The following is a 59,821-nucleotide window of genomic DNA, read 5'->3' as shown; positions in this document are numbered from 1 at the left end:
GGACGTAGTATATTGTATAGTCTTTATAATTGAGAATGAGTTGCACTATTTGCAATTCTCATATGATTTTTTTGGTTAAATAACTTACATACAACATGATTTATTATAAATTTTACAATTATATTATGTTGTTAATATGTTTTTGTTTCATCAAAATAATCAATAAAAATAAACTATAAAACACATAAAAAATAGTGCTCTTTATCTTAAATTTTGCAAAGTTTCTCCATGTGTGTTCACTACTTAGTAGCCAATAAAGGTAGTTAATATTTCAAAAAAAGTGATTTTTTTAGAATAAAAATTAAATATATTACTCAATTATTTAATTTTATTGATAGAAAATAAAACATTATAATGAAAGGACACGTCTCAATACACACATATCTGGGGCATATAAATATCCCTGGGAAGCATGGATGAGGTACAAACTTTTTCACCCAAGTTTCCGAAGAAAAAGAAAAAAAAGGTGATGAAAGAATTGTTGATGTAAAATTAAAGCACAACAATTTTAGCAAGGCCATGGGTGGAAGGACATTTCCTAAATTAAGCAAGGTCCCATTTAGTAATGATGAGGGAATGAGAATTATTCTGATAAAACATATTCTTTTACATATTATTATTAAATTATATGAAATGTAAAAATTATAACAATCACATGTAATTGTTTTAGTACGTACAAGCTAGCTAGGGGGCAGAATCTATAGACAACAAATAATTATCTCCCTCGGGGCAATGTTGAGAACATATTAATGATAGATCTGTTTCAATTAAGTTGCTACAATGGCAAAACTTGAGATTTAAATTTCCAGTCATCTATTTAAGTGACGAAAATATCTATTACTCAATGTCAAAACAACTTGAGTTGATAAAATTGCTTTCATAACTTGTGCCTTTAAACATTAATTCAGAACATGTTTGGTTAAGTGATAGGATCTTAAATAAGCCCGTTTAAATCCAAATAAGTGATTATGAAATATATTTGTTTTGTTTTGATAATTTTTTATAAAATCCTGATCAATCATGATTTCACTTTTCTACTGTACTTTTAGGATAAACAATAAGGAGTAGTTTATGCATTTGAAAAATCCCAATCAATCTTTAGCAATTAAATTTTCTCCAATCTACCTTCCTACATTCTTCCAAAAATCTCTCCTCAAATATTCACGTTATGCCCTTTTTAGTAATTATACATTTATAAATGATTTTAATAAATAAAAACCAAATATAATCACAATTCTTAAAATCACTTATAAAAAAATCTAAACAGAAATTATAATTAACCAGTGTCACTTATAGTTAGTGTCACTTATAAAATTCACGATTATCTAAAATCATAGCTATTCACTGCTAATTCAAACGAGCACTCAATATATTTTACAATTCATAATTTATTTATAACCTATGGAAAGTAATTATAAGGGAAAATTGCAAATAAAGACCCCTGAATATATAAAATAGCAATCAGGGACCCTGAATTTGAAAAATTGCTCACAAGGACCCGATCCCAATTTGTAATTATGAAATCATGGCCAAATTACCAAAATACCCCTCTTTCATTTTTTTTTTAAAAAAGAAACTACTACTGCCTCGCCGGAATCCGGCCGCCGGAGCTCCGCCACCTCAGCCGCCGGCTGCCGGAGCTCCGCCACCTCGGCCGCCGGAGCTCCGATGCATGCGGCCGGATTCCGGTGGCATTCCTTTATTTTTTTTTTTGAAACTGTTTTTTTTTTTTAAATTGGGGGGAAGTGAGGTTGGGGGGATTTGATCCCCCAACCTCATGCTTCCCAAAATTAGGAATGACCATTGAGCCAACAAATTTTTGCTAACATTATAATACAAAAAAAAATATAAGTTAACTCATTTACTCTTGTTCCAGGTGATAACAAGAATACATTTGAAAATAACAAGTTCTGATTATAAAATAACAAGTCTGGGATTAAAATTTAACAACACGTTTTTTTTTTATAACAACACATTCTGTTGCAGGTGATAACAACAATACATTTGAAAATAACAAGTTCTGATTATAAAATAACAAGTCTGGGATTAAAATTTAACAACACGTTTTTTTTTATAACAACACACTCTGTTGCAGGTGATAACAACAATACATTTGAAAATAACAAGTTCTGATTATAAAATAACAAGTCTGGGATTAAAATTTAACAACACGTTTTTTTTTATAACAACACACTCTGTTGCAGGTGATAACAACAATACATTTGAAAATAACAAGTTCTGATTATAAAATAACAAGTCTGGGATTAAAATTTAACAACACGTTTTTTTTATAACAATACACTCTTTTTCAGGTGATAACAACAATACATTTGAAAATAACAAGTTCTGATTATAAAATAACAAGTCTGGGATTAAAATTTAACAACACATTTTTTATAACAATTAATTATTTTATACTTTTGAAAAATAAATTATTTATAACTTATAAAAAGTATTTTAAATCTATTTAATTTGCTAAAAAAATAATTTTTATCTCCAATTTATAATCAAAACTTGAAGTGTAATTTATTATAGATTAAAAATACTTTTTTATTGTTCAAATTTATAAATAAAATTTAGGGAAAATGACAACACACTTTTTTAATTTTTTTAAAAAATTTTTTAATCTATATATCTATACAACTCATTATAAATCAAACTACTTCTTATAAATTATAAATAGTATAATTTATTGTAGATTAAAAATACTTTTTGATTGCTTAAATTTATAAATAAAATGTATCTCTAATTTATAATTAAAAACTATTTTTTTTTCTTTAAATATAAAAACTATTTTTAATATTTAAAGAATGAAATAATAAATTATACTATAATATTTAAATACTTAATAATAAATTTTAATATTTAAAGAATGAAATAATATAAAATATTATAATGAGTTGTTAAAAATATTATAAAAAAATGTGTTGTTAAATTTTAATCCCAGACTTGTTATTTTATAATCAGAACTTGTTATTTTCAAATGTATTGTTGTTATCACCTGAAAAAGAGTGTATTGTTATAAAAAAAATGTGTTGTTAAATTTTAATCCCAGACTTGTTATTTTATAATCAGAACTTGTTATTTTCAAATGTATTGTTGTTATCACCTGCAACAGAGTGTGTTGTTATAAAAAAAACGTGTTGTTAAATTTTAATCCCAGACTTGTTATTTTATAATCAGAACTTGTTATTTTCAAATGTATTCTTGTTATCACCTGGAATAAGAGTAAATGAGTTAACTTATATTTTTTTTTGTATTATAATGTTAGCAAAAATTTGTTGGCTCAATGGTCATTCCTAATTTTGGGAAGCATGAGGTTGGGGGATCAAATCCCCCCAACCTCACTTCCCCCAATTTAAAAAAAAAAAAACAGTTTAAAAAAAATAATAAAGGAAGGCCACCGGAATCCGGCCGCCGGCATCGGAGCTCCGGCGGCCGAGGTGGCGGAGCTCCGGCAGCCGGCAGCTGAGGTGGCGGAGCTCCGGCGGCCGGATTCCGGTGAGGCAGTGGTGTTCTTTTTTGAAAAAAAAAATTAAAGAGGGGTATTTTGGTAATTTGGCCATGATTTCATAATTGCAAATTGGGACCGGGTCCTTGTGAGCAATTTCTCAAATTCAGGGTCCCTGATTGCTATTTTATATATTCAGGGGTCTTTATTTGCAATTTTCCCTAATTATAATTTATAAACTCAATATATTCCCATTTACCTCTTTGAGACTAAAACCCGATGATTATTTCAATTTTTATTATTTTATTTCGTTTTATTATATATAATATTCAGTTTTCTTTTGGTCCTTGAGAATTTTTGCTTCCAGCTTCCTTAATCCCATGAGATCAGATCAAATACTATAGGCCTCATGAAAATATCGAGGTTACAAAAGTAATCATACATATATGTATATATGTATGTGAACGAAACTTCAAGAGAAATTAAACCGGACTCTAGACCATTGGCGCAGCAGTATATGTATCTGCTGGCCGGGGTGGGAGAAGAAGCAGGGCAAGTGAGAGCAGCAATCTATAATCTTGAACCGGCGGAGAAGGCGGTGGATGTGTGCGTGAGGTTGCTTTTGTGGACCGGACAAGACGGGGGTTCCGGTGTGGCAGCTGGGGTTGGGCGGCGAACGGCTATGGGCCGACATGAACCGCCTGCTCTCCTTCCTCTTCCATCAACAAGTCCTCGACGAGCAGTTCCTGCAACTTCACCGACTCCAAGACCACTCCTCTCCCTACTTCGTCTCCGAAGTTTTCTCCATCTATTTCCGCGAGTCCGAGAGACTCCTCTCCTCTCTTCGATCTCTCCTGTATATCTCTCTCTATTCATTCTCTTCATTCATATCCACATATATATTCTGATCGTTTCCATTAATTCTGCAGAATGGATAAGGAGTCATCAGACTTGAAGAAAATGGGAATCCATTTGAATCAGTTGATGGGTAGCAGTTCCAGCATCGGTGCCAAGAGAATCAGAAACGTCTGTGTTGCATTCCGCGCTTCTATTCGCCTCAACAATCGCCCTGGGTCTCTTACATGTTCCTTCTCCAATTCTACAATATATCCACTTCACATCATCAGTTCTTCTTCAAGCTTATAGGCTTATTTTTTGGGATTGGGTTATTATTTTATACTTATATCCATATCAACATGCACCATGCATATTCAGTAAACACAAAGCAGATAACGGAGTGTTTCTTGCTGCTTCACACGATGGGTTTGATAATTTCAGATGCTTGAGAGCTTTGGAGATGCTGGAGCAGGAGTATTGCTATCTCAAGAACAAGCTACACGAGTTATTCCGAGTACGTACTATCTCATTAATGGAGCTATCAGTTTACTTGATGAAGATCATAAATTCCCATTATTTCTATAATTAATAACAGATACTGATCACAAGTTATGACCTATGCTGCATTATTATTGTGATTATTAATGCAGATGGAGCAGCAACGCGTTTTGGCAGCAGGAGTGAGATACCCAGCAGCAGGTGAAGACTAATTACATTACAGGATTAAGTTAATTAAAGCGATACGTAGTGAATGATCAGTGAAGAGATCGATCGCAGTAATTACGCCTGTGAGACGGGTGCTTTTAATGAGGAGCCTTAGGTTTTAGGATTTAGTGGCTTTCTCTTTGGGAGGAAGCAGAGCGGTGACCAACTTTTGTACTTGGTGATAGTGGGAATAGGAAAAAGAAGAGGGGTCGAGTATCTGGCATTTGGATTCTGATGTACGAATGCGTGGTGGCGTCGTCTTCTTCTTCATCGCTGGCTCACTTTTTGAATGAAACAGAATCAAATCTTGTCGAAGTTGTAGTTCGTACCTGCCAGTGCCTTTGATTTCATAGTTTTACTCTCCCAAAAGTGGCTCGTAAGTAAACTTACCACGCTCTCTTGGTGAATTTAACAGTGCTTGGGAGTGTTTACGTAAAGTCACGATTTCAAAAATGTTTTTATAATTTACAAAATAAACAAATGAAAAAATTTGTCTCATTTTTTTTAAAAATATTTTTGAGAGTTGTCAAACATTTTTTTTGTTAATGTCATTTTTAGTTAAATAAATTTAACTTGGTCATAGAAATTTGAAACTCAATTTACTTTGGGTCCATTAAATTTGGAACCAAAGATTTAGTTTTTGGAATAATTTTTTTAAAGATCAAAAATAAAATGAGAAAAAATTTTAAAAACCAAAACTAAAATAAAATAGAATTCTAAAGACTAAAATTACGTGTTTCAAATTTTAGAGTCCAACACTAAAATTAGGTTAATTTCGTGAACTAAAAGTGATATTAACTTTTTTTTTTTGGGGTTTGATGATACATGTGCTCCATTTTTTTCGAGTTAAAAGTATACATTTGAATATTTGATTACTTATATATTTTAATTTAATCTTTTAATTTAAGAAAGTACGTTTTTAGTTATTTAATTTTAAAATTAATAATGATATTTTCGTAACTAATTTTTTCTTCATCTTTCAACATTGAAAATCTTTTAAAAAATTCAGATTTGTAGTATTAATCTTCTTATAAAATGCTTAGTTGTCATCATTCTAGACAATAATTTGATTTCATGACTCTCTCAAAACCGGCGTGGTTTAAAGAAGAGTTGGATCATTTTCATACGCACACATATAGATCATTATATTAACTACGAAAAGCATTAAAAAATTCACATATTCCGCGACTAGGAAAAGTTAAATTGAGACCCAAACATTTTTTTATTGGACGTAATTAACTAATTAATACTATCTCTAATTTAAATTATAAGAGCTCCTCATCTAAAACCACCAGTTTGGCATACATCTAATGTGGCATACATATTTTAAAGGCACACAAGTCCCTAATTATTGTAGAATAGATCCATCTTGTCAACAAGTTTAATAGGGGAACAATAATAAAGACAAGATACTCTTCACAAAATTCAAATGGAATAGCTAAGTTTGAAAGAAAAATACGTGCCATTGAAGCAAGCTAATAGTTTGTTTGAAGCAGCTATATATTAAGTGTTTATAAATACATTTATTATAGGTCACTATAAAATTCTTCTTGTATATTTATTTTTTATTCATAAATTATAATTAAAAAAATTATTTTTAAAGAGTTTTATGAATGTAGTATTTCATTGAGATCTCAGTCAAGAGAAGGGTCCAAAACAATGAAAAGATCTAACATTTACAGAAAGAGGGAGCATCTGTGGCAGAGGAATCTCGAGTGTTTGATGGTCAAATCTTTGAGGAAAACGGAGCAAGTGAATATATGAATATATAAGCATATAATATGTGATCAGTGAGATTGCAAGTGTTCGTAAATGATGCCACTTAGATACTGCCACATTTACTGGATCCTGCCAAGTCTAGTCTAATCCATCTACAGTACCATTTTCTCTCTGGACAGGAAACAAAATTAGCCTCCATTTTATTGTTGGCTTTTTCATTTCCCATTTATTATTTTATTAAAAAAAATCAAACTTGAGATTTCAGATGTGATTGGTGTTGGGGTAATTTTATAAAATTGTTAATATATGAATTAATTCAACTAATTATTCAGTAAGTTATGTAATTAAGCATGGAGAAAATTGGTCAATAATCCCTATTTAAAAAATTAATTATGAAAGGATATTTGAAATTTATTTTAAAACTCACGTGCGGTTTATTTTTAATAAGCGCATCTTTAATTGTGTATAACACATTTTTAATCACATATAAAACATAAAACATTTTCAGGATGTGCCTGTCTCAAAAGACCTCAGATCTTAGACATCTTTATATAATTAATCTTCTAATAAGACCAATTTTTCTTAAGCATATTAGTTTAATTTAATCAATTAGAAACTTCAAAACATATTAGCTCTTTTCGGCTTTTGTATGGAGTGTGATAGGTTATCACACAAGTGAATTAGTCTTGGGTAGAGGTCCATCCTACAACCCTTATATGAGAGAAATAATCTACTTATTTCTCTCAGGGTGCGGCCATTATGAGGATTTTATATTTTAGGTTCGTGTCTCTCTTATATTAGATGTTTTCAGGCATTTTGTTGGCTTTTGTTGTTTTTTTTTATTGTTTGAATCCTTTTTCTTTGTAATGAATATTTTCCCTATTGGTGAAACTGGAAAATGATTATAAAACAAAATGATAGTGAAAAACTTGAGAACAGAGGTATTTTGAAATGCCTCATTTTAGTTCAGAATTTCCTTTCTCCCTCTCTATTCTTCCTCTTTGCCAGCTTCGAACGTGGCACCTCAAGTCACCAACAACCTGTGACTCACCATGAGGACCGATGCGCCAGCGATGTTTAAGTGTCCACATTATCTAGGATCCATTTAAAATAACTTATAAGTAATTTTTTAATCGCAATTTAGTAAAATATGAAATAAATATGTGATAATACTTTTATCGTTACTTATATAAAATTGTTATAAATAAAGAAGAAATAGAGAGAAGAATCATAGAAAGAGATGATCAACAAGAGAGAGTATTTCTCATTCCATTCAAATGTGTTATGTACATTATACATGGTCTCTATTTATAGGCACAGCTTTACACCTTTGGTAGAATCTACAGATTACATAATAATATGAGATAATTGTGGGATACAGAGATAATAGGAGATATTAGAGATTATAGGAGATAATAGGAGATATATGGACATCCACAAAGATATTATTACATTCATAACACTCCCTCTTGGATGTCCAATATATATGAATGTGTCTCGTTAAAAAACTTAAACTAAGAAAAACCCTGTGGGACAAAAACCTTGCGAAAGAAAAAGAGTACATCATTCATTGACACACTATGTAATGCCGCCTCATTAAAAACCTTGCTAGGAAAACCTAGTGGGACAAAACCATAGATAAGGAAAAAAGAGTACAGCATGTATCAACTCCCCCTTTTGGCAACATCAGTTGACATCTTTGAGCCTGCAAAGTCTAATAGAACGAACAACCTTTCCAAATATCGTAATGAGATAAAAACGTCAAATATGAATTTCATGATCTTTTGAAAATCATGAGATGAATAGTCCTTTTATGGTTTATCTACACATGGATCATACTATGATCTCTTGACATAAGGATCAAACAAGAATACTATATTTATATAGCCATTAAGATTAGTCTTGGGTACTTTCAGATAAAATAATATTACCTCCATGGTATTTTTAAAGTAATGAAGAATATTTTTAACTTCATTCCAACATCTTCATGTTGATAAAGAACTATATCATACTAATCAGCAAATAATAGCTCAAATTCTGTATAGCTAGATAGATATATAAATGCTTCAGTGACACTAAGATATGGTACTTCTGGACCAAGTGTTTATTAATTACCTTCTGGAGGTCTAAATCGATCTTTAGTCCATATCTAAAGATTTTGCAACTACTAAAACATATACTGGATGTTGCTTATCCACATAATGAATGTGACTTATCCATATTTATTCTTTCGAAAGCTTTCATTTCAAACTTTTTCTTTAAGTAATTCGCAACTTTTGAAAACTCATCAGGAGTTTTGATACTATCATCATAAATAATACTGATAACAAATTCATTTTGAATCTTTTCACAAAAAGACAAGTTGGAATATGTTTATATCATTCCTTCAATCGATATTAACCACATATGTCTCATATAGAGACTTACTTGAATAGTATCCTTGAGAACATAATTGTATGCTTCTAGAAACTTAAATCCTTCAAGGATCTGAATCCTTCAGGGATTCATATAAAATTTCACTATAAAGTGAGTTATACGTTATAGTTATATATTTCTAAGACGCACATGAAAAAAATTTCATTTATTACCAAACTACCAGATTGATAAGACATGTAATTTAATCCACCACAAGACTTTATTTCTCTTTATATTGTACAAATGCCTATTTACATAATACTAGCATTACACTTCAAGTGCATAGGCCAAGGATACACAAATCCCTGTTACATTGCATCTTTTCTTTTCTGTTGGCCAACTATTTTTGTGTATGTATCTCATGACAGATTTATATATAAGATCCTCATTTGATCACATAATATCATCAATAAAATTATTGTCGACAATTTTATTCCTTTATCGGTCCCCTTTTCTTTTATAACATAACATATTGAGATCTCTTTATTGCTTTTAGACACTTAAACCTCTTCAAGGGTCAAACAATTGTGTCTTAATCTCTTTTGCAATTCATGCCTCCTTAGTATGATCATCATGATCATTTGCTTCTTTTTCTTTTCTTTTGAAACCGATCATAATCTCATGCTTTTAGCATGTCTTTAAGAATAGAAGCACTTTTAGCTGGAATATAAGAACTAAGAATTCTCATTTTGATCAGTAATTACATCTGTCAGATATTAATAATATTTTATGAATGCAATACTTTGTGAACTTCTAGTTCATACTACTATATTTGATGATCTACATTTGATAGTAAAAATAGATTTTATGTATTCTCTTTTCCAGCTACATATTTTCTCCCCCTCATATTGGAAACATATAATGTAGATCTCCTAAATCCATAAATCTCCTTTAGAAACATTATTTTGTTTCATTTAAAGACAGGGAAGAATAAGGAGATTTTATCCAACAGTGATCCCAACTTACTTTTAATATCTATCTATATGCGTTATTACAGTGGAATAATAGATATCACACATTTTAAGATGAAAAATGCCTGACTCCTTACCAAAAGCCAATTATAATAGGAGAATTCACAATACATTGTTGGCTTGATGCATTTATATGCAAAAATATATAAAATCAATCATCTCAACACTCAAATGGGAATTCTGTTCTCATAAACTCTGATCTAGCTACTTATAGAGGTTTTATATAGAGGCTTTTATAAAGTATATAATCATCAGCAACATGAGGAACAATCATTAGCAATCTCAATGAGAATCATATTGATCTCATAATCAAGAACTTATGTACTCAATGTAATTATCTGAACATATTTGCAAACTTCAAGTTGCAAGTTGATCATAAACACCAGTGACCATTTTATAGATGCATCTTTCACTTACAGAGTATTATTTTGGTCTAATGGTGTCTAAACGGGCCCATATATAAAGTTGATACATTATAAATCTATACGGATCCGATTTTGAGCATAGCTAGTGATGTTCTCTTTGAGAACAAACAGCACATAAAATTTTTGAATTATATATCATTTTTAAAGAATCTTCTGGTTCTTTAATAAATGACATATTTTTCATGATATTTTGCATCTCCGGGATGATCTGACCGGTCATGCCAAACTATAAATGTATAAACTTCTGATTTATAATAAAATTATTCTTAATTATTAGTAAACTTCTTGTTACCATGTCATATTATTCATTTTTCACCTTAATATTTCATAAGAAATATGCTATCAATTATAGATTTTATCTTCAGGATAATGAATTATGATATAGCTCTTCTAGAGCGTTATTTTTCATCTTTTACCTAATGGTAAAAACTTGTGCACTCATGAAAGGTTGAGCGCTACTGACTCTTCTGGAGCCTTTTTCAAAAAGTATATGAGATATAAGGTATGATATTGATATTAATATTAGTAATAACAAATTTCATCCAACATAATTCATACTTGCATTTCAACAATCTCCCCACCAAGTATGAGTCATATAAATATTTTTTTTATTTTTATATTTCAAATGAATAGAGTAAGCTAATAACATATCTTTAACTTGGAAATCCAAATGCTTGCTAATTCAGATATAATAATAAATTTCAATCCAATTGTGCTATCACCTTAAAACCATTTGATAAACAAATATTCTAATATATATAGTTGTTCAGAAACTAACATATATTATTTTTTCACTATATGATATACTTTACTTCTAGTTATGCTTTTTCAAAGTATGAAGTATTTTTTTTTTCAAAACATAAAATTTTATGGATATTTCGTTATTCAAAAACTTCATTTCTTTGTATATATTATGTAATGCTTCAAAACTTATTCATGAAATTATAAATCCAACAAAAATTTGAGAAGATCTGCAAAGACTAAAATCAAATTATATAGTTATGAAGATTTAATTCATAAGCCTTCAGGGCTATTTATAAGATATTAGTCTTCAAGACTCTGTATAGTAAATATATATTTTAAAAATCATCTGTGTCCCTTAATATTTGAACTATAAGCCTTCGGGCCTTTAAAAACATCATAAGTTGTTATTTTCATGTCATTCAACAACATGAGTATAATGGCTAATAGCCATTTAGTAATAGGAAATTATAATATTAATAAATATCAAATTAAATGTGAAGAATATATGAGAATAAGATAAGAATAAAACTTAAATTTCAAATTAATTAAATGTAACATGAAATAAAGAGAAAAATGTAAACTCTTTTACCAATACATCCTTCACTATATAGTCATTAGTTTTCTGGGCTATATTATTTATAATTCTAATTGTCATAATTTTTCTTTTATAAACAAACTATAAAATGATCATTCTCATAATCAAAACTATATGACGTCAGGCCATTTAATAAAGAAAATAAACATACATGGCATCTAGCTATTTAATTTCAAAATAAAAAAAATTAAAGATATATGGTTTCTGACCACAAGATAAAGATTTGATGTTATATGACTTTTAGCCAATTAATGAAATAACAAAAAAATTAAATCTTTATGACTTCTAGTCATAAGATAGAACATCAAAATTATATGGATGCGAGCCATTTAAGAAGATATAGAAAAATTATATTTAAATATATATATATGGCTTCTGGCCATAAAATAGGAAATTTAACATGATATATATATAAATAAAGATAAATTAAATATATATGACTTCTGGCCATAAAATAAAAAATACAAATTATATGGCTTCTAGCTTTTTAATGAGATAAAAAAAATTTAAATATATATGGCTTCTGGCTATAAGATAGAAAATCAAAGTTATATGGCAACTAGCCATTTAATAAGATAAAAAAAAATTAAATATATATGACTTCTAGTCATACAATAGAAAATTCAAATTAAATGGCTTCTAGCCATAAGATGAAAAATTTATACCTAAATACTTCTAGTTATTTAATAATATAAAATATCAAATATATATGGCTTCAAACTATTTTTAAAAAATAGAGAATTAGCCATATATATATATATGGCTTCTAGCCATAAGATAAAAAAATCAAAGTTGTATAGCTTCTAGCTATAATATAGAAAATCAAAATCATATGGCTTTTAGCCATTTAATTTGAAAAGAATAAAAAATCAGAGTTATATGTCTTCTAGCCATTTAATTACAATGAGATGAAAATTAGAATTATATGGCTTCTGACCATTTAACTTTAGATGGTAACTTTTTAAGGATACTGCTAGTATCTATTGGAACTTCTAGTTTCATCAAAATAGTGACGTTAGGTCAATAAGAAATAGAGGAAAAAAAATCCTCTTATTATAATTAGTTCAGAAAGTATAATATCTATATCAAAATTAAATTGTAGTACTAAAAAGTAAAGCAAAATCTCCAATCATAGTCATGGAGCCCGATGTTTAAAACAACAGTAGATAATTTTTTTAATTCCATATAATGGCTTAGATTATCCTAGATAAATTGAATAGGAATACGGATACTCTGAAACACCATATATGTGATGCTCGAGATATTTTCATTTGAACAGAGTAAAATATACTCTAGAAAAATAATAGAGATGATGCTCTAAAATTATGCTGGGGTAGAAAGGTATATCATACGTACCTTGATTAGAGCTTCATGCTGATAACGTGTTATAAATAAAGAAGAAATAGAGAGAAGAATCATACAGAGAAAGAGATGATTAACAAGAGAGAGTATTTCTCATTCCATTCAAGTGTGCTAAATACATTATATATGACCTCTATTTATAGGCACAACTTTACACCTTTGATAGAATCTACAGATTACATAATAATATGAGATAATTGTGGGATACAGAGATAATAGGAGATATTAGAGATTATAGGAGATATAGAGATAATGGGAGATATATGGACATCCATAAAGATATTATTCTCTTCATAACAAAAATGTGTTTATAAGTGATTTCTAACGTTATCCTAAATAGGGCCTTAATTAATTAACCAGTCACATTTACTCATTTTAACTCAGGCCCAAGTATACCTCAGGAGTAGGGATGGAAATAGGCCAGGCGGCCTGACAGGGGCCTGTGGCCTGGCCTGTAATTGGCCTGGCCTGGCCTGGCCTATTATAAAGAAGAAGCAGGCTTAGGCCTTTTTACAAGCCTGTTTATCTTATCAAGCCAGGCCCAGGCTGTTTTACAAGCCTGTTAAGCCTATCAGGCGGCCTGGGCCTGTTATTATTTTTAAGGTATAATAGTAAATTTGTAATTTATCCTACGTGAGAGTTTAACCTAGCCGCCGCTACTCTCTCTTTGTCTTTGCTAGCTCGCTTCTTTGCTTCACAGCTCCAGTCTTCGCCCTTCAGTCTTTCACACAGTGTTTAACCTTGAATCACACTTTGCCTCTTTGCTTCATTGCTCTTCATCGCTTCTATCGACTATCCTGCCCTGCCTTTGCTCATCGAATCGCCATCTCCGAACTCCATTTGTCGCGACTCACCGTCTCTGAACTTCATTTATCATCGACTCGCTGTCTCCAACCACCGTTCTCAGGTATTTTGAAGCATCGCGACTTGTTTTCATATGTGTGTGTGTGAGTGTGTAGTGTCGTGACTCCCACTTCGCCCTTCAAGAATTTGATCTGTGTATTGAAGACTGGGAATCTGATTTTATTTGTTTTAATATTTGTTCCATTTTTTGCTATCAAGTCGATCTTTTCCTATTATCTTATGGCACATGGCTTGTCATATTGTAATAACTTTGATTTTGTTTTACTCATTTTGCCTATATGCAGTTTGCTTTCTCCCGATTCCTCCACATTTCTGACTGAGATGTTTATTGTGGTGCTCACTCTGCCTCTTTGAGCTTAGTCAACCAATTAGATTTTTTAGAAGAAGACAAATGAAGAAACAAAGGAAAAGACTAGATGGTGATTGAACGGTTTGCGGTCATCTGAGTAATCTCCTAATTGGAATCTGAATAATACCATTTGTTATATTTATTAGTTGTTGAAGTTTGTTATGATTTAATATACGTTTGATTTCTTCTCAAGGTGTTCGTCGAACAAGATGAAAAATTTGTGCGGGTTTGATTATTTCATATTTTATGATTGTATTTTAGATAATTTGGATTGAATTATTGTAATTTTAGATTGAATTATGTATATTTGAAATTTGCTAGAAATACAGGCTTTTTAACAGGCTTCAGGCCAGGCCAAACTTAGTTACAGACTAGGCTCAGGCTGAATAAAAAGCTTGTCACAGGCCACAGGCCAGGCTCAGGCTGACAGGCTTCAACACAGGCCTAGCCTGTTAAGGGTGAAGCCTGGCCTGACCTGGCCTGTTTCCACCCCTACTCAGGAGTCAGGCCATCATTAATGAATAATGATAAATTCAATAAGAAAACAGGCCTTGTCCACATACATCAAGGTTAAATTTTATCCTCTTCCCTTGTTAAAAGATAATATTACCTGTGCAAACGAAATTTTATAATTAGGACCGAAAGTAATATAAAATTTATTTTTTAGTTCAATTGCTATTTTTTATGTCCAATAAAAAAATAATAATTCAGCTTGTTAAAAAATTTCAATCCGACTCGTTAAGAGACTACTTTACTAATTTGCTAATCAAATCACACTCCTGTTTGCTCCGTAAGTTTGAATTTTCAAGGATTGAGAATGGAAGTGGCAAGGAGAAATGGGAACAGAGCTTTAAAATTATATTTGATATGAATTAATAAACTAATATTTAAAGGGAATGATTTCTTTAATTTGATTTTATAAGCAGCCATGAATTGTAAAAAGTCTATAATACCTTTGATACATATTAAAAAAAAAAAAAAGAGGTACTTTGAAGTACCTCATTATTTTTCTTGGTGTCGAGTTCAGAAACTCCAAATTAAATCCTCATGTATTTACCATGAAGGCTAAATTTGTTGGTATTATTTATGCACCTATTTATTTATTTCACCAGTAACCACGCATAATATAAGTATGGTGGTAATTACAATATCAAGTTGTAGTAGAAGAAATTATTAACATAGAAAAATAAATATTACTCCTCTGGTTCTAAATATCAGACCCTTATACACACTAGTATAAGGGTCTTACATTTAGGACCAGGAGTAATACCTATCTAATTGCTCTGGCAAAAGAATACTTATTTAATTGGAACGTTTTCCCTTTAAGTAACTCTCACATTCTGCAATTTGGGTTTCTTCATTTATGTTACTATAAAATTTCATGTTCATCTTATAATAGAAAGCTTACAAATAAAAATCATGGATTAACAGTGATACCGAAAATTTAGCAAGAAAAAATTCCAAATCTCATGAGTAAGATTTTCGAGTTATTTTTTTTTATTTTCCTTGTCCTATTTTCTCTTCTCAAGCAAACGTAGTGCAGAATGAAGATTACTTATGAATATTATTATGAATAGATATTTTAATAGTAAGAAAATCATAATTATGGATATTGTTAATAATAATCCAAAGGAAATGAATTTAATAAGACAATTACTTGGTCAAGTTTTTTATATTCATTATGTCAAATTTTTCAATCACAATTGTCAATGTATGTTATTTTTTCATATAGGTTAATAAGATACATGGACACATGTGATTGGAGAACTTGATATAATGAATGCAAGGAACTCAATATGAGTATTTTCTAATTTAAAAACCACAAGTATTCAGAATAAAAAATTTTAAATTATTATTTTCTTAATTACAATCACAATTTCACATTATTAATTAATGCATGTAATCTTCATGCTATTTCTTTAAATAAAAGGCGAAATCTTCCTTCTAAAAAAGAATCCACCGAAGAATATTACACAATTAAAATTGTTTTTTCAAGAACAAAAAAGGAGAAAGATGGTATTCTTCTAATCCTTAATGAAATATTTAATTAACTAATTTAAATATATTAATAATGTTAGTTAAATTATTTAATATGATATGTTTTTTTTAGAACTTCTTAATTATCGTTCTTAATTCTCGTTTTTCCTCTTTTACTTGATTATTGTTGAGAAAATATTAATATACTTAATTTGAGAAAAATATGATAAATATATAAAATAGACCTTATATATAGAACTAATATCAGTTCTTAAATTAAGTCATATATTAAGAACCAAAAGAGTATTATATAATGAATTGGAAACACACAAAAAACAAAAAAGGGAAAGAGAGGTATTATGGAATACCTCTATTTATTTTGAAAGGTAAGGTTTGGAGGAAAGGAAGGGATATACCAGCTCTCGAGCCCGCGTTGTTGTAATTGTAATTACAAAGGCAAGAGTGCCGGCAAAGTGCGTTATCAAATAAAATATTGTAAGGCGTTCTTAAATATAAAAACTCATTAAAAGCTTTTTTTTTCTTCTTAGTTTGGTGCGTATAATATTGTAAATGTATTAAAAATTATAAAATTAAAATTTACTTATTATTTAAATTTAATTATTTTTAATCCTTTAGTTATGGAAGAGAGGAAAGGAGAGGAGGACATTTTAACACGTTTAATTGAAATTTAAAAAAAAATGATATTAACAACTTTTAATGAATTGTTTCTGCCCTTTCTTTTCACAAATTCTCTTAAAAAATTGAATACAGTGACAACTTCCCTTCCCGTGTCTTTTCTCGAATCAGCATATAATATTAATGTATTATACTTACTTAATATGGGGAAAAATAAAAAAACAGAAAAGAGTGGTATTTTAGAATACTTCTTTTGTTATGGTGGGCAGATAAAAAAAGTTTTGATGTCTGTATAGAAGCCACAAGATAGAAGAATAATTTGAGAACAAGGTGAAACAGAAAAGGGAGCATAATTTTGAGGCGCGTGCTCGGTAAAAAAGAAGATTATAAAATTAAAAATCAATAAAAAACTTGTAGTAAAAATAGTAAAAAAAAAAAACAAGGGGCATTATTCAAAACTTGAAATTTTTTACGCTTGTGGACGTGGTAGATTTTTTTATTTTATAGTATGATATTAATGTTGGTATTTCTCAAACTAGTGTTTTAATTTTATTTATTTTTTGTTAGAAATTATCATACTAGTTTATTCTAAATGTTAAAATTAAGTACTTTATCAATAGCATGATTAGAGCAGACAAATATTTTCGGTCAAAATAGATAATATTCATTTCATCATAAAAGAACAAGGAGCTGTGTAATTTACAATGAAGTCATAATTTATCACAATTTTAGTTTGTTATTAACATATCGAAACTAAACGTGGTACTTTTGAAATACCTTAATATTATCATAATGTTAGTCTGTAACTCTTTTTTGTTACACTTTAAGCTTGAATTGAAATCATTTTATTTATTTATTTATGATTTTTGAGTAATTTTTTCCCAACATTATTTTTGAGTAATTGGACTAAATTAGTTAAAAGCAATAATTAGTAAAAAAAAATTTTAAAAAAAAGATAAAACTTAGGTCCAGTACCTTAGGTCTATTAGGTCCACTTAGCCAACCAAATGTTGTCACCTCAATTATTTTTATCCATCAGCACTTCACCTCATCAAACCGCCATTAGCGCACTGAAGTTTCTTCCTCGCCTCTGTGTAATCGTTTCAACCTAAAGACTTCACCTAAAAGTCCCCTTTCTTCCTTCTCTGCTTTCACCGGTAATGGCATTAGTGCATTACCCACTGCCGAAGAGAAATTCTGAGTTCATCCATGGCATGGTAGCTCTTCCTCACTATTGGAACACCGCCACCCCTCTTCTTCTCTGCATTATTTCCTAACTTGCTCCCTTTCAGACTAGACACTCTCAAAACTCTTGGCTGTCGGTGGCATCATAGTACAAGCAGGCTTCCGATTATGCTTCCGTAATGTTGTGGCTAAGAAATCTAGCACAAACTGACCAAGAACAGAGGATCCTCTACATCCACCATTTGTTTGAGTTGCACCATTCCTTTCTCTCTCCGAACTCAACCAAACTGGATGAATTTCACCAACAAAGAAGTCACTAGTTTGGGTTGGGTTCTAAACAATCAAGCTCTTCTTGTTGCTGAGTAACGAACTTGAGTCAAAGTTTTGGGTTGGGTTCTAGACAATCAAGCTCTTGTTGTTGCTGAGTAACGAACTTGAGTCAAAGGTTTGATTCTCTAAATCAAGTCTCATGGGAAGACGGTGGTCGGAGTTGCAGAGGGGTCAAAGGCGTGGAGAAAAGGTTGAGGGTGTGTTGGGGAGAGGGGATGCTGCTCTTTAGTTACAATGTTGATGGAAGAGGGAGAAGAAGTTTGGGAAAATCTCAAAAAGTGACTACTGAATTTTAAAATGCCAAATCAAAAATTACTATAAAAATGGGTTGTCATTTGCTCTTTGAATGTAGTCATTTTTTTTATAAGTATAGTAACTAATACTGATTTAAAATTTTGAAATTCAGTTATCACTTTTTTAGGATTTTTCTAAGAAGTTTTGGCAGGGTAACGGTGGTTTAACAATGTTAAGTACTGAGGCGTGAAAATAATTGAGGTGACCTAATGGACCTAAGATACTGGACCTACGTTTTGTCAAAAAAATGATGAGAAGGAATAGAAAATTAATTAAATCCAACATTAGTAAAAACACATTTAATATTTAGACACTTACATCGGACCAATTCAATTTTTTCAAGCGTACAAAAGAAGAGAAGGGAGAGTATTATTGAGTAATTTATTACCAACGTTAAAATGTATGTAGAAAAACAAATTTAACGGTCATTCATATAAGCAAATTTTTACACATTTAAACAATAAACGAAAAGAGAGATATTTTGAAATACCTCTATGAAATGAGGGTTTTTTTTTTTTTTTTTGGGATGCCAGTGCTCGAACCCGTGCCCGCTGGTCTAAGAAGATGGCCGGAAACCACAAGGGCACAAGTGAGCAAGCGGTGGCGGGGCCAAATTTAATATTGATGGCCTTCAACAGGCTAAGCTATGTGGACCTTTCCTTACTCGCCACGGATGAATAACTCTCGCGTGGTTTAATCTGTTTTGACTAAAATACTTATAGGCCTATCAATTTTAACTCTACTGCATATAATTCTCCTGGGTTTTAAAAAGTTTAAAATCAGATCATCAATGTTCAGATGTTAACGTTTAGCCCATTGCTGTTAAAAAGACAATTAAACATAATACTACTTCCAATTTAATTATAAAAACTAGTTGACTAATTTAAGAAAATTAATGAAATAAGTTAAGTTAGTTATTTATAATAAATATGTGTTGTCCTTCCTAAAATATCCTTACTAATTAAGTGTATTGGCTATAACTACTATTGTTAGGAGGACTATCTTAGAAAAAAATGCATAAATATGAGAGACAAAGTGGATTAGAGTATTATATTTAGGACTAAAATAAAAGTCAAACAAAGTCTTATACTCCTCCGGTCCTTATTATAAGACCCAATTTGACTTTTTATTTGGTCCTAATTATAAGACCCAATCCATTTTGTCTCTTATATTTATGCATTTTTTTCCAAGATAATCCTTCTAATAATGATAGTTTTAACCAATATACTTAATTAGTAAGGATATTTTAGGAATGACAACACTTATTTATTATAAATAACCAACTTAACTTACTTCCTTAATTTCCTCAAATAAGTCAATTGGGTCTTATAATTAGGACCGGAGGAGTATTAAGGATTAGAGATAGTACAATACATACCAAATCAAGTTATTTTTTATTATTTGGTATATTATATGTAATTTTTGTTATATTATTATTTTCAGTCTTTAATATAAGAGCTAATTTGACTTTCAATTTAGTTTTAAATATTGACCTTAATTTACTTTGTTTTTCATATTTATCTATTTTTTTCAATATAGTCTGTACAGTAGTTACACAGGTTAAATGTTTTATCAAATGATAGTTCAAAATAATATACATGATCAATAAAGATATTTTAGGAAAAACAATACATATAAGGAGAAGGATTAGTTTTTTATTCCTTTATTAATAAAGAGATGGAGTTTCTATGATAATATTGAATTATTATTATTAACAAAAACAAGGCATAAAACCTAATGATACAACCAGAAAACTACTACACTGAGAAATAACATGGGACCCATTCATATATAGCAAGCCCATACCCAAAATACCTATTATGCTCTTACACTAATAAACTAATTGTACAATAATCCTCTTAACACCTTTTTTTCTTAACATTCTAATCAACAGCTCACTGTCTACTTCCTCAATAAATCAGCCTTTTTTTTTAAGGCTAACAATTTAGTTAGAAGAATATCATCCACATATCCAATATTTTTGTAAAAAATTTTAATAAATTTTCCCTCCCAATCATGTAGCACCCCACCTGCACCACCAATGCTTAATTCATTTTTGGTTAGAATGACACTCCCATCTACATTGATCTTCAGCACACTAGGTACTGGAGTTCCCAAATTACCTTTCTCTTTAAGTTCTCGATAAAAAATCTATGATACTTGAACAAATCATGCTTTTACTCCCATAAGACATCCCTCAGTTATGATTAGAAAATACTTCCATAGAAACTGAACATCACAAGTTCTCACTCCTTCTTAAAAGTGAAATCGTGATTTCAAAATTTTGAAATTTCCTCATATCTCTTCTCTTTCATGAAAGTTCTCATCATGTTGTCAATGACATTTGAACTGCAAGAAGTAAAAAGAAAAACAAAGAACAACCCGTTCAAAAGTGAATGTTAGAAGAATGAAGAAAGAGAAACCAATTCTAGTGAACTAAATACTATCAGTAAGGAGGCCATTTTATTCACAAGGATGCAGATCAATCATTGATGATGAAAAGAAATTGGAGTGAAAATATATTGAAAACAGTTTCAAAGGTAGTTTCAAAGAACTTCAAGATATTTTTATTTTTTTTTCAGACCAATCATGCCTAATCTTTCTAATACCGAATTTTAAAGAACAATTAGAATAGGTCTCGACGGTTAGGGCGTCAAACATCTCAATCCCAAACTTCGTCATTCACTAATGACTTTAGAGAGTTCAACGACGTCGTTGCCTCTGTAAAACTTCAATTGGCTGACAAAACCACATACAAAGGATTGGACTCTCAGTTGACTAGCCCATTTAACTTGACTCTGATACCATGTTTAGATATCAATAAAAAGAAGGAGTTTCTAGATAATATTGAATTATCATTACTCAATGCAGGGTTTTCATTTTGAATTAAAAGGTCAAACACTAACAGCCTAAAGTTATGAGTGAAATTAAATTTACAACATTCCACTTATAGAAAAATATTCATGCTAATAAGTTACGAGGCTATTAGTGTTAAATAATTGAATAAAACTGCTAGTAATAAAAGTACAAATGATTTGGGAAAAAAACCGTTTGTAGAAATAAAAGAACCGCTGGACAAAGGAACGACAGGATAGAAAACGAGTCTTGAGATAGAATAGGTTTTCTGAATAGTTGAAATGCATGTTAAAAAACAGGTTAGCTGTATGTGTAGTGTCTAAAATGTAATGACAATGAATTATAAATTATAATATAAAATTAGGGGTAGCAAGGTTTTTCCCCCAAAAAATTGTAGATTCCAAACTAGTTCAAGAAGACTAATTTGGTATTATGTAAATTGGAGTCATTGATTTAGGGCTTTGAAATTTTGACAGTATTCATATGGGATTTTCCCTCTACCTCGTTTATAGTTTCCTATCTTTGCTAAGCATACTAGTATTTAACCTTGGAACCTCAAAGATAATGTTTTTTACAAGTTAGATGCGACTGTTTATTTAAACTTAAATTCAAGATTAAAGATATTTGTTTTTAATTGACGTTGAAAAAAAATGACCCAACACTTATAATTTATGGATTAATGAATTGATTCACAAAATGTTTCATTCAAAAAAATTATAATTTTTAGCACATTTTGATGTGGAACAAAAGGAGTCTACAATTGCAATGTATATGTGGATTTGTGTGTGAAAAATAGATCCATTTAATTAGCTAAATTGGAAGCCAGCCAATTAATAACATAGGAACACAGTTTATTTTTGCTTGAGAAAATCATTATAATGATCCTAATGGGAATTAAAGCCACTAACAATTTCAACGACAAAAAAACTTGATTACTCACACTTGTATTTGATTAAATTAGAATAGTAAATTTTAAAGTGTTAATGATATTATTAATAATAAGAGTTTGTGGGATGTATTTGGGTTTTTACATAGAGAAAAGGGAGCCAATAGGATAAATTTCTGCAATAAAGTAAAGCTAAAACTTCAAACTCATAACTCACACAATACAATAGACACTCTTATTCATAAGTTGATATAAAGCTAAAGCTCAAACTCATTATTCATATAAAACTAAATTAAAACTCATTATTCATGAAGACAGTCGCACTTGAAAAAGGAATATTTTAAAAGTATCAGCAGTGTTTAATTTTTTCAAATTAAAAAAATGACAGACGAAAAAAGAGGTATTTTAGAATACCTCATTTCTCTTCCCCTCTTCTTCCTCTTTCCTACCAGTAATCGAACTAGCAACCTCTAAGGCAACTTCAAACATCAAAGCTAAACCGCGAGGGCTGCGATTACCGGTGCGCCTCCCTTCCTTCTCTAAATTTTTGGTCAATTTATGGATACTGCCACATGTTTTCCCTGAGCACCAAACGTGTAGTGAATATGGGCTCGAAAATGGGCCAGGCCCACAAAGAATGGTCCGACTGTTTTCTCATTGACTGATCAGACTCTTTATGCCCCATGGAGTGATATTCCCTTTCCTCAATGCCTCAATCCAAACAAAACAATAAGGTCAGCTAATTTGAACCGAAGCAATTGGCCATATATCACATCTTGGAGTCATATCTAATCTCAGAAGATTTCTATACCCTGAAGCTTTTTGCTTTTTGACCGGAAATACGCTGAAGCTAGATCATGCAAAATCCTAGCATTTGCATAATTTTTGTGAAGCGTGATGAGAGAGCCCATAAACCGAGATAAAATTGACCGTACAATTTTAGCCAAAATATTTTAAGCTTATTTGCAGCAGCTTATATTAAGTGTTTACAAACATATTCCTATAAATCGAGATAAAATTTTATCATATACTTCTCTTGTATGTTATAAATCATGATTGAAAAGCTGTTTTTAAAATCCAAACAAACAAGCAATGATTAAAGAACCGGACCGGACCGGACGGTCGGACCGGTTGAACCGTCACCCGGAATCGTTAACGGCTCGGTTTGAACCAAAAAACCGTTCACATAGTTGAGCTGGATTGGACCGGAGTTGAGCCGTTATTAAGCCGGAAACCGGAGTTGGACCGGGAACCGGAACGGTTTTCAGAAAACCGGACGGTTTTTTAGCTTGACTGAAAAATACTAAAAATTTTAAAAAAATAGAAGAAAAATAAAAAAATTGATCCCCTTAAATATCCTAATATATTTTTAGACTAGTTATAACCATATAGTATTATTTCATTGAAAATTTCATATATTGTGGTGTTAAAATCGTGAGTCGCTAGTCTTTTTGTTTCGATATTTGATCTATCTTTTAAAAAAATATTTTGATTTGAATGAATTGATAATTTGTAATACATTAAATATTTTAAACATACATAAAATTAAATATATAAGGTTTTAGTTTATTTTCAATGATTTTATTATAATTTTAGATTATTTAAATGCATTTCTAAATTATTTAATAATTTGATATTTTTCATATATACTAATTATATGTATATAATATTTTTTTAAATTAATTATTGCGCCACTGACCGAACGGTCCGACTGATCCGACCGATTGAACCATGACTTGTTGATCTTTCCGGTTTGACTTCCGGTCCGGCTTTTAAAACATTGCAAACAAGCACTTTATCATTTTGATTATGCTGTAGAGGGAATGGCTGTGAGAAAACTCATTTAATCAAGAATGCGTGTGAGGGCCTGGAGTGAGTCAAAGGAAGAAACAACCTTGTAGAAGACAGAGGCCACCATTGAGAGGACATTTGAACAATCAAATATGGGAAAGCCGAAAGCTGGGATATGTCTCTTAAAGGCCAGCAGGTAGGGACGCCATCGCCGCCCGCCGTCTCATCCAACACGGTTTTCCTTCACACAACTTTTCATGTTCTTATATTATACGTAGGGTGTGTTTGGGTGACAGCCCAAATCATGATTTGGGGACCCAAACCATAGTTTGGAGATTAAGTCACCCAAACACCCACCCAAAAACCAAAACCATGGTTTTGGAAAAAGCAAAAATTTTTTGTTTTTGGAGAAAAAAAAAGAGAGTGTGAGAGCCTATAAGATATGTATCTTATTATTTTTTTTATAAACATATTTTTTATAAACATATTTAATATTATATTTTATAAATATATATACATATTAATTATTTATTAATTATATTATCTTATGTATTATTAATTATGTTGGTAAAAAATATATTATTAACAATTTTATTCCTTCAAATTAAAATATATCATAAAATCTATTTTTTCTGTAATTATCATATTAACTTATATCTTTTTTTTAGTAATTTGTATATATAAAAAGTGCTTTTGATAACAACTATCCAAACACTCTCACTTCTCAGAATCACTTTTTTACAAAATCTATTCTTCACAGAATCTATTCTCTCCAGAATCTATTTTCTAGAATCACTTTTTCAAACCACGGTTTAGTTTCATCCAAACACACCCATAGTCCAAGTATATGCTATTCCTGATTCCCAATATAAGAGTTAAATAATTAATTTAAAGATATTAAAAACATTAATTAAATAAATTATTTGTAATAATAATAAATATGTGTTGATTTTTTTAAATTATTTTTATTCAATTTTATATATTAGAACTACAATTAACTAAAAATATCTTACAATCAATAATAATATTTTTGAGAATATATTATAAATTTGAAAGACAAAGTAGACTGAGATATTATATTTAGGACCAAAAATAATATATATAACTTTTCTTTTTGGATGTGGCCAAATTTCGACCACTCTCCCCTGTGTTCCTGTTATTTGATGTTATAGCATTAGCTAAAAAGGCTTTCAACTGAGCCGACACATTTGAGATGCTGCACAGGAAGAAAAAAAAAGTTATAAAATTAATTAATTGAGCATCGTTAATACAGAATATATTCATCAAGTTAAAGAATTAGTTTGGTGAATTGAATAATAATTCTCTCCACACAGAGTGGAGAGCGAGTTGAAGTAATAATAAAATCCGGTTGTATTCAGATTTGGTTACTGTGGTTTCAAGTCGAATATCATAATTAATGGAGTCATCAAATATTGGTACTATTTAGTTCAACTAATTGGTTACTTAATCTTTGCTTGTGTTTTATCGGGGTAGGTGGACATGGCGGGTAATTAATAATCATTCCTGTGTTACATATGAGAATTAAATAATTAATTTATCAATATTAAAGAAATTAGTAAAGTTATTAGTTTTTCTAAAATAACATCTTTGACAATTTGCAATAATTTACTAAAAAAAGGTTAAAATTTGACTGATAAAGTAGACTGAGATATTAGTTTCAATCCAAAATATAAGTCACATTCTAGAAAAATTATTTGGTCCATAAATAATTCAAATCACTTAAAAATAATTGATATTATTTATCAATTTTGTGTTGATTGTTAATCTCTTGAAAAGTATTTTTTCTTTTTTCCTTCAAGATCTCATTTAACATGAATAAAATTATAATTTTTTTGAAAACTAAAACATATTTAATGAGCTAGTTGGACTTTCTTGATTTCAATTAGGTAGTTTGAAGTAATTTATATTTTGAACTGAAAGAAGTATTATACCCCTCCGGTCTTTAATATAAAAATTTATTTGATTTTTTTTTGCCCTAAATATAAAAGCTCAATGTACTATGTCTTTTATATTCATCCATTTTTTGTAAGATAATCCTTATAATAATGGTAGTTCTAACTAAAACACTTAATTAGTATAGATATTTTAGGAAAGACAACATTTATTTATTATAAATAACTAATTTAACTATTTTTTTAATCTAATCAAATTAGTTAAGTAGTTCATATATTAAGGATCGTAGATAATACTATATTTAAGGTTAAAGTAAATTCACAATATGAGATTTGAGACTTGAGCTATCCAAATAATGAGGACGGCATCATCCTTTGAAAAATGGAGAACTTGTGACTGTGACGGTGGATATGTAAATATATATATAATATTTGGACCAGTCAAGTCTAATTCAAATAAATTATATAATTGGACCAGATTGGTTGGTAGGTCCAGACTAAACTCCGAACCAAGTGATCACATCATATGAATTGGTTCAGTTTGGTTTGAGTGAATTTTTTAATTTTTAATAATTTGTAATTTAAATCTTACATTTAATTGTTTTTAGTGTTGTTAGAATTATTCTTAGTGTATTTATGATATTTAAGGATGAGTTTTATATAATTATAGGTATTTTTTTTTATTGTCTTAATATTGTATTTATCATTTTCAAATCTTGCTTCCCATAAAAAAATTAAAAAAAGAAGTTCTATTAGACTAAATTTGGTGGTCTGGTAGATCAAATTCAGTTCAACCTGACATTGAATTACTATTAGACTGAATCAGATCACAGACTGCTAAATCTAGCCTGACCAAAAAATCAAACCAAACTTTAAGTTAGGCTCTCATCTAGTCTATTTATTGTTATGCAGCCCTACATGCATGGGCATGGTTAAGAAGATAGTTAATTCATTAAAAGATGTAAAAGTATTGTAAGATTCTTTCAATATACTCTTATTAAAAATCAAAGCTTAATTTTATATATGTTAAAAGATTAATATACAAATTTGTTTCAAAAATTTTCGGATTGGGCATGCAAAAAATCTTTTTTTGGGATCCATAATTGATTCAAACCAAATCAAATGATCATATTCGTATTCATTTTAGTTCGATTTCTTTCCATTTGTTCAATTTTGAACAAAGCCTTGCGCGCCCGCACAAACATACTTAAGCCGCACTTCAATATTACTCTGTTTGCATTTTTCTAAATAATTCTATCAAATACAAATCACATTCATTCTTTACATTTCCTTTATGAGTTTGGGACAATTATGGCCAAATGAATGAATCCAGAATCTGTGGTCTTATGATATCTTACGTAACATTGAATCCTTTTTAATTTTCTTTGGCAAGCTTGTTTATGAATCTGGGCAAAGTTGGTGAGGTTTTTAATTAGTTATGTCCTAAAAATTAAGCAACAAATTAAATTAGTACATCTCGTGTTTCATAGCATCTATTATCCATATTTATATATTCCTGCATACGGATCATCTAAAACCAAATAAAAATATTAAGATAGATACTTATCCTAAATTCCTAATCTAATCTTGAGATGGTTGAGATCCTTGTAATTGAATCAAGAAATAATTTTTTATTTTATTTTAAACCTAACGGGCCTTCTAGACTCTGGACTTTATTTTTTTTAAAATACCTCTCAATTTTGTAACAATAATTACATATTAAATGCTGGCCTTATAATTCTACATTAAACAAAAGTTGCTATATATAGGTTGTAAATGTATTTATTTAAAAAATTTATTGATTAAAAAGATTTGATGTGTTTTTGCATATAGAGTATCGATAACTCTACAATATGTCATTTACAGAAGGTGTTAGTCTCTGAATTCATGTACTTCCTAGCAGAAAAAAATTTCTAAATGGGGATAATTCACCCATTCCCTAGTTTTAGGACTTCTTAATTATTTACATATATGTTCTAGGATTCAAATTAAAAATAAAATAAAATAAAATGAAGACACAAGTCACACATTTTAACGGGAGACCAAAAATTTTGTTTAGAATCTAGAATTACAATGAGATCTCAAATAAAAAAATAATTACTAAAAAGTCTTAATAATAACTTAAGTAGCTTATAATAATAAGTTTTAAAATAAAAAATAATAATTTCTAAAATTTATTTTGTAATTATATTTTATTGCAACTCATTATAATTTTTCGAATCTAAAAGAACGTTGCAAACCTGTGAGCCAGTGATCTTCCTGGGGATAAAATCTCCAGGCGTGTAAACGACGGACACGTGGCACCGAGTGGGCTGGGACCAAGGAACTCGGCCGCATTACTCGAGACGTTTCCCTCAGACGCATTACAGGAGGCTTTTTGACCAAAACACTACGAACAGTAAATGATATTACCCAAATGCTATAGAATAAAAATTATTTACCTAAATACCACGTCAAAACTCGTTCTTTGAGAGATAAAGTTTAGAAAAATGAAGAAATTATTCACCTATTTTACATATTTATTAATTTTTTTCAAACTAACTCTATTAGTATTTTTTCAATAATAATTAAGCAGAAAAAGTAAAAAAAAATTAAAAAAGATACTTATGATATTTTAAATAAAAATATATCATATTAACTAATTTAACTAATATTCTTAATGTACTCAAATTAGTTAATTAAATCTATTTAAGATTAGAGGAGTACTGTGTATAAGTATTGAAAATGGTAATATGATACTATGCATGTGGGTCTCCACGGACGGGGAAGAAAAGTGCAAGGAGTGGGGGGCAGCTTTTAGAGAAGAATTCTCATTTTTGTGGAAAGTTGATTTTTAGAAAGTTTTTCAACTTACCTTATTTTCTGTGCATATCTAATCTACAACGCACACGCATTATTAGCTTGTGTTTAATCTAGTGCGCATACACTGTAGTTTATTATACTCTCTAATTTTTTAATGAATTTTTCATTTACTTGATACCTTGATCTACTGCGTGTGCGCTTTGGTTTATATAACAAAATGTACTAACCAAAAGGAATGGTCCATCAAAAAGGGATTGAGTAGAATTCTAATATCCAAAATTAAAACTACATCGTCCCACAAACATCATTGCTTTGCCCAGAAGTGTCAAGGCTAAGTGTGAGAAAATTGATAAAGCTTAATTTTTATATATTTTGTCCCACATTAATCTTGGATTTAAACAATATCTTAAGCTTAAATGGATGTTTTATGTATTACTGGATTAATTGATTGATTTTAAAATTTTTCACAGAAATTGGGATTTTGGATTGAAAGTATGGATGTTTTGTGATTTCTTATTTTTGGCTTGAAATTAATACTTCTTATTTCTTTAAAGTCAATTCCCATATTTTTGGAAAGTTGATTTTTAGAAAGTTTTTCAACTTGTCTTATTTTTTGTGCATATCTAATCTACAGTGTGTGTGCTCTAGTTTATATGTAATTTAGCGTCCATGCACTCTAGTTTACTATACTATGCATTTCTTCCTTTCATTAGACTCAGTATCCAATTTACTTGATACTTTGATCCACTGCGTGTGTGCTCTGGTTTATATAACAAAATGTACTAACCAAAAAGAATGGTCTATCAAAAAGGGATTGAGTAGAGTTCTAATATCAAAAATTAAAACTAGACTGTTTCACAAACATAATTGCTTTGCCCAAGAGTGCAAAGGCTAAGTATGAAAAAATTGATAAACCTTAATTTTTATATATTTTGTCTCACATTAAATTTGGATTTAAATGATATCTTAAGCTTAAATGGATGTTTTATGCATTATTGGGTTAATTGATTGATTTTAAAATTTTTCACAGAAATTGGGATTTTGGATTGAAAGTATGAATATTTTGTAATTTCTTATTTTTGGCTTGAAATTAATATTTCTTATTTCTTTAAAGTCAATTCCCATATTTTTGGAAAGTTGATTTTTAGAAAGTTTTTCAACTTGTCTTATTTTTTGTGCATATCTAATCTACAGCGTGCGCACTCTAGTTTACTATACTCTGCATTTCATCCTTTCATTAGACTTAGTATCCTATTTTCATTAGACTCAGTATCCTAATTTAATGAATTTTTGGTTTACTTGATACCTTGATCTACTGCGTGTGCACTCTGGTTCATATGCCAAAATGAATGGTCCATCAAAAAGGGATTGCATAGAGTTCTAATATCAAAAATTAAAACTAGATTGTTCCACAAACATAATTGCTTTGCCCATGAGTGCAAAGGCTAAGTGTGAGAAGATTGATAAAACTTGGTTTTTATATATTTTGTCCCACATTAATCTTGGATTTAAATAATATCTTAAGCTTAAATGGATATGTATTATTGAATTACTTTTTTAGAAATATTTTTTCTGCTGGATTGAGGTTCCTAAAATAATTTTTTATCCATCCAGTAACTTGAAATATTTTTCAGTAGCACTCAGTATTCTGTATGCTATTGAAAAAAAATTTCAGAATGTTAGATACATTAAAAAAATTAATTAATGATGGTAGACGTTGATAAAAAATTTACTGTGATAAATGCCCAAAAAACTAATTAATTTAAGATGCTAGGTGGTACTAAAAAATTTCAAATGATGAAACTTAAATGTGCAAAATATAGTTTAAAAAATATTTTTAAAGACCTAACTAAACGCTGCATTCTAAATCTCACGTAGTTTTGAAAGTTTTAAAAAATTATTTTTCAAAGGCATTACTAAATCTCACGTGTTGTGGAGTTACAAGTTCTAATGCGCATACAGTTTAAAAAGTTTTTTAAAAAATATTTTTACAGCCCACGTGACGGTGACACATTTATCCTGTTTTTTAGACGTTTTGTGCTTCTTTTGTGAGCTTTTTATTTGTGTTAAATTGATTCATACTCTCAATTTCTTCCTTTCATTTGACTCTGTACCCGAAATTAACAAATTTTTTTTTCTATTTGATACCTTGAAGTCATTTTTCAGTGGCGCTTAATATCTTAAACTAATTTTTTTTAATACATTTAATACCTTGAATTGTTTTTAGTAGCACTCCAAGTTTTCTAAACAAATTTTTCATGCATCCAAGTTCTAGTTCTTTGTAATGTTTTTGTGAGTGACACCCAATATCATAAATTGATTACTTTTTTAGAAATATTTTTTCTGCTGGACTGAGCTTCCTAAAATAATTTTTTATCCATTCGGTAACTTGAAATATTTTTCAGTTGCACTCAGTATTCTGTATGCTATTGAAAAAATATTTCAAAATGTTAGATACATTAAAAATTAATTGATGATGGTGGATGTTGATAAAAAAATTTTTAGAGTGATAGCTGCTAGGTGGTGCTAAAAAAGGTTTCAAATGATGAAACTTAAATGCGCAAAATATACTTTAAAAAATATTTTTAATGACTTTACTAAACATTGCGCTCTAAATCGCATGCAGTCTTAAAAGTTTTAAAAAATTATTTTTTAAAAGCATTACTAAATCTCATGCGTTGTGGAATTACCAGTTCTAATGCGCATGCAGTTTAAAAAGTTTTAAAAAAATATTTTTAAGCCCGTTACTCCATCTCTTGCGTTTTAGAATTCTTTCGTCCGTTAGCCTTCGTACATTCACTTGTTCATTGTGGGTCTCGTCCATCTTCAAGCTTCATTCTTTGCCTATTTCGCCTAAGGTTATTTCTTCCTGTTAATCTGAAACCCTTCGGTGTTCCCATTTGGCCTAGTTTCATTCTTCGTCTTCTTCACTCATTCATCAGTTCATTGTAATAATAAAATCCAGTTGTATACAGATTTGGTTACTGTGGTTTCAAGTCGAATATCAAATCTTGGTATTGTTTAGTTGAACTAATTGGTTCCTTAATCTTTGCTTGTGATTTATCGCGGTAGGTGGACATGGCGGGTAATTAACAATCATTCCTGTGTTAGATATGAGAACTAAGTTATTAATTTATCAATATTAAAGAAATTATTTTTTCTAAAATACCATCTTTGATAATTTGCAATAATTTACTAAAAAAAGTTAAAATTTTTCTGATAAAGTAGACTAAGATATTAGTTTCAATCCAAAATATAAGTCACATTCTAGAAAAATCATTCGGTCAATATATAATTCAAATAACTTGAAAAATAATTAATATTTATTTATCAATTTTGTGTTGATTGTTAATCGCTTGAAAAGTATTTTCTTTTTCTTTTTTCTTCTTCAAGATATCATTTAATATGAATAAAATTAGATTTTTTTTAAAACTAAAACATATTTAATGAGTTAGCTGGACTTTCTTGATTTCAATTGGGTTGTTTGAAGTAATTTATATTTTGAATTGAATGAAGTATTATACTACTTTCAATTCTTAATATAAAAACTTGTTTGACTTTTATTTTGATTCTAAATATAAGAGCTCAATCTACTTTGTCTCTCATATTTATTCTTTTTTTTCAAAATAGTTATTATAGTAATGGTAGTTCTAGCTAATACAATTGATTAGCAAGGATATTTTAGGAAAGATAAAACTTATTTATTATAAATAAATAATTTAATTAGTTTTCTCAATCTAATCAAATTAGTCAACTAGTTCTTATATTAAGGATATGAGATAATACTGCATTTAAGATTAAAGTAAATTCACAAATTTGCTCCCTTTATCGTGTCAAAATTTACTTATAAAAGTATAATGTAATTTCTTCTCAGATTTGAGACTTGAGCGATCCAAATAATGAGGACGGCATCATCCTTTGAAAGATGGAGGACTTGTGAGTGTGACACTGTGACGGTGGATATGTAAATATATATAATATATATAAAAAAAGGAGATATAAATATCACAAACACAGATATATAATATATAATGTGCAGCACGTGACGTTTAATTGGGGGGGCTTTGACTTGTCCTACTTAATGAAGCAAGTATAGCAATGTCAAGAGGAGTAGGGAAACGAAGTCATCCACGTGCTACCTCCATGAATGCAATCAATTAAATAATCTTTGAATTTATCCTAAGAGGCATTGAATTTTAAAGGTGGTTTCCATTTTTAGTCTTCAGTGTGTGCCACTTCAGAGAGGCTGCCATTGCAATTAGCTAGGTGGGACCGCAACTTATTGCCGGATTCATATATTTGATTGATTCCAGTTCAATTTTGAGTAGGAAAAAAAAATCAAATCCAATAAAATTAATTAGTTTAGAAGAATTTTGAACATTTTTTGTTCTAGATGTAAAATTAGGTTTGGTTCAATTTTTAATACTTATTATTTGTAAGATTGGTTTAATTTTTGTCATATCAAAAATGTTTTTTCTCATTATTAGAGGTGCTTATGAGATGGGACAATATTTTTGTCCTACATTCCCTCTTGTTGCAAAAACGTCATGTCCCATTGGGGATGGGAGAGGGACATTTTGCCTTTTTTTTTTTTTTTTTGAATTTCTTACTTCAATATTTTTGAATTTTTTATTTCAAAATTAATCGAAGGGGTTTGGTCAGGTCAAGTCTAATTCAAATAAATTATATAATTGGACCAGATTGGTCGATAGGTCCGGACTATGTTCCAAACAAAGTAATCACACCATATGGATTGGTTTAGTTCGATTTGGGTGATTTTTTTATTTTTTTATAATTTGTAATTTAAATGTTACATTTCATTGCTTTTAGTGTTGTTAGAGATTCTTATGTATTTATGATATTTAAGGATGAGTTTTATATGATTATAAGTATTTTTTTATTGTCTTAATATTGTATTTATCATTTTCAAATCTTGCTTCACATAAAAAAAATTTTTTAAAAAAAAAGAGTTTTGGTCTTCTAGACTTCCTAAACTAGTCTTTTGGTTTGGAGGATCTAGTTCAGTTCAACCTGACCTTGAATTACTACTAGAGTGAACTAGGCCACAAACTGCTAAATCTAGCCTAACCAAAAAATCAAACCAAACTTCAAGTTAGGCTCTCATCCAGTCTATCTATTGTTATGTAGCCCTGTATGCATGGGCATGGAGAAGAAAATAGTTTATGCATTAAAAGATGTAGAGTATTGTAAGATTCTTTCAATATACTCTTATTAAAAATTAAAGCTTAATTATATATATGTTAAAAGATTAATGTACAAATTTGTTTAAAAAATTTTCAGGTCGGGCATTCAAAATTTTTTTTTGGGATCCATAATTGATTCAAACCAAATTAGATTTGAAACAAACCAAATCAAATGATCATATTCGTATTCATTTTAGTTGGATCTCTTTCCATTTGTTCAATTTTGAACAAAGCCTTGCGCGCCCGCACATAGATACTTGGAGCCGCATTTCAATATTACTCTGTTTGCATTATTATGGATAATTCTATCAAATGCAAATCACTTCCATTCTTTCCATTTCCTTCATGAGTTTGGGACAATTATGGCCAAATGAATGAATCCAGAATCTGTGGTCTTATTATATCTTACGTACCATTGAATCCTTTCTAATTTTAGCAAGTTTGTCTATGAATCTGGGCAAAGTTGGTGAGGTTTTTAGCTATGTCCTAAGCCTAACTTTGCCCAAAATTAAGCAACAAATTAAATTACTACATCTCATGTTTCATAGCATCCATTATCCATATTTATATATTCCTGCATACGGATCTTCTAAAGCCAAATAAAAATATTAAGATAGATACTTATCCTAAATTCCTAATCTAATCTTGAGATGGTTGAGATCCTTGTAATTGAATCAAGAAATAGTGTTTTTTTATTTTTATTTTAAACCTAACGGGCCTTCTAGAATCTAGACTTTATCTTTTTTTAAATGCCTCTCAATTTTATGACAATAATTACAGATTAAATGCTGGCCTCATAATTCTACATTAAAAAAAAGTTGCTATATATAGTTTATAAATGAATGAAAAGTATTTATCTGAAAATTTTATTGATTAAAAATATTTGATGTGTTTTTGTATATAGAGTATAGATAACTCTACAATATGTCATTTACAGAAAGTATTAGTCTCTGAATTCACGTCCTTCCCAGCAAAAAAAAATAATCTAAATAGGGATAATTCACCTTTCCCCAATTGCAGGATTTCTTAGTTATTTACAAATATTTTGTGGGATACAAATTAAAAAAAAAAAAAAACGAAGACACAAGTCACACATTTTTAAGGGGGACCAAAATTTTTGCTTAGAATCTAGAATTACAATGAGTTTGCAAATAAAATAGTAATTGTTAAAAAGTTTTAATAATAACTTAAATCACTTATAATAACAAGTTTCAAAATAAAAAAATAAGTCCATAAGAGTCACTCTGCATGTTTAATACCCCTCTGTTTCTATTTATTCATATGTGTGTGAGAGAGAAAGAATTAAATGAGTACTGAGAGTAGGATCAACAAGAATATCTCTATACACACATCTAAAAATTCAACTCTCTGACTAGATACTTAAATAAGTCAGTTAAATGTCAACTGCGTTAAATCTTGTGGTTGAATTTTTTTCGTAAATCATACTATCTCTAATAATTAATATACGATCTAATTAATTAAATTAAAGAGATTAAGAAAGTTACTAACTTGTTTTAAAGTATTTGTATTTATCATTTTTTAAAAAAAATTAACTTGCCTTAATTATAGATTGATATATAATCTGATAATATATGTAAGTATTTAAAGAGATAACATAACATATACTATAATTATATTAAGTAATTTAATAATTTTTTTAAATTATTCAATTGAGTTTTATATTAATAATTAAAAATAGGGAAAATTTCAGAAAAAACCCTTCGAATATAGAAAATTCCAGATTGGGTCCTGGAATTTTAAAAATGACAGAAAGGGTCAATGACTCAATCTGTCATTTGTAAAATCAAGAAGAATTGATAACTTTGCCCTCATTTGTATTCACTACAATGATTTAAGGAATCACTATAAGGGTTTAGGCGCTACCTAGATTTGTGTAGAGAATAACTACTCACTTTTGTTATTAACTACAAGGCATCTAACTACGAAAAAGTGAGTAGTTATTCTCTACACAAATCTAGGTAGCGTTTAAACCCTTATAGTGATTCCTTAAATCATTGTAGTGAATACAAATGAGGGCAAAGTTGTCATTCTTCTTGATTTTACAAATGACAGATTGAGTCATTGACCCTTTCTGTCATTTTTAAAATTCAAAGACCCAATGTGAAATTTCTATATTCCAAGAGTTTTTTTTGGGATTTTTCCTTAGAAATAAGTGTTTTATTTTTATGATTTGACCAAGAAAATTTGGAGCTCTTCAAATATATAAAAATTAGATTATCAGAGGTCGTTCGTCGGATGGATGATAAGAAATGCCACCACACGAGAAATTTAGATGACATTTAAAAGATTACGACACACAATTATATGATTGAGGAAAGAGTTTTTCTTTCCGTGGATCTGACTTACATTGATGTAAATGATTTTCCATTTGGTGGGGGAAGCTAGGAAAGACCACGGCTTACTGTCCCATGATAATTACTCCAATGACAAAGTGACAACTCATCAACACCACATGTCAAAATATGGGCTCCGAGTTCTCTGCGTGTGCCTTTCCTTCTTCACCTTTCCAACTGCTATATATACATCCCCTCTAACTTAACCCTTTCTGCTTCACCCTCCTCCGTCGTCTTCCCCCATCACTCTGTGGTTTCACTTCGACGTCCTCCTGGAGATCTTTCGCAGATTCAGGAATTTACTGTACAATAAACCCAAGAGTATGAAGTTGAAAGAGCCCTCTCTCCCCCAAGACTGCTACGTCTTCAAACAAGAAACCCACCTCACTGTCCTCAAGACCTCCCTCTTCTTCGCCGGCGACGGCTTCACCGTCTACAACTCCCACGGCCAACTCGTCTTCCGTGTCGACTCCTACGGCCCCCAACCCCGCCTCCAAGATGAAGTCGTCCTCATGGATCCCCGCGGCGGCTGCCTCCTCACCGTCCGCCGCAAGGTGCGTAGTTCTCCTGTACTTACGAGCCCACTCACCGAGTCCAATCAATCATTGAGATCAGTTTTAATTAGCTTATTTGCATTATGTATTACTATAATAGTGGATTAAAATGGGGTTGGTGTTTGATTTGCGAATGCAGAGGCCGAGTTTACATCAACGGTGGGAGGGTTTTAGAGGGGAGAGGATGGACGGGGACAAGCCGATCTTCAGCGCGAAGAGATCGTCGATGATCGGACGGTCGAAGACGACGGTGACGGTGGAGGTGTACGACGGCTCCGGGGAAGAGTACCAGATCGAAGGGTGCTTCTCGCAGCGGAGCTGCAAGATCTACAACGCCAAGAGGAAACTGGTGGCGGAAATTCGACGGAAGGTGGACCCCACCACAAGGGTGATGCTGGGCAAAGAAGTGTTCTCGCTCTGCGTCAAGCCTGGCTTCGACGGGGCATTCGCCATGGGATTGATCCTGGTTCTTGATCAGATGAGCGGTGACAGCTACATTGATAACGGAGCACCAGAGCGTGTGGTGCACCCTTCCGCAGAAGATTAAGCACCCGGTCGCGCCTCTTACTCGGTTAATTTGACGCCCTAATCTCTGGATGTTGAGGAGTCCCTCTAGTTTTGACATGGAAGTTCTTCATGTTCACACCATACCTTGCTTTTGTAATAAACACATCAAAGCCATCTTGCATATTTTATATATATATATATATATATATATATATAACTACATTTTTATTGGCTTTATTAATGTCTTCTTAAGCCGTTGGCTAAAAAGGAAAAAAGTCTTCTTAAGCCTAAGCATGCTTTTAGATAGATAGCTCTACGGTACATGTGGAATATTCTTATTTAGGAAAGCTTTGGTGTTCATTGCAAGAGAGGTAATTATTTATTCTCATTAATCCTAGCTCAAAAACCATTTATATCTATTCATTTTCATTTCTTTTATTTTGGTTAATGGAAAAAATAGAAAAGTATTATGTCATATATTTTACCACTTTTTGTTCTTTAAGTAATTAATGCGAAATCATATAATTAAATTAGTGTTTTGCACTTGTGAGAATTGCAATATTTTTATTACTTTAACTAGAGCTTTTGTTGAGGGCAAAAAAAACTAGAAGGTTTTATTTACATCCTTTCTTCTGTTAATGTCTATACTCAAATCTCAATTTTTTAGAGGTTTTTAGTTTCCCTTAAAAACACTTTTAAAAGATACTTTTATATAAGTTGAGGCAAAACTATTTTTACAAACTTACTTCGTATACTGTAAAATTACTTTAAAACTATGATTTGACTTCTACCCACACCCCTTATGGGTTTTCAATGACCATATAGTGTGATACTTTTTATAATTACATATTACTTACACATGACTATTTTGTATTTCTGTTAATTAGTTCCCTATTCAAAGGTTTCAGCATTAGGATTATTATTTTGGTTTAAACTGTGAGTGTCTTCTGGTTTTTTTTTTGGTGGTTGGAGTATCTTCTAGTTTTTTTTTTAGTTCCAACTGGTTTGATTTCACAACCGACTCTGATTGTTTTATGAAAAAACGTTGTAGCTATTACAGGGAAAGAGAGGAGTTTCAGTCTCACAAGTCACAGGACAGACTCATTTTGATTTGTTTAGCGTAACTCAATATTCAAGAACGTGTTTAGCATGGACAAATATTTGTGGTTAAAAAGAATTTAAGAAATGAGGAATTGTGGAATAAAGGACTAGATTTAGAAGAGATGCCATAAAAAAGACCGATGGGGAGGGCTTCTTCCATTGACTTATATATATATATATATATATATATATATATTAGCTTGCCTTTTGCACGTTTGAGTCTAAAATAAACAAAAACTTTAATGCCTTATTTAACAGGATCGTCAACAGCGATCAGCAGCATGCAAGAATCGAAAGCAAAAGCAAAGGAAATAAGAACCAATCAATTTACTTTATGTCGTCAGTTCAAAACCTCAAGTACTTTCAGAAATACTAACTCCAGTCTTAAATACAAGAACTAATTGACTAATTTGAAAAGATTAATGAAATAAGTTAAGTTAGTTATTTGTAATAAATAGGTATTGTCTTTTCTAAAATATCATTGTTAATCAAGTGTATTGGGTAGAATTATCATTATTAAAAGGACTATCTTGGAAAAAAATATACAAATATGAGAGCTAAAATCGATTGAAGTCTTATATTTAAGATTAAAATAAAAATCGAATGAGGTTTTATATTAAGGACTGGATGTAGTAATTTATAAAACTGCACTAATACTAAGAGGTGCTTCCTTAATGTAATCTTTCATTTAACAATATTTTTCCAAAGAGTTGTTTGGTGTTTATTGATATAAAAACTTTTTCAATTTGTCTCACTTAAATTCCCCCCCCCCCTAATGCCCCTTGTTGCTTTGACTTCCTCCCTCCCACAATCCTATATACACACCAATTATAAGTGAAGAGAAATTAAGATGAGAACTGGGTTAAATTCTGGACTAATTTAAAATTATACTCAACTTTAATTAAATTTCTTAAGATCTGTGAAATTGTTAAACAGTTCTTATAATACTATACCTCCGGTTTTAATTATAAGACCTCGATTATAGTCTATAAATGTGGTCTTATAGTTAGAACATGAGGTAGTATTAAATATCAAAGATGATAAACTTAAAGATACACAAAGTAGACCTTAAAAATTTTGGGGCACATGATGACAATTTAAGAATCTTGTAGAAAATCAATATGTAAAATCAGGATCTGGGTAACAAGCAAAGCATATATGTTTAGGCGCTTAATGTGAAATAATGATATACCTAGCATATCTCTCACACACACAAGTGAACTGAAAAGACGTGTGTTCCGCTGGGAGACACCCGCGTACGTTCATCTATATATACAGAGCTGATTAGAAGAACACCCAAGTGTATGTGTTTGTATAAAGATGGTTAATAATACAACGCATATATACTATGCCGACCGACAAGCTTCCTTCGCTAGCTCTCAAATTAAGCCCTTTCATTTTCATCTCCAGGTGTTTAAAAAAAGGGAAACACACATATATATCTCCTTTTCTATGTGTAAACAATACTTTTTGTACGCATCAGATATTGCATATATAAGAGAGCGCAGTTATTAATTTATATATATTGGTGAGTTACAGTGCAGTGGTTTTATTATGTTTGTATTAGAAGCTAGCACTTTAATTATTATAGTTAAGGGAGAGAATGAGAATTTGCAGAGAGAAAAGGAAATTGTGTGTAAAGGGCATCGTATTCCTGTGAAATTTTAGTGCTGGCTGGTAGCCAGCCATTGCCATGCATGCATCCAGGATCAAGGAATATCCCTCCACTACTCTTAATTGAAGCATCCATGGATTATTGATCCGTCATCCCATGTGATGTTACACATATATCCCACTTTGTCTTTTACTTCCATATGCTGTCAATTATATATTTTTCAGAACGGTACAGTTACTTATAGTAATGCGGCTTTTGATTTTTGTCGACAAAAATATTACATATATGTATACACACACCTATATAATATACTTCTTCAGTCTTTAATGTAGAACCTACTTGTTGAGTTGATCTTGATCCTAAATATAAGACTTATTTCTCATATTATTATTATTTTTAAAATGATCCATATTGACATTCTTTCAGCTATAATCAAGTAAAAGAGAAATGAAGGTATTAAAGAAAATGATTATAGTATTTTAAGGAAAAAATACTCCTCCGGTCCTTAATATAGGACCCAATTGTTGAGTTGGTTTTGATCCTAAATATAAGACCCATTTATCATATTTATCAATTTTCTCTAAAGTACCCCTATGGATACTCCTCAACCATAATCAAGTAGAAGAGGGAGATGAGTATTAAGAAAGATGATTATGGTATTTTAGGAAAAATATGTCACATTTCTTATAATTAACTAACTTACCTAACTTCCTTAATCTAATCAAATTAGTTAAATGGGTCTTATATTAAGGACTGGAGGAGTATCATATTTTTTTTATAGTTAACTAACTTACCTAGCTTTCTTAATTTATTTAAATTAGTTTAACATATCTTACATTAAGGATAAGAGGGGTAATATGTGAGGCGATTGATGAAAAGTTGAGCTCGCAGGCTAGCCGTGACTTGGCTGCGGCAATCAATATTCCCTTTAACACTCGTGTCTAGTTCGTCCTGTTACTTTGCCTTTTACGTCAATTAAAACTGGTTCTGGTATGTGTAGATTAAATACTTCGAAGATAATGTGGGTTTAAGTCTTATTATTACTGGCGAATATTCACATCTTATCAAGTATGAATAATAGTTGAAATTTTCTAAAAGCACACATATAAAACAGATAAACTTGACGGAGTTATGACGAAATTCACGCAGCAAAGTGATGAAGGAATTAGAAATTGTAACAAAGATGATACTGCCTCCTCTTACTATTATAAGATGCAGTTTACTAATTTGAAAAGGTTAAGAAAATTAAAAGATTACTTATAAGTATTTATAGTCATCGTTTTTCTTCAAATTAATTTACTCAAGTTATAAACTAGTATATAATCTATTAATATGCATAAATACTTTAGGAAGATCATATAACATATGTTATAATGAAGTAATTTTTTTTAACTTTCTTGATCTCTTCAATTGGGTCTTATATTAAGGATCGGATGTAGTATTATTTAAAAGAAATTATTCAAGGATTACATACCCATATCTTCAAAGATTAATAAGTCCAAGCAATGATACAAATCCTAATTAATAGCGTAAAACTAAATTAATGAATAGATTATAGATGGGAACTAGTTTTAATGGTAATCAAGCCCTAAATTCATCAGATCTTGACTATCTATATCTGATTTAAACAGTTCAAACTTTAAATTTTTAATTAATTATTTTTAAATAAAATATTTTTTGAAAGAATGATAGTTAAGAGTTAATTTCTATTTTAGATTATATATATATTAAAATAATTATTTTAAATAAATAAAAATAAAAAACTAAATCTGGATCATCTCAATAAGATATAAATGATCCATATCTAATGAGTTTACGATGGTCATCACGAAACTGGTTCCATTATAGATGTGTGTACAAACCCCCTCCATGGACATATAAAATGAATGTTATATAAAGCTGCCTATTAGAAGTGGTAAAGTGGGCTGGTGATGCGGATACGGGCGAGCCCTCCTCAATATTCTTTTCTTTTTTTTAATAAAAAACTATTTTTGGTATGGGTTGGGCTTATTTTGAAATTTAAAATTGGGCTTGGAATCTAAAAAAAAAAATGTTTTGTGCATATTATTGGATTAATTGATTGATTTTTGAATTTTTCATAGAAATTGGGATTTTGAATTGAAAATATGAATATTTTGTGATTTCTTATTTTTGGCTTGAAATTAATATTTCCTATGTCTTCAAAGTCAATTCCCATATTTTTGGAAAGTTGATTTTTAGAAGGTTTTCCAACTTGCCTTATTTTTTGTGCATATCTAATCTATAGCCCCGTGTTGTAGTTTATGTTTAATCTAGTGCGTATGCGCTCTACTTTACTATACTCTCCAATTTTTTAATGATTTTTTCATTTACTTGATACCATGATCTATTACAGGTGCGCTCTGGTTTATATGAAAAAAATGTACTAACTAAAAGGAATGGTCTATCAAAAAGGGATTGAGTAGAGTTCTAATATCAAAAATCAAAACTAGACTATTTCACAAACATAATTGCTTTGTCCAGGAGTATAAAGGCTAAGTGTGAGAAAATTAATAAAGCTTAATTTTTATATATTTTGTCCCGCATTAATCTTCGATTTAAATGACATCTTAAGCTTGAATAGATGTTTTATGCATTATTGGATTAATTGATTGATTTTAGAATTTTTCATAGAAGTTGGAATTTTGGGTTGAAAATATGAATATTTGGTGATTTCTTATTTTTGGCTTGAAATTAATATTTCCTATTTCTTTAAAGTCATTTCTCATATTTTTAGAAAGTTTTTCATCTTACCTTATTTTTTTTGTGCATATCTAATCTACAGCACGCGCACACTCTAGTTTATGTTTAATTTAGTACGCATGCGCTCTAGTTTACTATACTCTGCATTTCTTCCTTCTATTAGACTCAGTATCCTATTTTCATTAGACTCAGTATCCTATTTTTTAATGAATTTTTTGTTTACTTGATAGCTTGATCTACTGCATGTGCGTTCTGGTTTATACAACAAAATATACTAACCAAAAGGGATGGTCTATCAAAAAGGAATTGAGTAGAGTTCTAATATCAAAAATTAATGCTAGACCGTTCTACAAACATAATTGCCTTGCTTATGAGTGCAAAGGCTAAGTGTGAGAAAATTGAGAAAGCTTAATTTTTATATATTTTGTCTCATATTAATCTTGAATTTAAATGATATCTTAAGCTTAAATGGATGTTTTATGCATTATAGGATTAATTGATTGATTTTATAATTTTTAATAGAAGTTGGGATTTTGGATTGAAAATATGAATATTTTGTGATTTCTTATTTTTGGCTTGAAATTAATATTTCCTATTTCTTTAAAGTCAATTTTCATATTTTTAGAAAGTTGAATTTTAAAAAGTTTTTCATCTTGTCTTATTTTTTGTGCATTTCTAATCTACAGTGCACATGCTCTAATTTATGTTTAATCTAGTGCGCATGCACTCTACACTACAAGAAATTGTAAAAGTAGCAGCGGAACCTTTCTAGCGGTTAAAGAAAACCGCTAGAAATTTCAGATATTTCTAGCGGTTCCTACAAAAACCGCTGCAAAATACAGACGGTTTGACCATTAAACGCACATTTCTAGCGGTTACCCCCTAACCGCTAGAAAATTAGAGCTAGAAAACTCCCCGGGCTTTGGTGGGAACTTGGCGCCAAATTTGTAGCGTTTACTTTCTAGCGGTTCAGGCTAATAAACCGCTAGACACTGAAAAATTCTAGCGGTTGATGCATGAAGCGCTAGAAATTTTTTTCATTCCCCGAGGAGTTTAGAAATTTCTAGCGGTTCACGGCCGAACCGCTAGAGATTTCTAGCGTTTCGGCCGCGAACCGCTAGAGATTTCTAGCGGTTCGGCCGCGAACCGCTAGAAAGTCTGGCGGTTCAGGCCCGAACCGCCAGACTTTCTAGCGGTTCGCGGCCGAACCGCTAGACATCTCTAGCGGTTCGGCTGCGAACCGCTAGAAATTCCCAACGGTCATATGACCGTTGGGAATTTCTAGCGGTTAGGCACAAAACCGCTAGAAATTTCTAGCGGTTTTGTGCCTAACCGCTAGAAAGTTTCGGTCTATATATATCCCCCCCCCACACTCTCACTTCTTCAATCGTTCTGGAAGCGAAGCTCTGCTGAATTTTCTTCACAAACATATTTGAGTTCTGATTCAGTTGCAGATCCTTATTTTCAGGTAAAAATAGTAATTTATTGATAAATAATTTTTATTTTATGTTTTATTTTATTAATTTTATTATGTTATAGCTTATAAATTAATTTTTTTATTTCATTTATAAATAATTACTATTTGTTGTTATTAGGATGCCTCGTCGACATGGGAAAGACCCAGTTGATCCTGAGAGAGCTGGACCCAGTGAGGTTCATCATGATGCTGATGAGCCATTTCCCAGCATTCATGACTACGATCTGAGCGAGGAGGATATCCTCAGTTTTATGGAGCAGGATGGTATTGAGCGGACTGAGGAGGCTCATTTTACTGGGGATGAGCAACCCCATGCTGATGCTGCTGACGAGGAGGAGGAGGAGGAGGAGCAGCAGGATCAGGGAATGAGTATCCCCAGGCTGCACAGCGTCCTGCTCCGAGACGTCAGGCTGGTTATGAGGTGGAATTTGTCGGTAAGTATTTATTTTAACTTTTTAAAGTTTTGATCAGTATTTAATTTATATAGAAATTATATTAATTTATTGATATATAATTTATTTCTTAATTAAATTTTGTAGACACTGAGGGGAACAGGTCCTATCGGAGGCTGACAGCCAGAGAGCTGTCTATGATGACGGGCGGACGAGTGGTTGTGCCGCTCAATGAGTTGGGCCAACCGACGAAGAAAGGTGGCCAGTTGTACAACAAGTACGTGCGCCTCCTTGGTCAGCAGTGGACGCTGTTCCCCATCTACGTGCAGGACTGGAAGAAGATCACCTCAGACAAGAAGCAGCAAGGCTGGGAAATAATGAAGGTAATATAAAATTGTTATTTATAATTTTTTTTAATTTAAATAAATGATTATATATTTTGTTTTCAAATAATTTAATTGTTTGATTATAATTTTTTATTTATTTAATTTGTTTGTTATTTATAATATTTTTAAAAGTAGTTAAATGAATATATATTTTTAATTTAAATTATTTAAAAGTAGTTAAATGAAAATAATTTGTTATTGATTTCATTAATTTATTAATTATAATAATTTTAAATTTAGTTGAGTAAAAATATTTTTTTATTTAAATTACTTAATTGTTTAATTATTATTAAACTTTGATTAATTTATATTTTATTTATAATATTGTTAAATTAGTTAAAAACTAATTATTTGTTTTAATTATTGAAATTGCTTAATTATTTGTTTATAATTTGTTATTTAGTTAATTTATTATTTTAATCATAGAGTAAATTTATTCTGGGGGAGGAGTTGAGGGCTGACACGATCAAGAGGCTGGGGATGGCATGGAAGAACAGGAGGGCCGACCTGTGGAGGGAGAAGAAAGGTGACGGGACGAGGCCCCTCCAGGAGATACTGGCAGATGTACCTGGTGGAGTCCCGGACCAAGACTGGTCTACTTACGTCTATTTTAGGATGACGGCTGACCAGATGGTATGATAATATTGTATTAATTATAATTTCTTTATTTTTTATCCGACTTGACTCATTTAATTTAATTTTTTTACATTTTGCTTCAGGCTCTTTCTAGGAGAAATGCTAGGAGCGTCAGGCATCAGACGATACGTCATAGGGCTGGATCCAGGAGCTTTGCGATCACTTATGACGAGATTGTGAGTACTTGAAATAAATTTATTAAATATGTAGATGTATTTAATTTGTAACTAATTATTTCTTTGATTTCATTTACAGATAGAAAAGACGCAGCAGGAGCGGGGATACACGCCCACTTATGGCGAGATGTGGCCGATGGTGTATAGACCCCGAGACGGGCGTGCGTCGGATGAGGTTGAGGAGATAGCGGTAAGTAATAAATTAAATATTAATATAATATCACAGTGTAGATATCATTATATTATAATTAACTTCTTTATATTAATTTTGGTAGGCACGGATGACTCAGGTCGATTCCGAGTTGCGTGAGTCTCAGGGGTCTGCCTTGGATCCCACCGCCTCACTTTTAGCGGGTCTTGGCCGGCCGCAGCACCCTGGTCGAGTTAGCGGGCTTGGACTTGGACCTACACCGACTAGGCTGCCCCGCTCAAGTGGCGCTGGCCCTTCATATACTGCTGGGAGCTCTCATGCGAGTGCGAAGCGGCCGGGTTCCTCATCTTCAGAGGAATTGCGAGAGGAGCTCAGACAAGAGTTCGAGGCCAGGATCGTGGAGCGTGATCGTCAGTTCCAGGAGCGTGATCGTCAGCTCCAGACGCAGCTTGACCAGCTCTTGGCAGCTGCTACGGCTCTGCGTCATGTGGTGGTCAGTATAGCTCCAAACATCTCGGTTCCTGACATCCCCGACCTACACATGCCACCAGTCCCGCCCCTACCCCGCCATCCGCCAGTCCAGTCCCAGCAGGTTGAGCGGCCTGCCCACCGTCAGCCGGAGGATTCAGCAGAGGATGATCCCGATGATGCTGCTTCTGCCCCCCACCCATGATTTGCTTTCATTGTATCGGATTTTATTAGAATCTTAATTTTACGGTTTTATATATTATTTAGATATTTATCTAAATTTTATATTTATTTGTTTCCTTTATTGATTTATTTCTATAATTTTATTTATGTCAAGTACTAATTAATATTGAAATATTTATTTATTTATTACAACATCAACATTACAATTTATTAAACACGTTAAACATATTAATTACTCGAAATAATTCTATAATCATTTATTAATTTAATAAATATTTTTAAAACTGTAGAATTTTCTAGCGGTTCTGGTGAACCGCTAGAAAATTCTCAAATTTGACCGAATTTTCTAGCGGTTATAAAACCGCTAGAAAATTCAAAACAGATGGAGAGAAAATTCCCGTTAAACCGCTAGAAATTTCTATCGGTTTGTAACCGATATTTAGAATTTCTAGCGGTTAATAACCGCTGGAAATTGAAATTTTCCGTTAAAACCGCTACAAATTTGTAGCGGTTTTGTAACCGCTACAAAAAAATGACCGTTCCTCCACCCTCCTTTATAAGCTGAAGCACTTCAACTGAATTTCATTTTAACTTCTCTTTGAGCTCTGTGGCATATTTTCACGAAATTTGAGCATTATTAGTCATGGATAGGTCGTGGATCAACTTGCACCGGTCGACTCCGCAATACTTGGCTGGTCTAAACTATTTCTTGGATTTTGCTTTCGCCAATGCTGCCGTAAATGGTAAGATTCAGTGTCCCTGTCCTAAATGTAATTTCAAAAAGTGGCATCCCAAAGATATTGTTAGGGAACATTTAATCTTTAAGCCTTTTCCGCGAGAGTACGTATTTTGGCAACTACATGGGGAACGGCTAGATATGGGTGCTGAGTCAGTGCCAGTAGTTTCACGGATGGGAGTTCGAGTGGATGAGGCCGATGCCGTGAATGATGCTGTGCGTGATGCTTTTGGTGTTCACGAAAGCTCGAATCCCAACGAAGATGAAGTAGAGGGACCTCAACCGGAGTTTCTAAGAAACGAAACTGCTCGGGAATTTTTTGACCTCATGACCGAAGCTGACAAGCCTCTTTATTCTGGGTGTACAAAGTATTCGAAGTTGTCATTCTTGGTGAGGCTGTATCACATCAAATGCTTGTGCGGTATGACTGACAAGGCGATGTCTATGTTGCTGGAGTTACTGGGAGATGCTTTCCCCCAAGCTGAATTCCCTCCGTCTTTTTACGAAGCAAAAAAGATTATTAACAAGCTTGGCTGGTGGTGTTAATTCCATACAATCTACCACCTTGGATGTGCATGAAGCAGAGCTCCTTTTTGCTTTCCATGATCATTCCTGGCAAGAAAGCACCAGGAAATGATATTGACGTATACCTGCAACCGTTGATACACGAATTGCTCGACCTATGGACGAATGGTGTTGAGGCATATGACTCACATGACAAGCAACTATTCAATCTCCGTGCAGCCTTGATGTGGACAATAAGTGATTTTCCCGGTTTGGGAACTTTGTCTGGCTGGAATGTGCATACTGGGTTGGCCTGTCCTGAGTGCAATTTTGATTCTGTGCCATGTCGCCTTCCACACAGTCGCAAGTGGTGCTTCATAGGACATCGACGGTTCCTTGATTCCAAGCACAGACTTAGATTGCAACGGATTCGCTTCGATGGGAAACAGGAGAAGAGAGATCCTCCTGTTACTTTGTCTGGTATGGATATTTTGCGGCAGTTAGAAGATGTTCATATCGAGTTTGGTAAGAGTGTGGATCCCGAACGATTGGGACGACGATCTCGTGGGACATCTGATACGCAACCTATGCAATGGCGGAAGAGAAGCATATTTTTCACTCTTCCTTATTGGGAATCTAATTTGCTACGACACAGTTTGGATGTTATGCACATTGAAAAAAATGTGTGCGATAATGTGCTATATACGTTGCTCAATGAAGCTGGAAAGTCCAAAGACCATCTCGCAGCTAGAAAAGATTTACGGGCCTGGGGAATTCGTGAAGAGGCTTGGCCTGATGAAAACGACAAGTTTCAGCCAGCTAAATTCACCTTGACAAAGCAGAACAAGGATATCTTCCTCTCGACGTTGAAGAACATAAAAGTACCAGATGGATATTCTAGCAACATCTCAAGGTGTATCGATCTGCAGGCTCGAAAGGTTACTGGGTTGAAAAGTCATGACTCTCATGTTCTTATGCAACAGTTACTTCCATTGGCCTTGAAAAACACACTTCCTTCTGATGTATCGGTGGTTTTGGTAGAATTATGTTCATTTTTCAAGAAGTTGTGTGCGAAGGTCTTGGTAGCGGAAGAGCTTGATCAGCTGCAAAATAAAATTATTCTTACACTTTGTCACTTGGAGATGATATTTCCTCCATCATTCTTTACTGTTATGGTTCACTTGACTGTCCACCTTGTTCGAGAAGCAAAGGTTGCTGGCCCAGTTCACTATCGATGGATGTACCCTATAGAGAGGTACTAGATTATCTTTTATTCCCGCCTCTTTAAATTTCACATTGTTCTTTCATTTACTCGTAATTATTAATGCAATTTTAACTTACAGGTACTTGGGAAAATTAAAATCATATGTTAGGAATAAGGCATGGCCTGAGGGGTCAATAGCAGAAGGTTATTCCGGAGATGAGGTCCTAACTTTCTGTTCGAGGTACTTTGATGACATGGAGACATCTTTTAACCGCCCGCGTCGCGTAGATGATTCTCCTCCCGGTCCTTCCACGTCAACTTTATTTCCTCCTGTTGGGAAACCAGTTGGAGGATATGAATTCTTCAGACTCACTCCTACAGAGAAACTCCAGGCACACAGACACGTTTTGATAAATTGCAGCCAAGTTGAACCCTTCATGCAGTAAGTATATATATCATATAAGCTCACTAGCTTTTACACTTTATATTTGTTTCTTACTGACTCTTCTAACAAATTACACTTTACTATAGTGAGTTTAGGAGTTATCTCAGGCGTCAGCTACGGGGCCGTGCGCGTTCTGCTGACATTGATAAAAGAGTCCACAAAGAGTTTCCCAGTTGGTTTACACGTCGAATACGTAATGACAACAGCCCATACACAGATGAATTCAGAGCTCTTTCTCTCGGTCCGTTAGACCATGCACGGAGGTTTACCGCGTACAATGTCAACGGCTTCAAGTTCTGTACGGTTGCACGTGATCAGGGATTGCTCACACAAAACTCTGGAGTTTGCGGGACATTCGGAACGAGATGTTATGCTAGCAGTAGTGATGGCGATATGCGCTTTGGAGGCGTCACTTACTATGGAAAGCTAATTGACATTATTGAGTTGACTTACCAGCTTTTCACCGTGACACTGTTCAAATGCTCCTGGGCAAATACGACAACTTCACGGGGACTCGCTACTGACCATTTGGGCATCACCTCAGTCAATTTCTCAAGACTTATTCATACGGGGGCATCTGAAGATGATGAGCCATATATCCTTGCTTCTGAGGCACACCAAATTTACTATGTCGAGGACGAGAAACATAAAGACTGGAATATGGTCGTTCACCTCAAGCCACGGGATCTTTACGATATGGGTGATGGTGACATTATTTACGACAGTGAACCCTTCCAACCCTCGAATTTTGAAGACTTCTTTCCTCAAGGAGATGATAATTTGCCACTTATCAGGTACACGTCTTTTCTTAAATTATTTAAATAATTAACTACTAATTACTAATTTTTTCCAAATACAACATAAATTTAACAAATTTTTTTAAAATATGTCCTTTCAGGCCGGATGATGATGGAGAGTAGCAGCATCCAAAATAAATTATTTAACAAATTTTTCGTCCATAAATACATATGTATAAATTAAAATTCGTAAAATTTTTTAAAAATAAAAAAATTTTCATTTGTAGCGGTTATTAACCGCTACAAAATACATACCTGTAAATTAAAATTCGTTCAGATTTTAAAAATAAAAAATACTAACTTTCTAGCGGTTAATAACCGCTACATATGTAACCGCTACTAATTACTAGCGCTTTTATATACGCTAGAAAATGAATAACAGCTACAAAATGTTATAAAACGCTACAAAAACACCGCTACAAATGTGTCGCTGATCTCTATAAATACCATATCTTCTCTACATTCATTTACTCCATCTCTTTTCCTTCCTCTCCTATTCTTCTTCATAATTCTCTCTTTTTTCTTACTATCTCATATTGTGATTTTTTTCTTTTTACTCTATGGTAAGTGAATTTTATTTTATAATTCATTGTATCTTTTATTTGTTTTTATTTAAAATTTACTAACATATTTATTTCTCCTTTCCTTTCAGATTTTTCTTCTCCACATTTGTCATGCCCTCCTCAACTGATTCAAATACTCATCAACTTAATACTATAGGTTCAATATTCCAAAATATATCATCTTCAATTCAACTATCTTATTAAATATTCAATTAAATATCTTGTTAGATTAAATTCACTTCTTTTAACACATTCATAATTTAATTACATATTTTTTATTACAAAATTTGAATATATAAAATGTAACATATAACTAATTATACAAATTAACAAAAATTCTTCAAAATAATTTATTTAATGGTTTTTAAAATTATAATATGAAAAACCATAAATTTTTTTTTCTGGCACGGTAAACATTTCTAGCGGTTCAGAACCGCTAGAAATATTTCGTCAAATTTAAATTTCGCGCCAAACTTTCTAGCGGTTAAGAACCGCTAGAAAATTTTCCCGCCATTCTAAAAATTCAATTGGTGTGAAAATTTAATTTCCCAAATATTTCTAGCGGTTCTATAACCGCTAGTAATTTTCGCGCGCTACTGAAATTATTTAATTCCCGTTTAGCAGGTTTCTAGCGGTTACAAAACCGCTAGAAATTTTTTCCGGGGAAACTTTTCTAGCGGTTATAAAACCGCTAGAAACGTTTCCCCGGAAAAAATTTCTAGCGGTTTTGTAACCGCTAGTAATGTGTCTCCTTCAGATAATTTCTAGCGGTTCGTAACCGCTAGAAATGTTCTATCGTTTTGACCATGATGTGTAGCGGTTGAGATAACCGCTAGAAATTTTTTCTAACACCTGTTTTTCTAGCGGTTTCGTTAACCGCTACAAATGTTATTTGTAGCGGTTAAAACCGCTAGAAATGTAACACCATAACCGCTAGAATTAACATATTTTTTTGTAGTGCTAGTATATGTTTAATCTAGTGCGCATGCGCTCTAATTTACTATACTCTGCATTTCTTCCTTTTATTAGACTCAGTATCCTATTTTCATTAGACTCAGTATCCTATTTTTCAATGAATTTTTTGTTTACTTGATAGCTTGATCTACTGCATGTGCGTTCTGGTTTATACAACAAAATATACTAACCAAAAGGGATGGTCTATCAAAAAGGAATTGAGTAGAGTTCTAATATCAAAAATTAATGCTAGACCGTTCTACAAACATAATTGCCTTGCTTATGAGTGCGAAGGCTAAGTGTGAGAAAATTGAGAAAGCTTAATTTTTATATATTTTGTCTCATATTAATCTTGAATTTAAATGATATCTTAAGCTTAAATGGATGTTTTATGCATTATAGGATTAATTGATTGATTTTATAATTTTTAATAGAAGTTGGGATTTTGGATTGAAAATATGAATATTTTGTGATTTCTTATTTTTGGCTTGAAATTAATATTTCCCATTTTTTAAAGTCAATTTTCATATTTTTAGAAAGTTGATTTTTAGAAAGTTTTTTTTATCTTGCATTCTTTTTTGTGCATATCTAATCTACAACGTACGCTTTAGTCTACACTCTAGTTTACTACACAATTAGATTCAGTATCTAACTTTTTAATGAATTTTTTTTTACTTTATAGCTTGATCTACTTCATGTATGCTCTGGTTTATGTAACAAAATATACTAACCAACAGGAATATTCTATCAAAAAGGGATTGAGTAGAATTCTAATATCAAAAATTAAAACTAAGCTGTTCCACAAATATAATTGTTTTGTCCAGGAGTGTAAAGGTTAAATGTGAGAAAATGGATAAAGCTTAATTTTTATATATTTTGTCTCACATTAATCTTAGATTTAAATGATATCTTAAGCTTAAATGGATGTTTTATGCATTATTGGATAACTGTTTTTGAAATACTTTTTTGGCTGTATTGTGCTTCCTAAAATAATTTTTTATCCATCCAGTAACTTGAAATATTTTTTAGCAACACTCAGTATTCTGTATGCTACTGAAAAAATATTTGAGAATGTTAGATACATTCAAAATTAATTAATGATGCTAGATGTTGAGGAAAAAATTTTACAGTTATAGATGCCAAAAAAAATAATTTAAGCTGCTAGGTAGTGCTAAAAAAATTTCAAATGATAAAATTTAAATGCGCAAAATATACTTTAAAAAATATTTTTAAAGACCTTACTAAATGTTGTGTTCCAAATTGCACGTAGTTTTGAAAGTTTTAAAAAATTATTTTTTTAAGGCATTACTATATCTCATATCTTATGGAATTACAAGTTCTAATATGCACGTAGTTTAAAAAGTTTTTAAAAAAATATTTTAAAGCTTGTTACTCCATCTCTTGCGTTCTAGAATCCTTTCGTCCTTTGGTCTTCAAGCATTCACTCATTCATTATGGGTTTCACCTGGCTTCAAGCTTTATTCTTCGCCTGTTTCACTTGAGGTCATTTCTTCCTGTTAATATGGAACTCTTCAGTGTTTCCCTTTCGGCCAGTTTCATTCTTCGTCTTCTTCGCTCATTTATCAGTTTATTGCAGGTTTCACCTAAGGTAAGTTCCCACTTTCACCCATATTCAAGCTTCATTCTTCGTCTTCTTTCCGCCTTCATCAGTTCACCTGATCTTGAAATTATATAGTTACTGTATTTCATGTTATTTTATTTCAAGCAACTTACCGTTTTGTTTTCCTCTAAACAAGAACATGGGTGATCACAGACAACAGCCTAATAATACCTTGAACGAGCTGACTAGTGTTAATCAAATTTAGAGGAGTCCTACCAATACTCAGAGTGAGTCAACTAGTGTCAATCAAAGCAGCCCTAGCAATCAATCTACAAGGCACAGATCAATCGTTGATAATAGAAAGAAATTGGAATAAAAACCTGTTGAAAACAAAGTTTCAAATGTGGTTTGAAAGTGGTTCCAAAAAACTTCAAGATCGCACTTTTCTAGAGTAATCATGACTAATGTTTCTGATACCAAACCTTCAAGAACAATTAGGATAGGTCTCAGCAGTTAGGGCTTCAAACATCTCAATCCTAAACTTCATCATTCATCAATGACTTTAGCGAGTTTAATAATGTCGTTGCCTCTGTAAAATTTTAACTGGTTGACAAAGTCACATACAAGAATTGGACTCTCAGTTGACAAGCCTACTAAACATGGCTCTGATACCATGTTAAGATATCAATTGACGGAGGTTCAATCAAGTCAGAGTAGTGGGAAAAAAGATATTGATTCAATTTGGTTGTAATTGGAAACCACATAAGCCTAACAGGACCAAATATAAGGGTTTTCTCGGCATTCAAATGCGTAAGAAAGTGAGTATCTTGATAGGAGAGTGGGTAAATGTTACACAAGATGTACAGAATGATCTTTAGGACACTATCCAGGTAAAGAAAACACTTTTATTGCTTTTGTAACTATTTATTATCATTTTGTAGCTAACTATTTTAGTCGCATGAATCATAGCTCATTTATGTTGTTCCTCAATATGAAAGCGTGAGCAGTAAGACGATGAGATATTGCAATGAGCACTAGAGAGCATTTAAGTCACAATTAGCTTGTTATTATGTGCATATCAATATGAAAGATGGTGAGTCTCAACCGACTTCTTGTAGCAAGTATTCATTTATTGATGAAGAGACTTGGCAAAAACTTTGCAAGATTTGGACTAGGCCAGAGCCTTTGGTGAGTTGATTTACTTTGAATATCATTCTTTATTTATTCATGTTAATTATTGATCATTGTCGTTATTGATTCTAATTACCTTTTAATTCTTACTCAGCAAAAAGGAGCACAAACAAAAGAGAATGGTAGTATGAATATATGCCCCAATACAATGTCTCGTGGGGCTTATGCAAAAGCTAACAGAGACTTGATGGCAACCAAGCAGAAGTGGTTAGAAGAACAAGTGAAGTCTGATCCTTTTATTTGTGTTTCTCCACTATCTCCACCACGTCGTGAAGACCGATGGAAATATGCTCCCTAGAAGAGGAATGGGTCATATACTAGTGAAGATGCTTGCATAGTTAAAGGGTCACAAGGCTAAGAATAAGGAACCTTGTCATCTATATGTAGAGAATCCTCCTAGGTAGTTAGTAGCATGGGGAAGCATCCACAACCTAGGGCTAACTGTCCATCTCACATAAGATGATCAAGTAAGAGTGGTTGTTGAAGAGGTGATAACCACAGATGCTTTTGTCCCAATTCTCACTGATGAGATGAGAACTATGGATGAGGCTGAAAATACTTTTATCTTGTGGTCAAAAAGACTTGTTGATGTTGTTCGAGATGAGGCCACCACGGTCACAATCCCGATCAAAACTCCATCGAATCCACTAGTCTTACAACCTTAATTGCATCCCCAGCCTCAAACAAAGTGTAGTGCCATGCAAAAATTTGCTATGATGGCATATGATACAGACTTAAAATTATCAATAGATCTCCCAATTGATCTAATAGTTATAGGTAAGGCAGGAGTGTTGGTCTATATTGAGAAGGATGATTTAGCGGTCCTTCTACGTTCTCACCAGCAGCTTACTAATGTGAATATCTAAGTTTCTATAATGTAAGTATTTTCTTGCCAATATAAATATAATTAAAAGAATTTAGCTCCAACTAACGTGCTTACATTATTATAGGTACTTGCATTGTGAGTTGGTTTCCTTAGGCCGAAGCAATAAGTTTGGATTTCTTTTCCCATTTCACATCCAAGATAGTGGGAACGCTAAAGAATTGATATAAAAAATAATTGTCACAAAGGCTTAGTGAGGGGAAAATTTAGTGTTTCTTGGGAGCATATTTCCAAAAGTAAGAAAAAGAAAATTTTCTTTCAGTGGATGAAAAGTTGAGTATTTTCCTAACATTCTTTCTTGTTTTCAGTGATCATTGGCAGCTAGTTGTTTTATCTATGAAAAGCAATATTATTGTCTTCTTATGTTCCCTTCATAAGCAACCGTTACAAAAACTAAAGAATAAGATGAACAAGTAAGTGTGGTTGTACAAAACAATAGTCTTTTTGATAAGTAAGTTACTAAATTTGTGATATAAATGATAGGGCCATGAGAAATTCTTTGGGTGGGTTCACACCTGCATGGATCATACCACAAGTAAGTACATATTTGTTTTATGAGCTTCTTGAATCATCTTTGCCATTGTGATTCTACTAACTCGCGTTCTTTTATAGAGTCATAGGCAACCGAAAGGTTCTAATTTATGCGGCTTTCATGTGCTAAGACACATATTTGATATTATCACCTTAGGCATAACCGAATTTACCTGAGAAGTAAGTGTATTTTCTAAAATTTTATGCCATTTTTATTCTTTTAGTATTGGAAACAAAATGGTTTGTTTGGCTTTGATTTTTCAGATGTTTGATTTCCCTGAACCATTTTCCAAAAATGATATTGAAGAAATTCACAAGCGCGGGGTTGAATTCTTTATCGAACAGATGCATCAATAGTATAGAAATTGAAGTCATGGGGGTAATATTTTGTTTTGGAATGTATTTTAATATGTTCAATTCTAGTGAAGTAAATACCATGAGCAAGGAGACCATTTCATTTACCAAGACACATATCAATTGTTAATGATGAAAAGATATTGGAGTAAAAATATGTTGAAAACAGAGTTTCAAAGTTGGTTTGAAAGTGGTTTCAAAAAACCTCAAGATGATATTTTTCCAGAGCAATCATGACTAATTTTTCTAATATCGAAACCTTCATGAACAATTAGGATAGGTCTTAGTGGTTAGGGCTTCAAACATCTCGACCCCAAACTTCATCATTCACCAGTGATTTTAGTGAGTTCAATTGGCTGACAAAGCCACATATAAAGAATGGACTTTCAGTTGACTAGTCTACTAAACCTGGCTCTGATATCATGTTAAGATATCAACTGACGGAGGTTTAATTGAGTCAAAGTAGTAGGAAAATGATACTGATTCAATTTGATCGTAATTGAAAACCACATGAGCCTAACGTGACCAAATATAAGAGTTTTCTCGGCGTTCAAGCACGTAAAAAGATGAGTATTGTAACATCCTGAGTTTTATCGGGTTTTAATAGCCTCTTTTAGGTTGATTTTGAGGATAGATTAGTGATTTGATCTTGATCTGGGTGTTTGGGTTGAATTTGAGGTTTGTTGGAGGAATAGGTGAACGTACCCCTCTCAGGGTATGTTCGCCGCGGCGCACCGGGAGTTTCAGAGGGGAGTGTCTTCTCGGGAAGGTTTGGCCACGGCGAAGTCTAGGGGACGCCGCGACGAAGTTACTCTGGTGAGCGAGGCTTCCCTTTCGGGAAGGTTTCGCCGCGGCGAAGGTAGGGGCATGCCGCGGCGAATGTTTTCTGGGCGAGCGAGAGTTTCCTCTCGGGAAGCTTTCGCCGCGGCGAAGTCAGGTTTTCAGGTGAGTAATCCCTCTCGGGATTAGTTCGCCGCGGCGAAAGGTCGCGAATCTATATAGTCGCAGGAGGGTTCAGCGTGCGAAAATAAGAAAAATCTGAAGGAGGAGAGAGAAGCTCTGCTAGGGTTTCGAACTTTTGGCTTGGAGGAGACATTTCTAAGGATCCATTACCTCAAGTAAGTGATTTTAACCTCTAATCTATCTTCTTGATTGAAATTTATGAGGATTTTTGGTGGAACCCTAGGATTTTCTAAGTTGTGATGAAACTGAGGTTTTTGACCGATTATTTTGAGTTTAATTGATTGCATTGGGTTAGTTTAAGTATTTAATCGGTGTAGTTTTCTTGGATTTAAAGAATCTTGAGTTTTGGAGCTAGGGTTTATGGAAATGGATGATTTGGGATTGAGGATGATAATGTAGAGATTGATTTTGAGTTTTGTGAATTGGGTTATGTTAAGGAGGGTTAAATTGGATGTTTAATCGGTTTAGAATTGTTGTTGGAGCCTTAATTGCTCAAATGGGATGTTTGGGTGTAGAATTCCATAATGGGTCCTTGAGGTTGTGAATCTTAATTAATGTTTGGAAAGGAATTAAGGTGTTAATGGATTGATATGACTTTGGAGTGTTGTTTTGATAGTTATACCCTTTGAGTTGGGTAGAGTTTTGATGGGAGATAGGAATTTTGTGTCCCCAAGTGTTGTTTTGGCCACATTATTAGTTTGAAAGCTAATATATGATGGTTGTGTGTTTGTGTGCTTGTGTAGACCGGTTGTGAGTCTTGGTGGTGCACGGGGCCACATCGTTGGTTTGTTATTCCTTGCTCAGGCGAGAGGTAACCACTTTCCAATCCTTAGTACTTGCTTCTGTGGTATTGTGAGTAGATTTGTGTTTTGTGCTCCAAATAGTAATTGTGTTCAAACTATATGTTGTATATAAAAAGGGAAAACCGTCTGTGGGGTTTTGATTTATGATGAATGCATTTTTTGGAATTGTGAAAGATATGCCACTGAATGAGGTTAATTGTGAAATGATTATTACTCTTTGATTATGATTTGAGCATGATGCATGATTTGGGATTTGGTGAGAGTTTGATAGTTACTACCACGTGGTAAGGCCTCCATTAATGCATGATGGTTGGCTTAGTACGTCCCCCATAGTGAGGGATAGGCCTTTTGGCTCCCTACGTCCCCCAGAGTGAGGGATAGGCCTTTTATGGCTCCTTACGTCCCCCATAGTGAGGGATAGGCCGGCTTCGGCTCCTGAAAATCCCCCAAAGTGAGGGATTTGGTTAATGGGAATTGCATCATTTCACTCGCATGATTTATTGTGGCTATCATTATATTATTTGTGAACTGCCCCACTTGACACCTCACGAGCACCTATTTAGTAGTACCTAATATTGGAAAGGTTGGTTACTGAGACCTTGTCTCACCCCGTGGTTTACAATGTTTTCAGGTGAAGGTTCCGGGCGTGGGCCATCGGGAAGAGACGCAGAGGCTTGAGCTCGGTTAGCTTTAGGCCTCTAGCATGTGTATATGTATGACTAGTATATATTGCCACATTTAGGACTGCTTTTTGATATATTTGATTACCCGGCCTTGTTGTAAACTGGAGAGAATGTATCTCCTTATTTTGATTGGCCGGAGGCCATTGCTAGTGTTTGATGAACTCTGGATTATATAGTTGAAAACTTTTTAGATGGGCTGACTTTGATGTATGTGTTACCCGGGCCGGAGGCTCGGAGGCCCAGCAGATATGAATGGATTATTTTAGTTGCATGCAACGTCTATCGGGTTGACCCGAGTTTGAAAGTCAATTTCTAAAAATATGAAATTTTCCTTCTACTATGGTAGCTCGTTTTAACAGCTTTCCTTTTCTACCATAGTAGTGGACTTTATGATGATTTATGATGTTTTTAAGGGTATGGGTCTTACAAGTATCCTGATAGGAGAGTGGGTAGATGTTATACAAGATGTGCATAATGATCTTTGAAACACTATCTACATAAAGAAAACACTTTTATCGCTTTTGTAACTATTTATTATCATTTCTTAGTTAACTATTTCAATGGCATGCATTATAACTCATTTACGTTGTTCATCAAGAAATGAGTTTTGAGATAAA

General features: G+C 32.0%; 2 protein-coding genes across 2 annotated transcripts; both read left to right on the top strand.

Moving 5' to 3' along the window:
• Positions 1-3,905: 3,905 nt before the first annotated feature.
• Positions 3,906-4,998, top strand: LOC114742234 (pseudo histidine-containing phosphotransfer protein 6-like). Its single transcript, XM_028930511.1, has 5 exons — positions 3,906-4,007; positions 4,090-4,307; positions 4,381-4,524; positions 4,730-4,802; positions 4,939-4,998. Exons 1-5 carry the CDS (start codon positions 3,906-3,908, stop codon positions 4,996-4,998), a joined length of 597 nt encoding a protein of 198 aa, XP_028786344.1.
• Positions 4,999-19,423: 14,425 nt separating this feature from the next.
• On the top strand, positions 19,424-37,850 carry LOC114742239 (protein LURP-one-related 5-like). The gene is made up of 4 exons (XM_028930516.1): positions 19,424-19,448; positions 22,277-22,281; positions 37,004-37,219; positions 37,359-37,850. The coding sequence occupies exons 1-4, from the start codon at positions 19,424-19,426 to the stop codon at positions 37,764-37,766; spliced, it is 654 nt and encodes a 217-aa protein (XP_028786349.1). The 3' UTR covers positions 37,767-37,850.
• The last annotated feature ends 21,971 nt before the right edge of the window (positions 37,851-59,821 follow it).

This window comes from Neltuma alba, unplaced genomic scaffold (genome assembly GCF_004799145.2).
Source record: "Neltuma alba isolate B1F8T4 unplaced genomic scaffold, ASM479914v2 tig00003689_pilon, whole genome shotgun sequence".
In the NCBI taxonomy this organism is placed as follows: domain Eukaryota; kingdom Viridiplantae; phylum Streptophyta; class Magnoliopsida; order Fabales; family Fabaceae; genus Neltuma; species Neltuma alba.
The sequence above is the reverse complement of the archived record's forward strand: the minus strand, read 5'-3'. Positions and strand labels throughout refer to the sequence as shown.

Excerpts from the sequence above, each read along its gene's own strand:
- LOC114742234 (XM_028930511.1), top strand. The coding sequence starts at position 3,906 with ATGTATGTGAACGAAACTTCAAGAGAAATTAAACCGGACTCTAGACCA. Across the intron at positions 4,308-4,380 it reads TCCTCTCTTCGATCTCTCCT|AATGGATAAGGAGTCATCAG; the intron begins GTATATCTCTCT and ends TTAATTCTGCAG. Across the intron at positions 4,803-4,938 it reads AGCTACACGAGTTATTCCGA|ATGGAGCAGCAACGCGTTTT; the intron begins GTACGTACTATC and ends TTATTAATGCAG.
- LOC114742239 (XM_028930516.1), top strand. The coding sequence starts at position 19,424 with ATGGCCGGAAACCACAAGGGCACAA. Across the intron at positions 37,220-37,358 it reads TCCTCACCGTCCGCCGCAAG|AGGCCGAGTTTACATCAACG; the intron begins GTGCGTAGTTCT and ends TTGCGAATGCAG.